Source organism: Perca fluviatilis, chromosome 7 (assembly GCF_010015445.1).
Source record: "Perca fluviatilis chromosome 7, GENO_Pfluv_1.0, whole genome shotgun sequence".
NCBI classification, from domain to species: Eukaryota; Metazoa; Chordata; class Actinopteri; order Perciformes; family Percidae; genus Perca; species Perca fluviatilis.
In genome coordinates this window covers 35,847,967-35,919,858 of record NC_053118.1, presented here as the reverse complement: position 1 = coordinate 35,919,858, position 71,892 = coordinate 35,847,967, and the positions used below count along the sequence as shown (strand labels likewise).

Genomic DNA, 71,892 nt, shown 5'->3' with positions numbered 1-71,892 from the left:
TCGACATTTTCTTCGGCGCTTTTGTGGCGTAATCTTATTCCCCCCTGGCTGTTCCTTTACTTCCGGTAGCGCTAGCCGCATAATAGAAACACCATCAACACTAAACATTCAAATGTTAGTTTTCATATTCACTTATGGTGAACTGGTGGGATTAAATAATTACTTCTCCCCGCTCCAAGTGTTAGTCATTCATGTGTCTCTATGCTTTTTTTTGCGTGTAATATTATTGTTTTCTGTATGACCCTTTCTGTAAGTAGGGTCATATGTTTATGTGACTTAAAATTTGGAAAATCCCAGTCAGTGTGTTTTGGAGTCATCTGAAGTAATTAAATGATTCAATAAAATGAAATGATGTTGGATTAACCTGAGCTGCCGGCTGAACAAACACTGAAGCTGAGGATTCATCTGCAAACCGAAGAGCTGCTCCGCTCAGTAGAAACCGAGCGGCTCGACACCCTTCATGCGTCCGTTGCCTTGAAGGGAAGCCAAATGGCTCGGCTCCACCGCGCTGATCTCATCCACTCTGCAAACTCTGAATATTAAAACACATAATGCATGCAGTTTCCCCTCTCTTGCATTTTTCCCTGTAGTTCTTTGTCGTGCACCGGTGCACTACGTGCTGATTTAGATGTGGGGTGTCAGCCAAGCTGCCCTCAGGCGGTTTTACCCTCTGCGACCCATTTTTATGGAGGCTCCCACTTCCCCCCGCTGTCAGCCCGATGCTGCCGGGCCGACCACAGAGCAGTCAGGTGATTCATGTGATGGACCCCCAAATTGCTCGCCTCCAAAGTGCTCTTCTGCTTCATTAAAGAGTTCCAACTGGGAGTTCATCATTCAAAATCTGTCACACTATTTCATTTAGTCCACACAAGAATGACATTATTGATTTTGTTACAAGACAGAAACGGAAGCAACAACTGTGCAAAAATAATTCCAGTTTGTCTCCTAAAACACGGGGCTTTCAAGCCTGCAACCCTTTAGCCGAGAAAAGATGACAGTTAAGTTAGGACATCAAGGCGACTAGTTAATTTCAGGAAAAAGATTATGATTCTCCCACTTTCCTGTTTTCATCTGTCCTATCAATAAAGGCAATAAAAGCCATAAAATAATCTTTATGGGTGAAAGTCTTGTGTTTTCCCCAGGATGTGAACTCCGCTCCCCAGCTTGAATAATAAATACGTGGAACACATACGAATTACATTACATTTCATGTCATTTAGCTGATGCTTTTGTCCGAAGCGACTTCCAATTAACTGCTTTCAACCTTGAATGTACAAACTCCAGACAACAAGTAATAAGTGCAAGTACATTAGCGTCAAATAAGCAAAACTACAAAGAGCCAAATGAAAGTGGAGCTGTAAAAAAAAAAAAATATATATATATATATATATATGTAATTCTTTTTTTTATCCAAGGTGCAGTTGGAAGATATGTGTTTTTATCCTGCGGCAGAAGATGTGTAGGCTTTCGGCCGTCCTCATGTCAACAGGGAGCTCGTTCCACCATTTCGGAGCCAGGAGAGCAAACATTCGGGACTTCGTTGAGGGATTAGTTGTCCCTCGCTGTGAGGGGGCAGCAAGCAGGTTGGCTGGTGCAGTGCCGAGTGGGCAGGCTGGGGTGTAGGGTTTGACCATGTCCTGGTTGTAAGCTGGGGCTGATCCATTTGTGGCCCTGTATGTAAGTACTAGTGTCTTGAAGCGGTTGCGGGCAGCAACTGGTAACCAGTGAAGAAAGCGGAGGAGCGGTGTAGTGTGAGAGAACTTAGGTAGGTTGAAGACCAATCGAAATGCTGCGTTCTGAATGAGCTGCAAGGGGCCGTATGGCACATGCAGGCAGGTCAGCCAGGATGGAGTTGAAGTAGTCTAGACGTGAGATGACTAGAGCGTGCACCAGGACCTGAGCCGCCTTCTGCGTTAGAAGGGGACGTATCCTTCCGATCTTATGCATGCTGCATCTACACGATCGAGTAGTTGCAACATTGTTGGCAGAGCACACAGTGCATTACTTTTCGTAGCTATATGTAGGAATGGTTCATGAGAAAAGCCTGGTGTGTATGTGTGCATGTGTGTGTGTGTGTGTGTGTGTGTGTGTGCGTGTATTTATGTGTGTTTGTGTGTGTGCGTGCGTGCGTGCTGACAATCAGCAAGTCTGTTTTATCAGAGCTCAGTCTTTCATCTCTGCAAAAGGCCTGAAAGCAGCAGACTGGGTGACACTGACACCAAGGGGTCCCTGAACACATCAGCTCCAATCCTCCACACTTCAGCCTGAAAACCCTGAAATCAGATTCTTCCACCACATAATTGGAATCAGAAAAGCATTTATTGCCACAGTAAGTTACACTTAGGTGGAATTTGCATACATAAACAGACAAACAAACATATTAGACATTAATAAGAATCAGAGACCAAAACAAATATACCACCACGTCTGTCACACACAAACAGGCCAAAAAATGACCTCACTTTTTTGGTTAAAACCCTGTACCCAGTATGAAGCAAGTACAAGAACACACACACACACAAGCTCTCGATTTTTTTCTCAATCTCGTGCAGACATACACACACTCTTGAGAATGCATAAAGTAATACCTCAAACACACACACAAGCTCTCAATCTGTCTTTAACTCTCTTGTGAACGTACACACACTCTCTGCTGCTCTTGTACATCTCTTTTGCAAATGCAAATGTGCATACACAAGCTCTCTCTTGTTCACACACACACACACACACACACACACACACACACACACACACACACACACACACACACACACACAAACACATACACACCCGCGACGCTGGCTACGGACCTCCATCACAGCTCGGTCGTGTCAGCGGCAGTTAGTAGATGTGTTTAGCCGAAAATGGGTGACTTTGAGCACCATGAGCTCCCGCTCATTTCGGCCGATATTACGGTTAAATTTAGTCCACAAAATACGAGCATTTTACCGCGACGAAAATTAAGATTAGGCTCCAAAACAACCAGTCAAGATTAGGAAAAAGATTAAAACGCTCCCAAGGAACACGCATTAATGTGTGCTTTTACTTTTTTAAGTAGTTGTTAAAATCTGTAATTTTACTTTCAGTTAAGTATGTTTTGCTTTAAGCATTGTACTATGCTTTTTACTTTTACTAAAAGGCAAGGTTTTTGTTTATACTTAAGGAACTTAGCATCACATGCGTAACCTATAGCAAGTGATTTTAACCTAAACCACCGTATTTTTCTAAACTTAACTAAGCAGTTTTTGTGTCTAAACCTAACCAAACTGCGACCGTTTCACAAGATTTACATTTTTAAAACCCTGACATTTACGTTCAAAACTGCGACCGTTATGTCCTCTGGTTGAGATATGAGGTTGTATTTTCTGCCACTGCTAGGGGCCACAAATGAAATGCTCTTGTGGGTCGCATTAACCCTCCTGTTGTCTTCGGGTCAAATTTGACCCATTTTCAAAAAGTTTCTATATCCGAATTTTGGGTTTCCTGGAACCAAATTGTCAAAACAAATAACGCTCTTCACAAGAAAAAAATATGATCAGTTGACTACTTAATTGAATTTGGGTGTTTTATTCCATTTTATAGCATTTGAAATGAAAAAATAAACAAAAAATAGCGCAGAAAGAAGATACTGGAAAAAGTGACAAAAATGTCAAGAAGTGACAAAAAAGCAGGGAAAGCTTCAAAAACACTAGGGGAAAATAAAAAAAGTTTTAATTTTAAATTTTGACGCAGAAAAATAAAAGTTGGTCGACGGGAAGACAACACAAGGGTTAAAGGGAAGGAACAAACGACATTGTTGTATGGTTTGAAGAACTTGTTTGTTGTTGACGTAGAGACTTGACGGTGGATAGTTAAAGGTTCAAGATATGCTCAGATTATATTTTATTGCTCAGAGCTTTCAGGCTTTACTGAGCTTCATCCACGCACACAGATAATGTGTAAATATATATATACTGTATATGTTTGTGTGTTTAAGAGCTGCAGGGCGGTAACACTGATTCCTGTAATATGCATATGCATCTGTGGATTTGTTTTTTAGCCCCAATGGCCCGGATGACTGCTCTGACAACAGGTATTATGGAATAATTTGAGAATGGAGCTTAATGGAGCTCGAGTAACGAGGCCCAGAGCTGGTGTCCTGCCTGTCTCTCCCATCACGTCAGGCGGGCCGGTGGCCTGGTGGCTCCATCACCCTCCGACACCTACAGCGTCTTCGTAATGTGGAAGAAAGTCCACTGCTTTTCCACCTGGCTGCCTCAGAACAATAGGGCACATTTAAACCCATGCACATTATGGAAACAGCACCGCAGAGGGCGATTTCTTTAATGCGATTATGCTCGTGTGATGGCGATGAAGCAGTGAAGTCGCTATAATCCAAATTCAAGAACGTCCGAGCTGGTTTATGGTTTAATATTAAAGAGAAACTTACAGACAAAACAATCTGCAAAGTAGTGTGCATCATTTGATTTACCAAGCATATGTGTTAGGTTTATTAAAAAAAATGGAGAAGATTTAAGAGGAATCAGGATTAAATACTGAGAGGAATCAAGCGGAGTAGAAGCAGCTGCAAGCTGAAACCAGACTTTCCTCCTCCGAAAAATTACCCTATAAGGGTGCGTTCACACCAACACAAGTAGACTTTGTATTTCACAGTTATTGCTTTCCGTCAGATTGTATTTAGATCTCGACATTTCCGAGCACACTTGAAGGCAGCTTCATTTCACAGAGAAAGAGAGACAGAAAAGAGACTGGCTGTTCCACAAACTCCCGGGCAGTTCAGTGCCTGTTTGGTGTTTTAAAACTTTCCTGTGGCAGAGATAGAGGCAGTGATGTTTCCTGTTTCCTGTACAAGACTCTCACAGCGGCTCCAAACATGCTGACAAGCCTGATCGCCGGTTACATGATTGGCTACCGCTCCGTGACACAGGGTTGCTTTTCTACAAAAGTTGAATCCGTCTCAACTTTTACCCACAGGCCAATCCAGGTTTTGTTTGACCCCCCCCCCTCCGCTATGGCCCCCTCCGCCGCAGCCTTAAACGCACTACCACCTATTAAAAAATGAATGGATACATAAATTTACGTATATCTTTTGTCTGTGTCTGTGCAGCAGAACATCGTTTTTTTAGTCCTTTTAACAACATTCTATGAGACACATTCTTAGAGAGTTTGTGTCCTTAGAAAACAAAGCAATACATTGTCATGAACGGGTTTGTATGATATCCTACGAAATTACGGCGACTGCCAGCCGGTCACGTGTCAGATGAGTTTAGCGGTCTATAAAGTTAAATTTAGCCGAGAAAAGTTGGCTGTGAGCCGAGTGCAGAGCACCGTGAGGGGGCAGTCCTATCAGTGGGACTTCAGCAGGAAGTGAGCATCATGCAGCGGCGAAAGTTAAGTTTAGGCACCAAAACGACTAGTTAAGATTAGAAAAAAAGATTGTGATTTGGTTTAAAACACCGGTCCCCTTAAGGAGTACCCCCCCGGATTGAACCCCCGTCTTCACGCTCTTACACAGCAGCAGTCAATGTGCTGCTGACAGTAATAAATATGTGGAATACATACGGATTTACTTTTCAGAGCTATATGTATGAATGCTTTATGAGAACAGCCTGAATAAAGTTCCTCTGATGAAGTCTTCTCTTCGTCATTAATATCATCTAAAACTCTGCTCTCTCTCTCTCTGTCTCTCTCTCTCTCTCTCTCTGTCTCTCTCTCTCTCTCGCTCTCTCTCTCTCTTCTCTCTCTCTCTCTCTGTCTCTCTCTCTCTCTCTCTCTCTCTCTCTCTCTCTCTCTCTCTCTCTCTCTCTCTCTCTGTCTCTCTCTCTCTCTCTCTCCCCCTCTCTTTTTGTCTCTCTCCCTCTCTCTCTTCATCCCAGCTGACTTTCTGCTGGCAAGTATTTCTTAAAAATCATTAAATTCAGACGTTTTTGGGAGCGTCTCGGTTGTCCATCACGTTGCATCATCATCAAAAGCTGCGTTCGACAAGGCCGCGTCTTGTTCAACATATTGCAGCGTATTAGGAGACGGGGTGAATTCGCTGGTGTAAGCTTCTGTGAAGTGACGGCGGATCAGACGCTGTGATTTTACATTTAGAGGCGAGCGTGTGTTAATGATCTCTTGTGTTTGATCTGTGTTTCTCCGTTTAGTCCTCTGGATTTAACACTTGACTTCCTGTCCGTCTGCTGTGTGTGTGCTGATGAGACTCTTCTTTTGTGTTCAGCAGAGTGAAAAAAAAATCACAATACAAGAGATGCAATTTGAAATGAAGTGGGGCATTTTAAAACCCGTTGGGGCGGTTGTCAAGCATCAGAAACTTCTCACACATTGCAAAACACACACAAACTGTAGACAACATCCTGGTACATAAAAAGATAAATAAGATAACTTACACGCACATAAAAAAATAGAACTGTCATGATTTTATTTTGTAGACTACAGATACAGAAAACTTTATTAATCCCCAAGGGGCAATTCATTTGTACAGTCTATCCCATCCATGTCATAAATAAGTACAAAAGTAACGACAACAATCAGCATCCACATCAACATCAACATGCCAGTGACAACAATAGCATAGATTTGTGTTCGGTAGCCTAATGGCTGAAGGAATGAAAGAATTTGCATACCGATTAGATTTTCATGCAGGGACATAATAGCGCCGACCTGATGGCATAACTAAAAATTCACTAAAAAGTGCATGGTCAGTTTGAGTTAATATTTTATCACCTTTCTGGACCACTCGCACCTTCCACAAAGAGCCGGGTCTTCTTGCTGGACTCCAGTGATCTTGGAGTAGACCTTAACAATGTTAGACAGACAGTTTTTGTCCTTAACAGACAAACCATTAAACCAGCACACAAATGAAAAATAAAAGTTTTATAAAAAGTTACATCAAATTTCCTTGCCAACACCAAAAGAGTTTAGCTTCCTTAAGAGATTAATTCTCTGCTGCCCTCTCTTAGCTATTGTAGAAAGGGAATTCCAGCAAAAAAGACACAGGCCCGAAGGCCGAGATAACTGACTCCAATTACGCTAATTCCCGCATATTCGTTGATAGGACTTATGGACACCAAAACTCAAGGATCAAATCTGAGAAGATAGATTTAAGTTAAGCAAAGTTTATTGAGTCTAGCATAAAAGTTTACAAACACAGCTGTGGGTTCACAAAATCAGAGTCTAAGTTGCCCTAGCAACAGACATCAAGTCAGAGCCTGGTCCACCAGGATCTTGGTTCGAATGAGCCCCGAACTACCCTCTCCCTACACTGTTATCCTCCCCTCACAGGGGGGGTGGGGGTCTCCTTGTTTCATGGGTGTGTGTGCTTCTATCTTCATACACCACAGCCAGGGTTGGGTCTTCTGTCTGGTTCAACTTCCTCTTCTTGTTCTCGTAACCTTTCAACAATTCACTTTTATGCCATATAATGCCTAAACTACTTTTTATGACTTAAGCTTAACCTTCTGTACATCAAGAGGTCACTCAGAGTACTTTTAACCACTTCCTCAATTGACTGCACACAGCTTGTTTGCAACGAGCACATACACACATTTTCTTCATAAAATATTCCTATACTATACACTGTGTTCTCAATACATTTTCAAAAAATATTAATGAGAACACTGTATAGTGTCATTTCTCCTGCATGTCTTCCTGCCTTGTGTGTTTTCCCACCTTTGTGATTGTCTGCCCCACTCTGATGTTTTTCACCTGTTCATGAGCCCTCATCTCACCTGTCTTTCCTTACTACCCTGAGTGTGTCTAAATTCGGATACTTCCGTGAGTTCACTTACATGTAGTGCACTGTGTTCACTTGTCCAGTGCGTAACTTTCGACAGGGTAGCGTTGTCTTAAATCATTCTTCTTGTGTTTAACCCTTTGGGGACGAAATATGCACTGGCACGCAAAACTCCTACTCAAAAAGCGATATTACAAAAAATATTTACTATTTTAGTCAAACTTTCGTGAACTCATTTCAAGCACCAAAACAATTCGTCAACACATCATCAGTTAAAGGTGCCCTGCCACACGTATTTCATTACTTTGTGGTAATGTCTGAAGTTCTACCATGGACTCTGTAACATTTTCTGTGGAAAAAATGCCTTGGTTACCTTGTTTCAAGCCATTCTAGGGTGGTATAGAAAGCCTGCAGGAAGACTCAGCTCGATTTGTGCCAGTTGTCATTAATATTGAACAAGCTAAGCTGCTTGATTCTGATTGGCTAACAGCTAGCCAATGAGAGCCTGGCTGTCAGAATCCTTTACCCAGCCCAACTGGGCGAGCTAATGAATAGTAATGAGCTCAGGCAGTATGATGTCAGACTGACCAGCTTTTGTAATTGGCCTGATTTCTCCACTTATTTCTTTTCAGTGGCTAGAGCTGACAGAGATAACAGTTCATTTTCACATTCACCACGTAACACAAACACAATATGGACCTGACAGATTTCAAAACAATACAAGTAAAAACGGTTTTGTATGGCAGGGCACCTTAAAGGGTTGTTTTCAAAAGAGATTTGAGGACTTTCTGAAATTTTCAAAGCGCCAACATCAATGTTTCAGCTTTGGTGCCAGATTATCTCTTTACACACTGCTTGAGAAAAAAAATTGGGCTTCACTATACGGAAATAAACTGCAGACGGGCAAAGCATTGCCGCCACCTATTGTTGTCCTTTTGGCTTGTTTTCTCACTAACTGACTGAAGTAAAGTGGTACTCATCGAAGAGAAAAAAACATATATACATTATATTACATTTGTATACTTAGTGTTTCGCCATTTCAGTAGTAACTGCTGCAGCTTCCTTGCACACTGCTGTCACAACTTTAAAAATACACTGGTTGTCCCGTAGCTTCCGCTCCGTAGCAAAGATGGCAAACGTTAAGTGCATCTGTGTACTCGCAGTGCTGCAGTACTGCATGTGGCGAAGTCACTCGACTTCCAATGGAACTCATGGGACATTATATCGGAAAAAATGTGTACATTAGTCAATGGGGAAAGACATATATACATTATATACATATATACATTTTGGGATCCTGTTTGAATTGAGCCATGAATTTCACATATGATGTTTGTCAATTGAAAAGATAATTTTGCATCTCGAGAAAGTCTCAGTTTGTCATAAAACTGTTGAAGTACATGACTGTGAAAATACGTTATTAGAGAGAATACTTGACTTGAAAGAAGTATTCAGATCCTTTACTTCAGTAAAATTACTACTACCACACTGTAAAAATACTATGTTACAAATAAAAATCCTGCATGGGAAATGTTACTGAAGTAAAAGTGAGTAAGTATCATCAGGAAAATGTAGTTAAAGTATTACACGTAAAGAATAATCCTCCCATTGTAGAAAGAGTAAAGGATCCAACCAGCTGTGTGTTTAATGGTCTCATCATCTCAGTGTGACTTGTAGCCGTTATATTATCGGCTAGTTTACTTTAGAATCAAACATCAGATTTTATAAACTACATGTGTTTTTTTAGTAACTAAAGCTGTAAGATGAATGTAGTGGAGTAACTAAAGTAACTAGTAACTAAAGCTGGAACAGATGAATGTAGTGGAGTAACTAAAGTAACTAGTAACTAAAGCTGGAACAGATGAATGTAGTGGAGTAAAAAGTACAATATTTCTCTCTGAAATGTAGCGGAGTAGAAGTAGAAAGTGGCATGAAAAGAATAACTCAAGTAAAGTACAAGTACGTCAACATTCAGACTTCAGTACAGTACTGAAGTAAATGTACTTAGTTACATTCCACCATTGATAACAACTTTAAAATGTTTAAATATCTATACTATTAATCATTAAGCTCCACTTCGCACTATTCTTTAGTCTCCATTTTTGCAGCTTTATGGAGCATTTTTGGTTGCTTTCACACCTGAGTAGTTTAGTCCGTTTAAAACTAACAGTGGAGCGTTTTGTCCTATAGTCCGGTTGGTTGAAAGCTCATTGCAACTCTGGTGTGGACCGAGCAACCAAACTCTGGTCTGCTTAAAAATGGGAGTCTAGGTTCGCTTCCAAGTGCTCTTTAGTTCGGTTCAGGTGAGAATGCGATCTGACCTAAATATAGAAAGTGAACCAAACAAACTGTTAATTTACAAGCCTGCAATTTCAATTGGGATTTAAGGGATGGTAACTTTCAAATCCATCCATATCAGGACGCTTTTTGTCTAAAATAAATCTTCCTGCTGCCTCCAGGTCTCGCCATTCTGCAAGTTGGGTCCAAACCTGTTATTTCCAAATTGTGACAAGAAAATGTTAAAGTACCAGCTTTATCCATTGTTTCTTCTCTTCATCCTGAACTCGTTTAAAATCCTGCTGCAGGGGTGACCTCTGGCTCACCCAGTAAGGGCGTGCGCCCCATGTAGGCTGAGTCCTTTGCAGCGGCCAGGGTTCGGGTCCGACCTGCAGATCGTTGCTGCGGGTCATCCCCTGTCTCTCTCCCACCTTTCCTGTCTATCAACTGTCACTGTCAAATAAAGGGAAAATCCTCCAAAAGTTATCTTTAAAGTGCCCATATTATGAAAAAATCACTTTTTCTGGGATTTGGGGTGTTCTTTTGTGTCTCTGGTGTTTCCACACACATACAAACTTTGAAAAAAATCCATCCATGCTGTTTTGAGAGAGATACGGTTTCTGAATGTGTCCTGCCTTCAGTCTACTAGTGAGCTGTTCAAAATTGGCTCGGTCTGTGACGTCACAGTCCGAAATGAGCTGGCTAACCACAACCGTTAGCTCGTTAGCATGCTAACCGTTAGCATTAGCATGCTACGTCGTTCTCAATAGCAAAGCACTGCTACAACACACACAAGTTCACCATAATCTACAAAAGAACTACTTCCATGTGCGCCCTCATTTAGAAGTCTCCCAGCTAATCCTGCCTTGTAACTGACCAAAGTTGGAGAAACAGGCTTTCTTTTACTGTCTCTAGAGTTAGCTAGCTGACATGCTCTACATCTGAGCTACTGAGCATGTGCGAGTGCAATCAAAGATAGTACAGAAGAAGAAGAAGAAAAGAGGTCTCACTCTGTAGCTAAAACAGAAACCAGGTGAAAAGAGCATCTGCAGCAGTGAGAGAGAGCTGTGCAGTACAACAAAAATATGGTGTTTTTTGAAAATTAAACCATGTAAACCTATTCTGGTACAATCTTAAAATACAGTTATGAACCTGAAAATGAGCATGATATGGGCGCTATAATATCCTGCTGCAGTCCTGTATGAGAGCCTCTGGTCCACTGTGACGGTCTTTACTGAAGTTCTGCTTTAAGGTTGCACCTTGTTTTAGTCAGTTTGTTTTTGTGACTATGGTTTCTTTCTCTCTGCTTCTCGCACATCCTGTTCACTGATGTTGTAACTTCCTGAATTATGTTGTTCCTTCAAGATGTAAGAAAAAGACAATAAAAACCATGTGTCGCAGCGTTTTTATTCAATGTAAAAAAATCACTGTTTTGTAAATAGATGAATAGAAAACACTCTACATATTAATATTATTTAAATCAAATGCTAAAGAGAAGAGCTCTAGGGACATTTTGTGAAAAACATGATGCTGTGCCTCCATTTTGGCTCATGAGTAGCAACAATATAACCTGTCACACAGGAAACAGGAAGCTGAGCAGTCTGTCTGTACCTCTCATCAATCTGCTGATATACAAATTATCAACATCACATCTCTAACAAAGGAGAACAAAAGCACATTCAGAGTTCATTCCCCCTTCAGGCGAGTCATTGTATTCTCAGATTGACAGTAGCCATACCTATAGAATCCATTATATAATTCACCTATACATTACATCTGAGTGTCCGTTTTTTTCAGACACACAAAGAGCTTTGAAATATTGATTTTCTCTTCTAACACAAATAAAACCCTTGTTTTAATAAACATGTTTATTTATTCAAACAAAACATTTAAATTGAGAAGTAGAAGTCTTCCCGGTTTGATATTAACGAAGCCAGTTGATATTATCATGCAGAGTATCCAGTAACCTTCTCAAGTCTGACTGCAGTCTTTGAACAGATAAAACCTTCTTTTTGCAGATCCATCCGTTTCTCTCAGCACAGCTCTCTGATGTCCATCCGTATCTCCATTTGAACATGTCATAAACTGCACACTGACCATCAGTAGCATTTGGTTGTTCATGTATCCAGCCGCCGTAACTGAGGGTAGAACGTGATGTTTAGATCAAGGCTGATAGATTTATGATTCTAAGTGTTTAGGAATGTGTCTCTTACCTTTCAACCAGATCACTTCCATCGATCCACTTCCATCTCCCTCCTTCAGCTCTCAGGCCAACCCAGGATCCGCTGTAAAAACTAAGTACATTCTGAGAAGAGAGCAACAGTTATCAAATATTTAAAAACACTTAAATAATCACACTGATCTACAGATTCAGTGTGTTCAGACCTACAGAAAAATAGATTTTCATTTCATAATTGCATCATAAAAATTGTCAGTTTTCTCATTACCTGTTCACCTTGACTCTGCACAACAACCAAATCTGACCCCCGTGCTCTGCAGACTTCTCGAGCTTCTTCCCAGGTTTTCTGATCAGTCTTATTAAACAGATAGCAGCTGGACATGATGAGTTCCCAGCCTTTCTGACAAGCTCTACACCGTCTCTCTGAAAATACAGAGACCAATAAACAACATTACTGCATTGTGATTTTACTATTATTGGTTATTATTGGATCTCATTATTGTGATCTTAACATACCGTTATTTTCTTTGGGGCAGTATTCATCAATGCTCCACTGAGCTTGTCTGATGTTTTGTATTGGTCCTCTTAAGTTGTTCCTCTCCAGCTCCTGGTTTTGTGTCTCCTGGTTTTGTGTCACCAGCTCCTGGTTTCGTGTCTCCAGCCCCTGATTTTGTGTCTCCAGCTTCTGGTTTCGTGTCTCCAGCTCTTGGTTTACTGCAGTCAGGTTTGTGATTGGGTTTTCTAAGACGGTGAGTTTGACGTTGAGGTTGCGATTGGTAACTGCAAAATAAAAAAAATAGCTTCTTAGTCATAGTGATAATGCAATTCTGGTGATGCACATTATAATAATAGAAAAACTGTTTCTAGGAACATATGGGCATTAGACAGACTTGATAAAATGTGAACCTGTCCTTTAAAAAAATAAAGGACTAACAACAACAAGTTAAGACAGTGGTACTCACAGTAGATACGGAGGCCCATGATGACCAACAGTATCAGCCAACACACTGCTATCGGTAGAAAATACTGAGAGAAGAAGCAAAACCTCTGGTCTGAGAGAGAAATAAGAATTCAGTTTACTAAATGATGTTGATTAAGCAGTCAAAGGTGCTTTGAATACATTTTGAGTCCTACAGAAAAGAAGCTGAGTTTTTAAACATTTACATTTTCAAACTATCATGATTGATGAATCTCATGTCTAACAATATTTAATGTGTGAAATGTACCTGGACGAGCTGCCATTTTCTCCACGGTGCATGCTGAAACATTAACATAGTTAGCTGCTGCTGCTTCTTCCTTGATTTCCTCTGAAAGATAAACATCAAACAGAAAATGTAGACAACATCCTGGCATATAAACATATAGTAGATTTACACTCAGAAACATAAACATTAGAGTATTTTTAATTACCAATTTCCTCCTGTGGATTTCTGTTCATCCTGAACAAATGTTTAAAGTCCTGCTGCAGTCCTGTATGAGAGCTGTTAGGAGGGCGTCTGCTCCGCTGTGATGGTCTTTACTAGACTTCTACTGTGAGGATGTCACTGTTTTGTTTTTTTTATTCGGTAGCTAATAGTAACATGTTGTTGTGAACAGGAAATCTATGTGGGTTTTATTCTCTGAAGTGTCTTATAAGATAAGACCACAGGGGAACAAAGTCAGAAATGTACAGACTCTGGTGGTCTAAAATGAGTGTATATTAATAAACAAATGTTTGATAACATGGCTGTAAATGTTGCCATTTCTAAGCAATTGATGCCAATGTCATGCTACAAAAGCATCATGCATTATGAAAAATAATAATACAGCATACTGTTAGACAAAAGATAAGATGCACACAATTTAGTTCTATTATTGATTATCTCACCAGCAGGTCGAGCCTGGTGACTGGTGTTGCCTGGCTTGCATATCCGTCCAGATCTGGTCACAGTCTGACCGGGTATGGGGTTTGCATCACTTTTTCCTCTGAGGACGAGGCCAATGTACTCTGACAGCTCTGCTTTCACTTGATCGTAATCTCTTATACTCACAGGCACTTGAGTCAGTATGAACTTCATGACGGACTGAAGTTCTGCATCTGATGCAGTCACCGTTTTGATCTCGTCCAGCTTATTCTTGCTTGCGGGGATACCCCCCACTATATTAGCAACATAACATGCCACCTCACTATGTGTGTCTGTCTCTGAACGTGACAGTGGACTAAGGGACAAGGTGTTTGCGATGCTTGTCCGACGTTTGAAGACGCTGGCAACGCAATGGCACGTTGTCCAGGCTGCGGTTGTTAATGAGAGGCACTAACAGCCCACAGAGGTATCTGTAGAACTTTTTGCACGCCCTAACGCCAGCCAGACTTTCCTTCTCAATCTGATGAAGCGTGTTTCCGACTCAGTGAGGCATCTGGAGCAGTACGCAACCTGTTTCCATTGCTGTCCATGGAGCAGGAGGAGCACACCCCCCAGTCCATAACTGCTTGCATCTGCCGACACAGCAGTGGGCTTCTTCACGTCGTAGTAGGCAAGAACTGGTGCTGTCGTCGGTAGCTGCTTGATGCGCTCAAAAGCGGTTTGTTGTGCGTGACCCCATGCCCATGCATTCTTTTTCAGGAGCTCATACAGCGGCTGTCCTACTGTGGAGAGGCTGGGGATATATCTTACCAGATAATTCACCATCCCCAGGATCTTTTTCAGCTCGTGTACGCTGGTTGGTGGTGGTAGCTGCTGTATAGCTTCAATTTTATCTGGGTCATGCTGGATCCCGGACTGCCTGATGGAGCACTTTTGACGGTTGAGCTTCAAGCCAGCTGTCTCAATGCGCTGCATGACTTTGTCCATTGTGGCTCCATGGATGAGGATATCATCCATAAGACTTGCAGAGTCTTCATCATCTTCCTCTGAAAGATTTTGGGGGCGGTAGTTATTCCAAATGGTAGCCTCTTGAAACTAAACCTGCCAAATGGTGTAATAAAAGTTGTAATAAAAGTAGTGACTCTACAGCTGTCCGGGTGCAGTGGCATTTGGAAAAACCCACTAGCAGCATCAAGTCATGAAAAGACTGTGGCCCCACTTAGTTTTGCTGTGATTTCATCTGTGGTAGGCAGGATGTATTGTTCTAACTATCGTATATGACAATATCTACATTGAGGCGAGCGGCACTGATGGACACAGTGATGTATTAATAATTCTTAAACATTCAAAACTTCACAACACAACTATTTATCACATATTCATAAGTAATAGTGATGACTGAACAAATTGATAGTTGTTCAAACAGAAGTCCATTGTTCATCATACTGAGAACAAGCATCCATCACTCCTCCCCTGTACCTGCTTGTGTCTCTTTACAGAAGATTATCCCAGCATGTACTGCATGAAAGTCAGAAACAGATTCTGGACATTTCGAGCACTTTCAAGGTGCATTTTCAAGATTTTTAAGCACCTTTTCACAATAGTTTCTGCCTAACTTAATACCTCTGTCATCTGCTTTACATCTTTCAAAAGGAAAACTGTTACAAACTAAGTGGTGTTGGACCCCAAAGCAGAGAACAGGAGCTAGTTGGTAAGTGAAAAAAGTTTATTTGAACAAAAGGTGTCTCAAGCAGGAGCAGAAGGTGGTAGGGAGCTGGCAGGCTGTATATGTCCTCGGAGGGAGAGTGGAAAACAGGCGATGAAACCCAGGAACAGGATCAACAGTGTGCCACACTTACAGCTGCGTGTACCAAAAAACAACAGTTAAGTCGATGGGAAAAGGCAGAGGTCAGATGCAAAAATAGCTATAATGGTAGAAAATCACGAGAACAAGGAAAGCAGAGCACTACTGAACATGATGAATTAGGTGGTAGACTAATGGAGTGAAGACCAGGCTAATATGGAGTGGGTGACGAGGTGAATGGAAGCAGGTTTGCCTCGTCTCCTTCTAGAGAAGCCAGCCACGACCCTTGCCACACACATGCCCTGTAGAGAGGAGAGGAGAGAAAAACACAATCACAAAAAAAAACAATAAAACCAGAACCAAAAACAGGATCATAACAAAACAGTTTTTTCTACATTTGAATGTGATTAATTATTGTATTTGTTGTCTTCTAGCCAATCCTTCTTGAAACAGTAACGTCAAGTCATGTTGTCTGAACAGACTAGTCTATATCGTGGACAATTCATTTCCGGATGTCACTCTTTTCGGCCGGATGTCCATTACCTTGGGCTTTCTATGTGTTGCCGTTCTAACCTCCGGTGGATTTTTGAGGACTATGGTTAACTGCTCCTCAGATCTCTGCAGAGTAAATCCAGACAGCTAGCTAGACTATCTGTCCAATCTGAGTTTTCTGTTGCACAACTAAAACAACCATTGAACGTACTAAGAAAGTTACTTTACACTACTTAATCTAATCTTAATCTTCATTTGCTCTACTTACCTCTGTCTTGGTTTATTTTTTCCTCATTCTGTTTTTTTCTTTTTTTTTACTCCCAGAAGGATAAATCCTTTTTATTTTTTACTTTAAATTCATAATATTGGTTATCATGCTTTGATAGGAATGACATGGGGCCCCTTCAGGGAGGTTTTCTACTGAGATGTCATTACTAAAAAGGTAATTATATGTTTAATGGGGAGTGGTAGTTGCTGTCATTGTGTTTGCCATCTTTAGAAACATTACTGTTGTAGATTAATGTTTGTCAGCCCTCGATGGGGGCCCTATCCCCGGGACCCCAAGCTTTGCCTGGCTTGCCTGTTGACAAGCTGTGGCTCTGTTATGGTAAGAGGAAGAGGAGGAGGGTAGGTGAATGTTTGTGAAGGAAACAGGCCAGCGAGGGAGGAAATGACGGGAAGGTGAAAGTTTGTGTGTGTGTGTGTGTGTGTGTTTCGTACGGCTATCATTGTGAGGACCGGCATGAAATTGTAATCCTTGGAGTGAGGACCGTTTTACAAAGTGAGGACATTTAGGCCAGTCCTCACTTTATTTCTACTGTAATGCACTCTAGAGTCTATTTACATGTTTCTCTTAAAGTTTCACAGAGGTGCTCAGAAAAGTAATGAACTGAGAATTAATGCCAAAAATTCTGTGTGTACTCTACCTGAATACGCACACTTTTTGCTCTCTACTGCCCCTATCTTTGCACATTTAGGGCACCCAAGCTTCACAAATGATAAAAGACAGTCACATGGTTTTATTAGTTGAAATTGAACACGAAAATATATAGTTTTAACATGTAAAATTTTTAAGGTTAACACATTTTTCCTATAGTTATAGTTAAATATAATTTCTTTTACTGCCTTAAATCCACTTTTAATATGAGATCCACTTTTGTAATCACATATTGAGCTTCCTCTTCATATACAACCTACATGTAAGTAATTTGTGCGAAGGAAAACACAATTTGAGCATATTAATGGGTATTCAGACACTGTTCCAAACTCTGCATTTAGTTAACACAAGTAGCAAAAACACGTTTCATATACTGAACATTGTGGGATACAACTTTTCCCTTTTGAAATATTTACCAGTGTAATTGTTTGACATCAATATACAAATGCAGTATTTATGTATGGTTTTAAACTCAATTAAGAACAGTTGATGTTTTTCCATAAAAGTGGATGTTAATAAAAGGATTTTACACAAACATGTTTTTTTTCTCTTGTTTCACTTCCAGAAAGATAACTCCTTCATTTTCCTTTAACTTTCATCACAGGAGTAAAGAGGAGGGAGAGAGTGTAGAGGAGGGAGAGGAGGGGGAGAGGAGTGATGGATTAACAGTTTCATGTGTTGGTAAAGTTAAAGCCTGTCAGTCTGTTTCCTGCCGCCCTTTAGTCTGTGTGTGTGTCTTTGTGTGTGTGTGTGTGTGTGTGTGTGTGTGTGTGTGTGTCTGTGTGTGAGAGAGAGATAATGTAACTTCCTGAATGATGTCTGTTCTGACCTGGAGTCAATAATATGTAAGATAAAGACAATAACAACAATGTGTTGCAGCGTTTTTACTCAATGTAATGAAACAGGACTGCTTCTAGATAGAGTAAACACTGCATATTAAGACACTTTACATGAAATGCTGAAGAAAAACAAGTGATGCTGTGCCTCTATTTTGGCCAATGAGTAGCAACAATATAACCTGTCACACAGGAAACAGGAAGCTGAGCAGTCTGTACCTTTTCAGCAATCGGCTGATATAAAAATTATAAGCATCACATCTCTAACAAAGGAGAACAAAAGCACATTAAGTAAGGGTTAATGCCCGACGAGGTGTCCATTGTCAGGTATTAATGGACGACGGCGAGGCATGAACCGTCCGACGCGCCGAAGTCCATTAATACCTGACAATGGACACCTCGAAGGGCATTAACCTGCTTATACCATGGCCACTTGCCAAATAACATATTTTTAAAACATTAGTTCATATTTTAATTAGTTTTACAATCGAAATCTAAAGTTAATCCAAACAATAACACCGTTTCCCTGGTTACGCCTGACGGTTTGACTAATACCTGGAACAATCATTCCCATCCATCAGGTCCTTATGCAATGCAAACGTTGTTCTCCACCAGGAATTAGGAAGAACCTTAGATACGACTTGCCTCCCTTAGCAACCGGAGATATTTATATAGTCCGCTCAGCTGATAGAACCCTTCAGTTTAGCTACGAGCCAGAAAGCTAACGCTATGCTAGCAAGATCCAAAGTCAACAACATTGTGTACAGTTGGCAATCAGTAAAAATTATTTGACAGTATGTTGAACACAAAACATTTAAATTGTGAAATATAGCTTTTCATAGTTTGATATTTATAAGCCAGTTGATGTTATCATGCAGAGTATCCAGTAACCTTCTAAAATCTGACTGCAGTGTTTAAACAGATAAAGACTTCTTTTTGCAGATCCATCTGTATCTCTCAGCACAGCTCACTGATATCCATTCGTACTGTTTTAATCTGTTGTCTTGGACAGAAACTGCACACTGACCGTCAGTAGGAGGTTGGTCTTGTATCCAGTCACTGAGGGAAGAACATGATGGTTAGATCATCGCTGATTATATGTTTCAAAGTGTTTAGGAATGTGTCTCTTACCTTTCATTCAGATCACTTCCATCGATCCACTTCCATCTCCCTCCTTCAGCTCTCAAGCCAATCCAGTATTCATAATCGTGCCAGCTGTTACTTTGTATTACGTACTGACAAGAGAAACAGTCATAAGATATTTAAAAACAACACTTAAATAATCACACTGTGATATACAGATTCAGTGTGTTTAGACCTACAGAACAAAACATTTTTATTTCATAATGGCATCATAAAAACCACCGGTTTTCTAATTACCTGTTCATCTTTATTATCTATAATGATAAAATCTGAATTCCGTCCTCTGCAGTCTTCTCGAGCTTCGTCCCAGGTTTTCTGATCAGGAGGATCAGCGTCATAAAACAGATAGCAGCTGGACTTGTTGAGTACCCAGCCCTCCTGACAAGCTTTACACAGTCTCCCTGAAACTACAGAGGCAAACAACATTACAACATATTACCAATGGTTATTATTGGACCTAATTAATGTGATCTGAACATACCTTTATTTTCTTTGGGGCAGTATTCATCAATGCTCCACTGAGCTCGACTGACGTTGACTTTGTTCCAGGTTGTCTCCATGTTTTGTATTTGTCCTTTTAAGTTCCTCTCCGTCTCTAGCTCCTGGTTTCGTGTTTCCAACTCATGTGTTTGTGTCTCCAACTTCTGGCTTTGTTTCTCCAGTTCCTGGTTTACTGTAGTCAGGTTTGTGATCTGGTTTTCTAAGACGCAGAGTTTGTCGTTAAGGTTTTTCAGGTTGCGATTGGCAGCCATCAGCTCACTTTCACTCTCACGCCATAATGAAGCAACTGCAAAATGAAAATTAGCTTCTTAATCATAGTGGTAATGATTTTTTTGTTATTTGTATAAAACAATATTTGTATCGATTATGACACTTTAGTGTTTAACATTATAACAAAAGACATTACAGGATGGATTTCCATGTTTCAGATCTATCTAAAACAATAGTTAGGTGTCCATATGAGCAACAAAAACAACCACCAGATGGGAAAAAGGACGCTGGCGCTGTTTACGTGCCGCTTCTCTGTCTGCTATTCTCTTCTGTTCCTGTTGGTTTGTGTTCACTGTTCCCCTACCTCTGGACAGCCTCTGTACCTCTGGACAGCCTCTCAGCTGGTTCCCGAAGCCGCCTGGGCTCCTCGACCGACTGTCGGCTAATCCTAGCTGCTACAGCGGCTAACCCGATTGCCGACCTCCTTCTCACAGGCAACCTCCACCAGATGCGAGCCGTGACCAAGACTAGACATTCCTCTCCTCCTACATGCCGTGAATCATTTTGGCACTCACATCAGTCATCCACCTCTGTGCCCCTAGTCCACAGCTAACTGCTATCATGGAGCCCTCAGTCCCTCCGCTCGGCATCATGTTCAAATATTCAACTCTGCAACTGGTCGAACTCCTCAACTACTCCATTTCATCCTGCATCCCAGTCATCAAACAGCTCTGACTTCTACGTCAACCCCGTTACATCCACAGAAGTTCTTACCGCAAGTTTAGTTTTTTCCACCACAGACAATCCATTCCATCCATCTGGTCACCTGCACGCTCTGTCACACCTGACCCACATCATCAGAATGCTTCACCCACTGGATCACATAGGGCTGAACGCACCGTCAGGCTGCACAGAAAACCCGGACTGGACTACAGTGCTTTCCGCACTTCACATACACGTACTCTTCAATCATTTCCAAATCCGCTCACTGCCCCCCCCCCCTCAACTGCAATACCCCACCTCCCCACCGACCACACGCACTGCTAACCGGGCAACCTCAGATCTCTCCAGCCTGCCCCCATCCCACCACCCTCTCACCATGCCAACCTTGCTCTCCTCAACACCCGATCACTCAACAATAAAGCCCCTGCCCTCCATGAACTAATCCTCGACAACACTCTTGATATCCTTCTGCTCACCGAAACCTGGCAACAACCCAATGACTTCTTCTCCCTCAACCAAGCATCCCCCTGGCTACAACTACATCTGCAAACCCCGCCCCTACCGCTGTGGAGGTGGCCTCGCTGTTATCTTCAATCAGAACTTCCGGATCACAGAACTCACCCTCCCCTCAGTATCATCGTTTGAATATTTTATTTTTTATTTGATTGTATCTACTCTGTTGTTCTGCTATTCTGTTGTTTGGACGTGATCCTGAGGACCCCCATGAAAACGAGATGCTGCATCTCATGGGGTTGATCCTCTAATAAATGTTCATAAATAAATAAATATCTCACCTTCAAAGCTCTTTCCTCCATGACAGTCATCCTCATTTACCGGCCACCTAAACCAAATCTCCTCTTTTTACTGAACTCTCTGTCCACATCTGCTGCAACTGAGTGATTTAATAAAAATCCACATGGACTCCCCCACCCAGGTGTGCGCATATAAAAGCTAAAACATTTAGAGACCGACAACCCCGTTAGGATATTCCCTGATGGGTATATTCCCTGATGGGTATATTCATGAAATATATAGATTGTAATGGGAGGGAATTACATATTGGCTACTTGAGCCGTGTGTTGCCAAAGCGCACATCAGTTTGAATTATGTTTTTATATATTTTATTTCCTCCCACGATGGCTTCCCACTGCCAGGGCTGCAATTGAAACCATAGGCTAAAGCAACGGCAGTTTATGGAAAGCACAAGTGTAATTATGGTCAGATCTTGTGCTTGACTGATGGGGAAGTGATATTGATAAGCGTTGTAATTTACGCATCTACAGCGTCGGCTCACCCGCTCCAAATCCTGGCACCACATCACTCCAGTCCTAAAACAACTCCACTGGCTTCCTATCTCCCACCGGATCACCTACAAAATCGTGGTCCTCACCTACAAAATCTTCCACCATCTGGCCCCCTCATACCTCAATGACCTCCTCTCCCTGGACCAACCCTCACGGTCCCTCAGATCCACCTCAGCTGGTCTCCTCTGTATCCAAAAGTCCAACCACAGTTTTGGGGACATAGCATTCTCCAGGGCACTTCCCAGGAACTCCCTCCCCAAAGAGAACTGCACCTCTGAGTCCCTCACCATCTTCCAGTCTTGCCTCAAGACCCATCTCTTCACTGCCTATCCCTAACCCCATGCCCCTCCCCTTTTCATCTGTGCCTGAATCTTGTTTTGTTTGTTTGTCTTTATTATCTATACCTACCCTGTAAAGTGACTTTGAGTTCATGAAAAGCGCTATATAAATTCAAATTATTATTATTATTATGAACACTTCAACTGGGTTTTCTAGCTCTGATCATTCCTCCCGTTTGTACTGGAGAATAATATTTCTAATGCACTTCAAAAGTAAGACAAAATCATTAGTCCTACTTCAGTAGTCCAAATACGTTTTTATCTTTTAATATAGTCCAATCCAGTTTTTTTTAATCAATTATTCCACTTTAATGTTTTACTTTACAATAAAAGACATTAATGGATGGATTCACATGTTATTTTAAAACAATAGTCAGCTGTCCATGTGTTTGTCAAAACATTTTTCTTAGCATAAGTGCTGCCTGGGGAAACACAGAGTGAACTAAAAGGGTGGTAATACACACTTGGTTTCTCTAACTCAGACTGCTGAATCCTCCCTTCAGATAAACGTTGGAATACATCTTCAGAAAAAGGACTAGTATGAAGAGGAGGAAGGATATGGGCTTCAGACAGATTTGACAAAATGTGAAACTGTACTTTCCTTTAAATAAGGACTAACAACAACAAGTTAATACAGTGGTACTCACAGTATATACGGAGGCCCATGATGACCAACAGTATCAGCCAACACACTGCTATCGGTGGAAAAGTCTGAGTGAACCAGCCAACCCTCTGGTCTGAGAGAAACATAAGAATTCAGTTGAGTTAATGATGTTGATTTAACAGTCAAAGGTGCTTTAAATACATCAAGTCTTACGGTACAGAAAAAGAAGCTGAGCTTTTAAACATTCACATTTTCAATCTTCAAACATACACAGTTTTTAAAATATGAATGATAAATAAATGTCATGTTTAACAATATTAAATGTGTGAAATGTACCTGGACGAGCTGCCACTTTCTCCACAGTCCAGGATTGTGAATTAACATAGTCATCTTCTGCTTCCTCGATTTCCTCTGAAAGATAAACGTCAAACACAAATGTAGACAACATTCTGCCACATAAACATAGTAGATGATGTCTTTTACACAGAAAAATAAACATTAGAGTATTTTAATGTACCAATTTCCTCCTGTAGATTTCTGTTCATCCTGAACAAATGTTTAAAGTTCTGCTGCAGTCCTGTATGAGAGCTGCTAGGAGGGCGTCTGCTCTGCTGCGACGGTCTTTACCGGACTTCTGCTTTGAGATTGTGACTGTGTTTCAATTAGGCAGCTAATAATAACGTGTTGTTGTAAACAGAAAATCTACTTGGGCAGAAATGTACAGACCAATGTGGCCTAAAATAAGTATGTGTTAATAAACAAATGTTTAATAATAACATGGCTGTAAATGTTGCCATTTCTTAGCATTTGATGCCAATGTGCTGTCATGCTACAAAAGCATCATGCATTATGAAAAATAATAATATAGCATACTGTTAGACAAAAGATGTTTTGTTCTATTATAGATTATCTCACCAGCAGATAAGAATCGTTAATCTTTTTTTAAAGTAAGAGAGCCTTTATAAAGGGAAGTGGTGACGTTTACAGTGTACCAATTATATTTAGATTTCACAGATACGTGTTTGAGTTTTAGTTCTGCTTTTAAGATGTCACAGTTGTTGATTGGTTAGCCATTAAGTCTTCTCCTTTAAAGGTGTTAATTCACACTGTGTGTTTGCAGCATCTTCAAGCAACATTTGTGTCCGGTTCCGTTTTTGGACGATAAATAGATTACCGCCGCCAAGGACGTAGGCTTTGTTTCAACATTAGGCGTGAAACATTACAACTGGGGGTCAGGGGGTCCTCCCATATAACATTTTCAACGTCAAACACTTAATGTCCCGGATTATAGTGAATTTTTAACAACAACAATATTTCAATCAGGATAGACTTGTTTGCAGATATGCAAAAGGTTTTAATGTACAAGAGCATGTACTGTATAGTGTATTGGAGATTGAACTCCATCGTTATTAATACATGTAATATATTAATAAACTTAATGTAGGGGTAGGGAACCAAGATGTAACCCCCTGATGGAATCCAGACACCGGTGGTGGCGGAGAAGGCCGGAAAACCAGACCGAGGAGGCATCGGAGCAACAGCAGGAGAACCACTAGGACGGGAGGTGGAAGGGGAGGAGGAGGAGCGACAACGTCTTCCTGAAATGACAGCTGATAGCACAGGGAGAGAAGCAGCATTTTAAAACAGTGATGTGATGCTATGATTGGCCTTTGGGATCCTTGGCCGTTCCTGATTGGTTTATCAGAAGGTGAACGCCTCCAGCGCTGATTCGCTTTAGGAGGGACTGATTACTTGTTACGTCTTCCTGAAAGAATTTACGCTGAGCTACATTTCAATCAGGAGAGACTTGTTTGCAGATATGCAAAAGGTTTTAATGTACAAGAGCATGTACTGTACAGTGTATTGGAGATTGAACTCCATCGTTATTAATACATTTAATATATTAATAAATTTAATGTAGGGGTAGGGAACCAAGATGTAACCCCCAACACATGACACGAAACACGAAAATTAAAAGATTTTAAATGTATTAATTATGTAGTTTACCTCCGGGTGGCACAGATCTGAAACGGAAAAGCAAATGCAGTGATCCGTACCTGAAACAGCATGCGAAATACTGCCGGTATTTCGTCATCGGCGACTCAGGCCAGCATACTTAGCATTCCTGCCGGTGCTGCGACTCAGGCCGGCAAACCCGGCATCTCCGCCGGTATGGCATCTTGGGCCGGTACATAGAATGAAACATAGCTTCTGTATTTGTTTTGAATTAAATCTATTTATGAACAGGATATTTCCATCGAAGTGACGGCTAAACTGAAGAATTACACCACCACCGGTTTATGGCAATGTAGCCGTGAACATAAACCATCTTCTTGTATTACGTATAGTTCGATATGAACGGGACTGCCCCGTGGATGTGAGACATGCCACCCGTGGCCCAAATGAAAACACCGCCACAGGTTATACAGTTTACCGGATTACGGCTTTAGGGATCATTGATTGGTGAGGACGATGTTGACGTCGGGACGAATGTAAGAAGAGTAAGCCAAGGAAGTCCACCGACCCAGCCTTTGCAGCTAGGTTAGGGTTAGGCCCCTATCCTGAATGAATTCCCTGAATAATGCTCTGGTGAAATGCTGCTTCCAGATGTTGCCTAAACCATCCTTTAGACAAGGGACGATACCCCAAAATAATGAACAGAGGCGTGAGGGAGTTAGTAGAAGGCCTTACTTTAAGATAGTTCAACATGGATTTAAATGGGCAAAATAGTGTATCTGTACAGGCGACAATAACTGAGCAAGCTCCTCTGCGTTTAGAATGCTTAAGTTGTAAGCAGTAGTGATTAGGGTGAAAGGCCAGATCAGAGAAAGATAATATCACTATCGGGGTTGAAGGATTTAAGTAGCAAATTCACCGCATCTGAGAAATGCATAGAAAGCTAACAGGAAAACAGACTCCAGAAGTGCGTCTATATAATGGGAAAAAACATCTGTCCTGAGTGTCAACACTAATTTATAAAAATGCCGAGTGTGATAGGCTGCCTGAGGTCAGGGGAAGAGGGGTGAGCTTTAGAGACGCCTTTCAACAGCAATTTAATAGCCGGATTAGAAAGGAGGCATGGAAACGATGGATTGTAACATTTAATATGAAACTGAATACCTGCAATCAACCCACGAGTGTACTGCACCTTGAAGTTGCGAGTATCGGTACAATAACATATGAATGCACAATTGTTTTTAACGAGAACAGGTCTGGGAGGTTCACAAATGATTACACAGAATAGGGAAAATGTATGCCAGGCAAAATCATAAGTTTTTAGAGTGGAAGCCGCTAGACCTTTTCTCATGTACATCTTGGAAGATTCTAGGTATTGCTGCAATAGGTTGAGAGTTAATGCAGCTCTAGCTCTTGAAGAGAGGGAAGCGCTACCGGGACAGAGCTGGCTGATGGGCAGAGGCTTCGAAAGGTCTGAAATTGAAAACGAGACAGAGCATCAGCCGCGTTGTTGAAATGCCCGGGGACATGAAGTGATGATGAAATTATTCATTACCGCGGACCATGTGATGCTTTCCTACACAAAGAGCGCCCTCTATTGATCATGCTGACAACTGCCTGATTATCACACATGACTGAGATGCGTTTACGCTTCCAATGATGCCCCCAGACGCGGTAAGCTATGGCAATGGGGTAGAACTCATGCAGCGTCTGTGAAAAACCGCAGGGAGTCCGAAGAGTGCACCAACTCGTCATAAAAGAAAGAAACCCCGTTCCAGTGCTCGAGAAGATGAGACCAAAAACGCAAATCGGAGCCGCACCCATCATCAAGGGACACGCGATCGTGCAATTGAGAGACGGAGGAAGCAGTGTCCAGCAACCGGGAAATAAACGAGCGCCCTGTGGGATTATGTGCATGGTGAAATTGAGATGCCCGAGGAGGGAGAGCAATTGACGTTTAGAGATGCAGACTGCGGAAGAATGGGACGCAGCAATGCTGCAAACGCGCAGCAATTTATCGAGCGGGAGAGACGCTTTCATGCCAACAGAATCTAAGGTAATACCGAGAAACTCTAAACAGGTGGCGGGACCGATAGTTTTCGCCTCGGACATGGGGACGCCGAGGGACCCAAAACAGCGCCGCAACTTGCCCAGGGAAACGCCGGAGCCATCGTGGAAAAAAGTCGTCCAGCAAGTTGAGCACTGAGGGCACCCTCACCCTGTTAAGCAGGATCCAGCACAGGGCCTCGGAAATGTGGTTAAAAATGCATGTGCTGCTAGGGCATCCGAAGGTTAAACGCACCCCAAAATAGAACTTAGAGTCCCACCTAACGCCAAAAAGGGGTCACTGCAAAGGATGAATAGGCACTAGTTTAAATGCGTCAGTGATGTCCGCCTTGGAGAGCCATGTGCCAACCCCCGCCAGCTTAATCAATCTAATGGCGTTATCCACGGTGGCATAATGCAGAGAAAAAGGGACGGCCGGAATGAGACTATAGATGCTCGCTCAGATAACTCAAAGATTAGGTGTTTCTTCCCAGAATACTTCCGAGTAGCCACGCCAATGAGACTGAAATGCGAAACACAGTGAATGGAGACGAGCTGAAAGGTCCGATGACATACCCCTTATCGACCTCCGCCAGCAGCCAGGAAACGGTAGCGGGGGCGGAGACCGCAGAAAGCAGATTTTTAGCGACGAAAGAGATGGAAGGAACCTTGAGCATGCCCACTCTAAAACCTTGAGAAAGCCCAGAGAGCAGTTGATCCACAAACGCAGAGTCAAGATGAAAAGCCAATTCATTTGCAAAATTACGAAAATTTAATGGAGTGGAAGGATTATTGTCTTTGAGGCAGCCCGGGGCGGGCCTGCCCGCCAAGGGCAGACCGACCAGGGGTGCGCTACCCGGCAAGCGCTGCAGACATGGACAAAAATGCAATTGGGAAAAGAACATACACCTTCATTAAAGTTATTGCAAATGGGAGGATTGTAATTCTGAGAAACCTGTCGTCTGCGGGAGGGCCCGCCAGACGGGGAACGGCGGTGAGGGGGCTGAGAGGCGGCACTGGGGCCCGGGCAAAACGCCGCCATGGTGCAAAGAGAGGCCATATGGCCCGAGGCGAAGCATGCAATGATCTGCGCGCCGCCCATCACGAGGAGCTTGAGATCCACCATGGACCAGTCCACCCGGACGTTGGACCGTGCGAGATGCAACGCAGCCTTGCTAGAGAACGCCTTATGGTATTGGAAGAAAACATTCCTTCCATACTTCAGGTTCAGATCCCCAATCAGCGCCAAATAGGAGTCCAGTTCTGGCCTCCTTCCCGGGTACACGGAGCAAATAACGTCCAGGGAAAAGTCGGCTTCTCCTGGGGCTCTAGGGGCAGGCAGAGGGTAACCGTGCGCTGGCAGAGAAATGGAGGCCACGGCACGGGCACGGCGCGGTCGTGGACCCGACGAAAGCGGGCGTGCCTTCGATGGAATGCAGCCTCGTGTGCATGGACTGAAGAGAGACGGCCAGGGAGTGAAGTGAAGCAAGGATTAGACTCACGTCAGATGACCCACTCGGCACGGCCGCAGCAGCCGCCTGGCTGAGAGGGGCTGCACCGCGCATCTTCGGCGGGGCACGGGGAGGGATGACCGTCTTCGCAAACTGCTTCCGACCGCAAGCCACCGTGGGAGCAGGAGTCGAGGGAACCGGTGAGATGCAGCCCACCTGGGTATCCAGCTCATGGAGCTCCGGGGAAGGTAAGCCTGAAATCGCCACGATTCCTCGATCCCGAAGCTGCAGAATGAGCCTGTCCGATGCGGCGCCAGCCGGGCAGGGACTGGGCAGAGTGGCCAGACGAGAGCTCCTGCGGAGCTACAAAATAGCACAAGAACGAGCGCCATACAGCCATCCGACGGACAACACAACTTCCTCATGAAATGAAGCTGATAGCACAGGGAGAGAAGCAGCTTTTTAAAACAGTGATGTGACGCTGTGATTGGCCTATGGGATCCTTGGCCGTTCCTGATTGGTTTATCAGAAGGTGAACGCCTCCAGCGCTGATTCGCTTTAGGAGGGAGTGATTACTTGCTAGTTCTTCCTGAAAGAATTTGCGTTGAGCTACATATGTTGCAAATGTCTTTATTTATGTAAAGGAAATTATTATTATTCTGTATTGTTCAAAAATATCTACATATTCAACACATCTTCACGTGTTTCAGGATGTTTTTTTAGGAATCATGTACTTCTCAACAACAAATATATAACAGAATGAGACCTTGTTAAAGCTCCAAAGTTTACATCTACATAAAAGACAAGAAATGTCACGCCCTGCTGTGTTCTTTAACCTCTCGATGTAGCACAAATAGACACAGTTATTGTTTTAAGTACATGTTTTGAGCCCACTGAACGGTTATTTTTACCTCTTTTGGGGAGTGGGTTGTCTTTCATATTTTTTAGGGGTACACATTTACCTTAAGTACAGTACTTAGAGAAAATGTACTTAGTTACATTCCACCACTGCCTCAGGACACTTTTTTATTGTAAACCGTTTTTCGAAAATCAATCTTCAAAATGTTTCCACTGTGATGGTTTTTAGTCAACTTCTGCTTTAATAAACTATTAAGTTTATTTTTATGACTGTTGTTTTTTTTCTATCTGCATCTGGTCTGTTCTGACATGGAGTTAGCAATATGTAAGAATAGTTAGAAAAAGACAATACCAACAATGTGTCACAATGTTTAATTAAATGTAATTAAACAGGACTTTGCTTCTAGATAGATAAAACACTCTACATATTAATATGATTTACATTAAATGCTGAAGAAAAACAAGTGATGTTGTGCCTCCATTTTGGCTCATGAGTAGCAACAATATAACCTGTCACACAGGAAACAGGAAGGTCAGCAGTGTGTCTGTCCCTCTCATCAATCTGCTGATATACAAATTATAAACATCACATTTCTAACAAAGGAGAACAAAAACACATTCAGAGTTCATTATCCCTTCAGGTGAGTCATTGTATTTTTCTCAGATTGACAGTAGCCATAACTATAGAATCTATTATCTAATTCACCTATACAATACATCTGAGTGTCTGAGTGTTTTTTTTCAGACACACAAACAGCTTTGAAATATTGATTTTCTCTGGTGACAAAAATAAAACCCTTGTACATTTAAATTGTGAAGTAGAAGTCTTCCCAGTTTGATATTAATGAAGCCAGTTGATATTAACATGCAGAGTATCCAGTAACCTTCTCAAGTCTGACTGCAGTGTTTAAACAGATAAAACCTTCTTTTTGCAGATCCATCCGTTTCTCTCAGCACAGCTCACTGATGTCCAACTGGACGTGACATAAAATACACACTGTACGTCAGCAGCAGGTTGTGGTTTATGTACCTGGTAGCTGACACTGAGGGAGGAACATGATGTTTAGATCAAGGCAGATAGATTTTATGATTCAAAGTGTTTAGAAATGTGTCTCTTACCTTTCAGTTGGTTCACTTCCATCTCCCTCCTTCAGCTCTCAGGCCAATCCAGTATCCTTTTGTGTGCCTCAAGCAGTTCATGTGGACCAAACTCTAGATCATTTTTCATTGCTTGAACACAGTTTTCAAAACTCTTCACACTTATCCCAGGATTTTAACCACAACCTGCACAACACTGTAGATCTACAGCACTTTGTTCGAATGCTAACACACTGCTGTCAAAACTGTTAACCACACATTCAAAATAGAATAGATTTCAGTCTGGTGCCTATCAAACACTGCTGATTGCAATTTTAGCTGAAAACCTAAGCAGGTGTCTTGTTTTAGACTAGTTAGTGAACATATACGGTATTTATATACAGTAGAGAAAGCTCAGAAAGACTTTTTTTGTATACAAACAATTCTACACTGTACTGTTTGAGAGAAACGGGTAAAAGAGCAAAGATACCAATATGTCCAGGTAAGATGTCTGAGGTTATGTACGCAGCTATAAAAAAAAGTGAAAAACACTACATCTTTACAATAGTAAAACTGTGTTCTTACTGTTTTTCAGAAAGTAATGGAGGTGAAAGCAATAGAAACACCACATTACTGTAATTTGTATTTAGAGATAATGCAGACATCCAATGTGATGAAGAGAACTTGCCACATGATGCTGGAGAGAGGCAGGATTAGTCACACTATTCTTTGGTACTGTTAAGTATGTACCTTTAGTTTTTTTCCCAGTATGCTAGTGTTTTTACCCTCAGTGTGTTCTGAGAGACAGTGTGTGTTATCTCAGTGAGGCCTGTGCATACTGTTTGAGACGTGTGTTAAGAGTTGTGTTGCTTTGAATGAGTTTTGCAGGTGATGTGAACTGTTTAGTTCAGGTGACTGTAGGTAGTGCAGACTGTAGTTTGAGTTTTGCACATGTGACTCCAGTTGTGCCCACTGTCGTTTAGCAATCGGAAAAAAACTGTAATAAACACACCGATCTACAGACTCACTGTGTGTTCAGACCTGGAGAAAATACATTGTATTTCATATTTGTGTCATAAAAACTCCCACAGTTTTCTCATTGCCCATTCATCTTCATCATCTACAACAACCAAATCTGAACCCCTTGCTCTGCAGTCTTCTCGAGCTTCTTCCCAGGTTTTCTCTTCAGGAGCATCATTAACCAGATAGCAGCTGGACTTGATGATGAATCTCCAGCTCTCCGGGCAATCTCTACACCGTCTCTCTGAATCTACAGAGACCAACCAATAAACAACATAACTGCCATGTGATATTATTATTGGTTATTATTGGACCTAATTAATGGGATCTTTACATACCGTTATTACTTTGGGGCAGTATTCATCAATGCTCCACTGAGCTCGACTGATGTTTTGTATTGGTCCTCTTAAGTTGTTCCTCTCCGTCTCCAGCTCCTGGTTTACTGCAGTCAGGTTTGTGATCGGGTTTTCTAAGACGCTGAGTTTGTCGTTGAGGTTGTGATTGGTAACTGCAAAATAAAAAAAAAAGATCTTCGTAGTCATAGTTATAATGCAATTTTGGTGAATCACATTATAATAATAGACATTACATGTTTCAGATATATCCTAAAACAATAGTCAGGTGTCCATATCGACATTAAAACTGAGTTGTCTTGCTCTGATCATTCCTCCTGTTCATAATGGAGAATAATCTTTCTAATGCACTCCAAAGTAAGAGATAGAGGACAAAGTTCTACTTCAGTAGGCTAATGATTTTATCTTTAAATATCTTCTTTGAGTTTTTATAACTCAAAGAAGATTAACTCATGCAGCATTAATCTTGTCTGGGAAAACACACAGTCTACTTATAGTCTTGCAATGTGTGACCCTGCAAGATCTCCAGTCTTTACATATTATGTCTTTCAGGTTAGACGGGAGATGGTTGTCTTCACGTGTGAGATGGTGTCAGATATAGTCTTTTTAAAGTCTGTTCAAAGTCTTCTAGATTATGTTAGGTGTTAGGTAAACCCTGAACATTCTTAACTGTACTCTCCACAAGTGGCCATTGCTTGGTCTGTTTATAGGTTATTTTGGCCTGAATTCTTATATTAAACTTAGGGCTGTCAGGGATGTGATTAAGGGCCGAGCATAACGCGTTAATTTCAGGTTTTAATCACATGCCTGGCATTTATTAATTTATTTTACACTTCACTCGGCTTGGTCTTGTGCCTAACAGGCTACTATTTTGACCCTTTGCCGCACCGTTACTTATCATCAAGCTGCGATACTTCCTACTGGCTGCAGGCAGCAGGCATGATGGAGAAAGACATCAGCAACACAGTTCTAAATTGCGCTTTTTATTTTCCAAAACTCCCGGACAGCTCAGTAGACAAGTCGAAAGCCATATGCACATTGTGTAAAGCCAAACTAAAATATCCCCGAAGAACATCAAGCTTGAGCTACCACCTACGAGCTAATTAACGTGACTCAGGTTGATGCTACCCACTAGCATGCTACCCACTCAGGCAAAGCAGTATTTTGGAGAGTGCTATGAGTGCTACTTGCCGAGCTGTGGATGAAACCAAATCCCCAAAAAATTACTACAGCTCTTGCGAAATGGGTGGCAACTACATGCAGACCTGTCGGCATCGTAGAGGACTCGCGTCTTAAAGACGTACTACGGTTGGCATGTTCTGACCCATCTCATTGCCGTCGAGGGGGACAGTAAAATAGTAAATAATAATAATAATAAAAGACATAGTAAATGAATGCTGAGGAATGAATGAAGGGTGGGATCATTTTAATGCTCATTTGAATGTTGGTTATAGGATAAATGTTTTTATTCAATTAAATTTGTTGAGATCAGCCTGCCCAGGGATTACAGGTGGAAACTAGCACATGTGCTACAACCTGGTATAATGCATTTCTCCTGTCTAAGGTTAATGTATATTGTACGTTGTCCCTGTTTAAATAAATAAATGAAAGAAATGAAAGAAAGTAGTTTCGCGCGTATACAGCCGGTATGACATGGAGAAAGCAGCACAACTGGAATTGCTGCAAGGTGCTGCAAACGCTGTCTCATTAACTGGTGATCACTGGATGTCAGTGAGTAATCAAAAATTATTTAGGAGTTACTAAACACTACATTGACTCTTGTAAGGGTAGGGATTTTTAGTTTTTCAGTTAGGTACTTGGAGGAATTGTGCAATAATGACATATTCACACATTTTTCTTTTGTTTACAGTAAATAAATAATAACAAATACAAATGTTAAAGTAAAGTTCATAAAGTAACTTTCTTTGCATTCAATTGATTCCCAATCAAGATACACTGGTAAGAATTGCTTTCCATTGTTAATATGTACTTAAAAACAGTTCTGAAATGCAAAATAATAGAAATGTAATCCAATGATAAAATATGCGATTAACTATAGAAATTCAGCGATTAATCACGATTAAACAAATTAATAGTTTAACAGCCCTAATTAAAATATGTTTTAACATTTCTATCAAGGCTATTTTAAGATACAGTATATCTATTTCTTATATATCGTATTGTATCTGTGTTTCTTTCTCTCCATTTTCTCCAATAAACAATGTTCCCATAGTATTTCCTATGGTGACGTTGTCAGTTCCCCCATTATTGGGGACCCTTGCCACATTTGCACCGAGCCAGTATGAAGAGGAAAAAGGATTACACCGAGCAAAAACTGTTCCTATAAACATATGGCCTTTATACAGACTTGACAAAATGTGAACCTGTCTTTTAAATAAAGAGTAACAAGAACAAGTTAAGGACAGGTTCCTTTAAATAACAAAAAGTTAAGACAGTGGTACTCACAGTGGATACGCAGCCCCATGATGACCAACAGTATCAGCCAACACACTGCTATCGGTGGAAAAGACTGAGAGAAGCAGCGAAACCTCTGGTCTGAGAGAGAAATAAGAATTGATGCAAGATGCATACTGGAATGATAAGAATTCTAATGTGTAGAGGAGTGGGTGAGTGGCCAAAGTGGGGATGACCCCACTTATCCTCATGATGTTGATTAAACAGTACAAGGTGCTTTGAATACATTTTGAGTCCAACAGAAAAGAGTTTTTAAACATTTACATTTTCAAACTATCATGATTTATGAATCTCATGTTTAACAATATTCTATGTGTGAAATGTACCTGGACGAGCTGCCATTTTCTCCACGGTGCATGCTGAAACATTAACATAGATAGCTGCTTCCTCGATTTCCTCTGAAAGATAAAAATCAAACACAAATGTAGACAACAACCTGGCACATGAACATATAATAGATTTACATACAGAAACATAAACATTAGAGTATTTTAATGTACCAATTTCTGTTCATCCTGAACATGTTTAAAGTCCTGCTGCAGTCCTGTATGAGAGCTGTTAGGAGGGCATCTGCTCCGCTGTGATGGTCTTTACTAGACTTCTACTGTGAGGATGTGTTTTTAAATTTGGCAGCTAATAATAACGTGTTGTTGTGAACAGGAAATCTACGTAGGCATTACTGCCCAAAGTGTCTTATAAGATAAGACCACAGGGGGAACAAAGTCAGAAATGTACAGACTCTGGTGGTCTAAAATAATTTTATGTTAATAAACAAATGTTTGATGATAACATGGCTGTGGTGACGTTTACAGTGTACCCGTTGTTGATTGGTTAGCCGCTAAGGTCTCGAGTCTTCTCCTTTAAAGGTGTTAATTCACACTGTGTGTCTGCAGCATCTTTAAGCAACATTTGTGTCCGGTTCCGTTTTTGGATGACAAATAGATTACCGCCACCCAAGGATGTAGGTTTTGTTTCAACATTAGGCGTGAAGACACTTAATTTCCAGGATTCTAGTGAATTTGTAACAACAGCAATATATGTTGCAAATGTTTTTATTTATGTAAAGGAAATTATTATTATTCTGTACTGTTCAAAACTTTCTACATATTCAAAACATCTTCACGTGTTTCAGGATATTTTCTTAGGACTCATGTACTTCTCAACAACAAATATATTACAGAATGAGACCTTGTTAAAGCTCCAAAATTTAAATCTACATAAAAGACAAGAAATTACATCTTTATTTGTCACACCCTGTTGTGTTCTTTAACCCCTCGATGTAGAACAAGTTAACACAGTTATTGTTTTAATTACATGTTTTGGGCACTGAATGGTTATTTTTACCTCTTTTGGGGAGTGGGTTATCTTTCATATTTTTTGAGGGGGACAAATGTACCTCTTCTAAATATATGGGACATTGGACTTAAGTACAGTCCTCAGAGTAAATGTACTTAGTTACATTCCACCACTGCCTCAGGACACTTTTAGTTGTAAGCCGTTTTTCTAAAATCAATCTTCAAAATCTTTCCACTGTGATGGTTTATAGTCGACTTCTGCTTTAAGGTTGCACCCTGTTTCATTCAGTTTATTTTTGTGACTGTTGTTTTTTTCTCTCTGCTTCTCGCACATCCTGATCAGTGATGTTGTAACTTCCTGAATGATGTGGTGTGCTCTGACAGTCAGCAATATGTATGAATAGCTAGATAAAGACAATACCAACAATGTATCACAATGTTTAATTAAATGTAATGAAACAGGACTTTGCTTCTAGATAGATTAAACACTCTACATATTAATATGATTTACATTAAATGCTGAAGAAAAACAAGTGATGCTGTGTCTCCATTTTGGCTCATGAGTAGCAACAATATAACCTGTCACACAGGAAACAGGAAGCTGAGCAGTCTGTCTGTCCCTCTCATCAATCTGCTGATATACAAATTATAAACATCACATTTCTAACAAAGGAGAACAAAAACACATTCAGAGTTCATTCCCCCTTCAGGGCAGTCATTGTATTTTTCTCAGATTGACAGTAGCCATACCTAAATAATCCATTATCTAAATCACATATACATTACATCTGAGTGTTTTTTCAGACACACAAACAGCTTTGTAATATTTATTTTCTTTTCTAACAAAAATAAAACCCTTGTACATGTTTATTTATTAAAACAAAACATTTAAATTGTGAAGTAGAAGTCTTCCCAGTTTGATATTAATGAAGCCAGTTGATATTATCATGCAGAGTATCCAGTAAACTTCTCAAGTCTGACTGCACAGTGTTTAAATAGATAAAGCCTTCTTTTTGCAGATCCAATGCCTTCTGTCAGTACAGCTCACTGATCTCCATCTGGATGTGTCATAAGCTGCACACTGACCGTCAGTAGCATTTGGTTGTTCATGTATCCAGCCGCTGACACTGAGGGAAGAACATGATGTTTAGATCAAGGCTGATAGATTTATGATTCAAAGTGTTTAGGAATGTGTCTCTTACCTTTCAGTCAGATAACTTCCATCGATCCACTTCCATCTCCCTCCTTCAGCTCTCAGACCAATCCAGAACCAGTCTGAGTACTGTCTAAAATACCTGAGTGCATCCTGACAAGAGAGAAACATTGATCAGATATTTAAACACTATACTTTAATAAACACACTGATCTACAGACACACAGTGTTTTCGTATGTAGAGAAAATACATTTCTTTTCATAATTGTGTCATAAAAACTCCCAGTTTCCTCATTACCTTTTCATCTTCATCATCTACAACAGCCAAATCTGAACCCCGTGCTCTGCAGTCTTCTCGAGCTTCTACCCAGGTTTTCCGATCAGAACGATCATCGTTATTCATCAGATAGCAGCTGGACTTGATGATGAATCTCCAGCCCTCCTGACAATCTCTACACCATTTCTTTAAAACTACAGAAACCAATAAACAATATTACTGCATTGTGATATTATTATTATTGGTTATTATTGGACCTCATTATTGTGATCTTAACATACCACTATTTAGTTTGGGGCAGTATTCATCAATGCTCCACTGAGCTCGTCTGATGTTTTTAATTTGTCCTCTTAAGATGTTCCTCTCCCTCTCCAGCTCCTGGTTTTGTGTCTTCAGCTCCTGGTTTACTGCGGTCACGTCTGTGATTGGGTTTTCTAAGACGCTGAATTTTTCGATGACGTTGCGATTGGTAACTGCAAAATAAAAAAATTTGCTTCATAGTCATAGTGATAATGCAATTTTGGTGATGCACATTATAATAATCGAAAATACAGGATGGATTCACATGTTTCAGATCTATCTTAAAACAATAGTAGAGTTTTCTAGCTCTAATCATTCCTCCTGTTCATAATGGAGAATAATCTTTTGAATGCACTTCGAAATTAAGAGATAGAGGACAAAGTTCTACTTCAGTAGGCAGTATTGGGAGTAACATCTTACAAAAGTAAAGCAATTACAGTAATGTAATCTTTTTGCTGTAACGCAGTAATATATCGCAATACTAATTACATTTCGGTAATATTATACCCATTACAATCTCAGTAACGTGAGTTACAACACGTTTTAACACTTTGCTTTTTTAAAGCCCCAGTGTGTAACGTTTATAGTTTTTCATTATCAAAATCTGTGTTGCCCTTCACAAACTTGTCCTTTTTCATGAATATTTACCACCACCATCGATTCCATTTATTCCTATTGGCTTGGAATTTAACATTTGCGCTTGCATGAACTCAGGTAGACGCTCCATATTCATGCTCCATCTTGAAATATGTTAGCCGGTAAGGGACATACAGAACATACTGCTCCACCTTTCACGTTTTCACCTCACAGCTGCTGCTAATGGGTATCGTCGCTTCCTGGCCCCGGCAAGTTTGACGAAAAAAACATGGAGGGCCACACGTATTCAAAATCTAAATTTCAGGAACAGGAGTCTTCTTCTTCTTCGCCCAGAAAAAGAAAAAGGATATTGAAAAGAGCTAGAGACCGGCGTCATCAGAAAAAAGAGTGAACATTGGATCTGTTTTGGAGGCACACACTAAATCCCAACTAATTAATTATCCTCTGGACCGCTGCAGTCTCCTTTTCTTCTCTCTCCTTTCCGTCGGGTGGCGCGCGTACCCGCTCGGGGTGTGAACACGCATCCGTGCCACTCTCCAACATGAACAACCTTCTCTTATTACATCCATGCTGATAGAAGGCCTTTTGTACACCTTCGCTTTTTGAAACGTGAAGGCTACCGTAGCTGCAATGCTGCGTGGCGAGAGAGAGTTGATTGCGATATATGATTTCAACTCTAGATGGGAGTAATTCTTACACAATGTAGCTTTAAGAATTCACCAACACAGCGAAACATTTCTTCACAGAAAAAAAAAGTCTGCAAGGTTGAGATGACTGCAGAGACAGATACATTTACGAGATGGACATTATTTTCAGGAGTTATTACACCGTGGACCGCAGTGTGTCCGAGCTGCTGACAGATAGAAACATGTCAGGAATTAATGTTTAGGCTTCCTACACGTAAATATCATTGCATTTTATCAGCCATGGAAGTGGAAAGTAACTATGCTGTACTTCAATACAACTGGCTTACAATAGGTACTTTTAATTGAGTATTTTCATTTTCTCCTACTTGCCTATTGTACGTTTTACTTATCTATTTGTATAGCTTTAGCTACTTTGCATATTCATATTAATTATACAAAATATTATGAATAATCTATGATGTATTAAAGTGGATAAAAAGGGGACTTTATTGATCCCATCGTGAAATTCACAAGCTACCTGCCAAGTAAAACTTCCGCTGTTATTTTGGTGAAAGTAACTCAAAAGTAATGCAAAAGTAGTAAAACGCATTACAATTCAGAGAGTGTAATATTGTAATATAATGAATTACTGATGTAATGACAGTAACTACTAATCTATAATGTATTACATTTTGGAAGTAACTTGCCCAACACTGTCAGTAAGTTACATTTGCCAAAATGTGTTTTTATCCTTAAATATCTTCTTTGTGTTTTTATAACTATGCAGTATTAATCTTGTCTGGGAAAACACAAAGTCTAGTTGTAGTCTTGCAATGTGTGACTCCCCAAGATCTCCAGTCTTTACATATTACGTCAGTCTTTAACGATAGCTGTGAGATGCTGTCAGACATTAGTCTTTTCAAAGACTGTTCAACGTCTTCTAGTATATGTTAGGCATTAGGTTACTCCTGAATATTCTTTTTTTTCTCCAACTTTATTTATTTGTTTTAATTTTTCACCCCCCACCCCCGCCTCTCCACAAGTGGCCCCTGCTTGGTCTGTTTATAGGTTGTTTTGGGCTCCTCACCCTCTTTGCCTTGTGTATTTAGTCTGTGTGTTGTCTTTGTTGTCAGATCATTATATTGATCCTCATTTGCACAGAGCCAGTATGAAGAAGAAGAAGGATTACACAAAGCAAAAACTGTTTCTATAAACATATGGCCATTAGAAAGACTTGACAAAATGTAAACCCGTCCTTTAAATAAAGACTAACAACAACAAGTTAAGACAGTGGTACTCACAGTAGATACAGAGGCCCATGATGACCAACAGTATCAGCCAACACACTGCTATCAGTAGAAAAGACTGAGAGAAGCAGCGAGACCTCTGGTCTGAGAGAGAAATAAGAATTCAGTTTACTAAATTATGTTGATTAATCAGTCAAAGGTGCTTTAAATACATTTTAAGTCCTACAGAAAAGAAGCTGAGTTTTTAAACATTTACATTTTCAGATCATGATTGATAAATAAAACTCATGTTTAACAATATTAAATGTGTGAAATGTACCTGGACAAGCTGCCACTTTATCCACAGTGCATGCTGGTACATTAACATAGTCATCTGCTTCCTCGATTTCCTCTGAAATAAAACATTGAACGCAAATGTAGACAACATCCTGCCACATAAACATATAGTATATTTACATAAAGACATATAAACATTAGAGTATTATTAATTACCAATTTCCTCCTGTGGATTTCTGTTCATCCTAAACAAATGTTTAAAGTCCTGCTGCAGTCCTGTTGAGCTGTTAGGAGGGCATCTGCTCCGCTGTGATGGTCTTTACAGGACTTCTACTTTGAGGATGTGACTGTTTTTTTCAATTAGGCAGCTAATAATAGCGTGTTGTTGTGAACAGGAAAACTATGTGGGCATTACTGCCCACAGTGTCTTATGAGATAAGATCACAGGGGGAACATAAGTAAACTAAACTAAGTATATGTTAATAAACAAATGTTTGATTATAACGTGGCTTTAAATGTTGCCATTTCTAAGCATTTGATGCCAATGTGTTGTCATGCTACAAATGCATCATCCATTATGAAAAATAATAATACAGCATACTTTTAGACAAAAGATAAGATGCTCACAGTTTACTTCTATTATAGATTATCTCACCAGCAGATAAGAATCATTAATCTTTTTTTAAAGTAACAGAGCCTTTATGTTATTTTGACCTCTTTTGGGGAGTGGGTTATCTTTCATATTTTTTTGAGCGGGACAAATCCACCTCTTCTAAATATACGGGACATTGGTCTTAAGTACAGTACTCAGTAAATGTACTTAGTTACATTCCACCACTGCCTCAGGACACTTTTAGTTGTAAGCCGTTTTTCTAAAATCAATATTCAAAATCTTTCCACTGTGATGGTTTATAGATGACTTCTGCTTTAAGGTTTCGCCCTGTTTCATTCAGTTTATTTTTGTGACTGTTGTTTTTTTCTATCTGCATCTCAGACATCCTTTTCAGTGATGATGTAACTTCCCGAATGATGTTGTTTGTTCTGACATGGAGTTAGCAATATGTGAGAATAGTTAGATAAAGACAATACCAACAATGTGTCACAACGTTTAATTCAATGTAATGAAACAGGATTTGCTTCTAGATAGATTAAACACTCTACATATTAATATGCTTTACATTAAATGCTGAAGAAAAACAAGTGATGCTGTGCCTCCATTTTGGCTCATGAGTAGCAACAATATAACCTGTCACACAGGAAACAGGAAGCTGAGCAGTCTGACTGTACCTCTCATCAATCTGCTGATATACAAATTATAAACATCACATCTCTAACAAAGGAGAACAAAAGCACATTCAGAGTTCATTCTCCCTTCAGGCCAGTCATTGTATTTTTCTCACATCGACAGTAACCATAACTATAGAATCCATTATCTAATTCACCTACATTACATCTGAGTATCTGTTTTTTTTTTCAGACACACAAACAGCTTTTGAAATATTTATTTTCTCTTCTAACAAAAATAAAACCCTCGTAAATATTTATTTATTAAAACAAATCATTTAAATTGTGACGTAGAAGTCTTCACGCTTTGATATTTATGAAGCCAGTTGATATTATCATGCAGAGTATCCAGTAACCTTCTCAAGTCTGACTGCAGTGTTTAAATAGATAAAGACTTCTTTTCGCAGATCCAACCGTTTCTCTCAGCACAGCTCTCTGATCTGAACCTATCATAAACTGCACACTGACCATCAGTAGGAGGTGGTGGTTCATCTATCCAGTAGGTGACACTGAGGGAAGAACATGATGTTTAGATCAAGGCTGATAGATTTATGATTCAAAGTGTTTAGGAATGTGTCTCTTACCTTTCAGTCAGATCACTTCCATCGATCCACTTCCATCTCCCTCCTTCAGCTCTCAGGCCAATCCAGGATCCGTACCGGCTGTAACGACGGAGTGCATTCTGAGAAGAGAGAAACATTTATCAGATATTTCAACTTTAATAAACATTCTGATCTACAGACTCACAGTGTGTTCAGACCTAGAGAAAATACATTTTATTTCATAATTGTGTCATAACAACTCCCAGTTTTCTCATTACCTTTTCATCTTCATCATCTACAACAACCAAATCTGATCCCCGTGCTCTGCAGTCTTCTCGAGCTTCTTCCCAGGTTTTCTGATCAGGAGGATAAACGTCATTGATCACATAGCAGCTAGACTTGATGACGAATCTCCAGCTCTCCTGACAATCTCTACACCGTCTCTCTGAAAGAGACCAACCAATAAACAACATAACTGCTCTGTGATATTATTATTATTGGTTATTATTGGACCTAATTAATGGGATATTTACATACCGTTATTTACTTTGGGGCAGTATTCATCAATGCTCCACTGAGCTCGACTGATGTTTTGTATTTGTCCTCTTAACTTGTTTCTCTCCGTCTTCAGCTCCTGGTTTCGTGTCTCCAGCTCCTGGTTTACTGCAGTCAGGTCTATGATCGGGTTTTCTAAGACGCTGAATTTGTCGTTGAGGTTGCGATTGGTAACTGCAAAATAAAAAATAAAAAAGATCTTCGTAGTCATAGTGATAATGCAATTTTAGTGAATCACATTATAATAATAGACATTGCATGTTTCAGATATATCCTAAAACAATAGTCAGGTGTCCATATCGACATTAAAACTGAGTTGTCTTGCTCTGATCATTCCTCCTGTTCATAATGGAGAATAATCTTTCTAATGCACTGCAAAGTAAGAGATAGAGGACAAAGTTCTACTTCACTAGGCTAACTTTGCCAAAATATGATTTTATCTTTAAATATCTTCTTTGAGTTTTTATAACTCTGCAGCATTAATCTTGTCCGGGAAAACACAAAGTCTAGTTACAGTCTTGCAATGTGCGACCCTGCAAGATCTCCAGTCTTTACATATTATGACAGTCTTTAACGTTAGATGTGAGATGGTTGTCTTCACATGTGAGATGGTGTCATATATAGTCTTTTTAAAGTCTGTTCAAAGTCTTCTAGATTATGTTAGGTGTTAGGTAAACCCTGAACATTCTTAAGTGTACTCTCCACAAGTGGCCACTGCTTGGTCTGTTTATAGGTTACTTTGGCCTGAATTCTTATATTAAAATTAGGGCTGTCAGCGATGCGATTAAGGGCCGAGCATAACGCGTTAATTTCAGGTTTTAATCACATGCCTGGCATTTATTAATTTATTTTACACTTCACTCGGCTTGGTCTTGTGCCTAACAGGCTACTATTTTGACCCTTTGCCGCACCGCTACCTATCATCAAGCTGCGATACTTCCTACTGGCTGCAGGCAGCAGGCATGATGGAGAAAGACATCAGCAACACAGTTTTGAATGGCGCTTTTTATTTTCCAAAACTCCCGGACAGCTCAGTAGACAAGTCGAAAGCCATATGCACATTGTGTAAAGCCAAACTAAAATATCACCGAAGCACGTCAAGCTTGAGCTACCACCTACGAGCTAATTAACGTGACTCAGGTTGATGCTACCCACTAGCATGCTACCCACTCAGGCAAAGCAGTATTTTGGAGAGTGATATGAGTGCTACTTGCCGACCTGTGGATGAAACCAAATCCAAAAACATTACTACAGCTCTCGCGAAATAGTTGGCAACTACCTGCAGACCTGTCGGCATCGTAGAGGACTCGCGTCTTAAAGACGTACTACGGTTGGCATGTTCTGACCCATCTCATTGCCTTCGAGGGGGACAGTAGTTTTGCGCGTATACAGCCGGTATGACATGGAGAAAGCAGCCCAACTGGAATTGCTGCAAGGTGCTGCAAACGCTGTCTCATTAACTGGTGATCACTGGATGTCAGTAAGAAATCAAAATTATTTAGGAGTTACTAAACACTAAAATGTGAACATGTCCTTTAAATAAGTACAGGTTCCTTTAAATAACAAAAAGTTAAGACAGTGGTACTCACAGTGGATACGCAGCCCCATGATGACCAACAGTATCAGCCAACACACTGCTATCGGTGGAAAATACTGAGAGAAGCAGAGAAACCTCTGGTCTGAGAGAGAAATAAGAATTTGGTTGATTTAATAATGAATCAGATTCAAAATCAGATTTATTTGCCAAGTATACTTATACATACAAGGAATTTGACTTTGGTAGGTGTTAACTCTCTATGCATTCAACAAATAGACACATAGTAGACAAATAGTAATATAGACATACTGCACAAGAGAGAGACAACAATATACATATAGGCACATATTAGCATAATATACAATAATACAAATATACAAATATGACATAATATTAAGACAAGTACAGGGTCATTGGGGGGGGGGGAGGGGGGGAAAAAAGGGGGGAAAGGAGGGGGGGAGGAAGCATACTGGAATGATAAGAATTCTAATGTGTAGAGGAGTGGGTGAGTGGCCAAAGTGGGGATGACCTCACTTATCCTCATGATGTTTATTAAACAGTCAAAGGTGCTTTGAATACATTTTGAGTCCTACAGAAAAGAGTTTTTAAACATTTACATTTTCAAACTATCATGATTTATGAATGTCATGTTTAACTATGTTAAATGTGTGAAATGTACCTGGACGAGCTGCCATTTTCTCCACAGTGCATGCTGAAACATTAACATAGTTAGCTGCTTCCTCGATATCCTCTGAAAGATAAACATCAAACACAACATCCTGTCACATAAACATATAGTAAATTTACATACAGAAACATAAACATTAGAGTATTTTTAATTACCATTTTCCTCCTGTGGATTTCTGTTCATCCTGAACATGTTTTAAGTCCTGCTGCAGTCCTGTATGAGAGCTTTTAGGAGGGCGTCTGCTCCGCTGTGATGGTCTTTACTAGACTTCTACTGTGAGGATGTGAGTCGTTGTTTCTTTTAATTCAGCAGCTAATAATAAAGGTGTTGTTGTGAAGGGGAAGTTTAGTGTGGTATTACTATCTGAAGTGTCTTAAAAGATGAGACCACAGGGGGAACAACGCCAGAAATGTACAGACTCTGGTGGCCTAAAATAAGTATATGTTAATAAACAAATGTTTGATTATAACGTGGCTGTAAATGTTGCCATTTCTAAGCATTTGATGCCAATGTGTTGTCATGCTACAAAAGCATCATGCATTATGAAAAATTATGAAAATTCTCCGCCATCATAAAAGCAGGTGTAAACCTGGAAAAGGGTTTCCTCGCACATGCCTCCTGGTGAAATGGCAGCAGTAATCCGAGCAACATGAAGACACAGGCCAAGGAGACGAGCTGAAAGGATTTTGGCCACAATGATATCAGTTTTTCATTTCAGTGAACACTAAATCATTAAAGCACCCATATTATACTCATTTTCAGGTTCATAATTGTATTTTAAGGTTGTACCAGAATAGGTTTACATGGTTCAATTAAAAAAAAACACCATATTTTTGTTGTACTGCACAGCTCTCTCTCACTGCTGCAGATCCTCTTTTTACAGAGTGAGACCTCTTTTCTTCTTCTTCTTCTGTACCATCTTTGATTGCACTCGCACATGCTCAGTAGCTCAGATCGTAGATCATGTCAGCTAGCTAACTCTAGAGACAGTAAAAGAAAGCTGTTTCTCCAACTTCGGTCAGTTCCAAGGCAGGATTAGCTGGGAGACTTCTTCTAAACCAGGGCGCACATGGAAGTAGTTCTTTTGGAGATTATGGTGAACTTGTGTGTGTTGTAGCGGTGCTTTGCTATTGAGAAAGAGGTAGCATGCTAGCGTTAGCATTAGCGTTAGCTCATGCTATGAGCTAACAATTGCGGTTAGCAGCTCGTTTCGGATTGTGATGTCACAATCCGAAACAATTTTGACCAGCTCACCAGGAGACTGAAGGCAGGACACATTCAGAAACCGTATCTCACTCAAAACAGCATGGATGGATTTTTTCCAAGTTTGTATGCGTGTGGAAGCACCAGAGACACAAAATAACACCCCAAATCACTAGAAAAAGTGTTTGTTTTTTTAAGCAGCCATGCAATATTACTGGAAGTAATATTGTAATATGTTACTGGAAGAAATCAAAGATGACAATGAATCTCCGACTCAGCGTTCACATTCCATTCCAGCAGTTGTTAAACTCCTCGCTACATTACAAATATTGTCATCAGCATCATTTCAAACAGTCATAGCATCAGCAGTGGGACTATCGCCGTCTGCACTCAGGCGTATCATAGCAAGTACCTAACGCTTTGCTACAGCGCAATTTAGGGTATAGTGGGCGGAGAAAGGCGTTGATTATCCGATAAACTGCAGGTTTGGTAAATACGACGTAAGCTGAAGTATCACAGCGTGCGCTTTCTGCGAGTTGGCCATGGCGCAGATAACGCTACGTTTTCAAATGTACGTACATGATGGCCTGTGTGTCTGCAGCATCTTCAAGCAACGTTTGTGTCTGGTTCCATTTTTTGAATGACAAATAGATTACCGCCGCCCAAGGACGTAAGTTTAGTTTCAACATTAGGGGTGAAACATTACAACCGGGGGTCAGGGGGTCCTCCCACATAACATTTTCAACGTTAAACACTTAATTTCCCAGATTCTGGTGAATTGTTATGCAACAATATATGTTGCAAATGTCTTTATTTATGTAAAGAAATTACTATTATTTTGTATTGTTCAAAACTTTCTGCATATTCAAAACATTTTTATGTGTTTCAGGAGGTTTCTTTAGGAATCATGTACTTCTCAACAACAAATCTAATGTAGCTCAGCGTAAATTCTTTCAGGACGACCTAACTTTTTATCTATGCTCTCTTCTAAATCCATCAGCTGTTGGGACGTTCACTTTCCTGTAAACCAAACAGAATCAGCCTCGAATTCCAAGGGCCAATCACAGCGTCACAACCCCGCTTTAAATCTGTTTCTCTCCCTGTGCTATCAGCTGTCGTTTCAGGCAAAGCGTTCATCCCTCCACCTCCCCATCCACCTCCGGTCTTCATCTTCTCCAGCTGACCGCTCTGGTGCCTTCTTCGGCTGGTCGCCGGGCTCCTTATCTGCCACCACCGGTGTCTAGATTTCCATCGGGGGGTTATGACAGTTCTCTACCCCTAAAAGAAAACTATTAGTATAAACGACAGAGTCTAATCGCCAAAGACACTGTACACTTTATTATGCTATGTACAACAAATTTTGCATATCTGCAAACAAGTCTCTCCTGATTGAATTACAGAATGAGACGTTGTTAAAGCTCCAAAGTTTAAATCTACATGAACGACAAGAAATCAAATCTTTATTTGTCACGCCCTGTTGTGTTCTTTAACCCCTCGATGTAGCACAAGTAGACACAGTTATTGTTTTCAGTACATGTTTTGAGCCCCTTCAACGGTTATTTTTTTTTGGGGAGTGGGTTGTCTTTCATATTTTTTGAGGGGGACAAATCTACCTCTTCTAAATATATGGGACATTGGTCTTAAGTACTGTACTTAGAGTAAATGTACTTAGTTACATTCCACCACTGCCTCAGAACACTTTTTGTTGTAAGCTGTTTTCCTAAAATCAATCTTCAAAATCTTTCCACTGTGATGGTTTTTAGACGACTTCTGCTTTATTTTTTTTTTTTGTAACTTTTTATTCCTGAATGATGTTTGTTCTGATATGGAGTTAGCAATATGTAAGAATAGTTAGAAAAAGATAATACCAACAATGTGTCACAGTGTTTATTTCAATGTATTGAAACAGGACTTTGCTTCTAGATAGACTCACTCACTCACTAGACTCAGTAGATAGAAAACACTCTACATATCAATATGCTTTACATTAAAGGCTGAAGAAAAACAAGTGATGCAGTGCCCCCATTTTGGCTCATGAGGAGCAACAATATAACCTGTCACACAGGAAACAGGAAGCTGAGCAGTCAGTCTTTACCTCTCATCAATCTGCTGATATACACATTATAAACATCACATCTCTAATAAAGCAGAACCAGAGCACATTCAGAGTTATTAATAATTAACAGTTCATTCCTCCTTCAGCTGAGTCATTGTATTGTCAGATTGACAGTAGCCATACCTATAGAATCCATTATCTAATTCACATATACATTACATCTGACCGACACACAAATAGCTTTGAAATATTTCTATTCTCTTCTAACAAAAATAAAACCCTTGTACATGTTTATTTATTAAAACAAAACATCTCAATTGTGAACTAGAAGTCTTCACAGTTTGATATTTATGAAGCCAGTTGATATTATCATGCAGAGTATCCAGTAAACTTCTCAAGTCTGACTGCAGTGTTTAAACAGATAAAGGCTTCTTTTCGCAGATCCATCTTTTTCTCTCAGCACAGCTCTCTGATGTCCATCTGTCCTTAACGTTAGTAAATGCACACTGACCATCAGCAGCAGGTCGTGGTTCTTGTATCCGGTAGCTGACACTGAATGAAGAAAATGATGTTTAGATCGAGGCTGATAGATTTATGATTCAAAGTGTTTAGGAATGTGTCTCTTACCTTTCAGTCAGATCACTTCCATCGATCCACTTCCATCTCCCTCCTTCAGCTCTCAGGCCAATCCAGGATCCGTGCCGGCTGTAACGACGAAGTACATTCTGAGAAGGGAGAAATATTTATCAGATATTTCCACACTACACTGTAAGCAATTGCTGTAAATTTACAGCCAATTTTCAACACTAAAATACTGTTTTCATGTTAAACTGTTTAGTACTATAGTTAGCAATGCATTGTGGGCTGCTTAACTTGGAGCAACAGGACAGAGGCCCTAAACCAGGGGTCACCAACACGGTGCCGCATGGACCACATGAGTAGCCCTCAGGCCTGTTCTAAAAATGAAAATTGAATATTGATATTATCTGTTTCCCACCTTGTAAAGTCATTGTTGATAATTATTGTGAGAAATCATTAACATGATCAGTGTCTTCACATAGATGAGCATCATTAATCATTAATAATCATATATAACTAAAGGCAAACTGAGCACATTTGTTATTTCAGAAGAGTGTATCAAACTGGTAGCCCTTCGTATGACTCAATACCCATGAAGTAGCTCTCAGTTTGATATGTTAGTCTTTTAAATTGAGGCTATTGCTATGGTCAATTTTCTTTAAAAAATACAGAAATAATTTGCCATCAACTCCTGGAGGGACTTCAGGAACCATCATTTGGATAGGCGCTTTTCCAGAAGAGGACGCACAATTTAGATGACATGTGCTACACATCACCGACTGTTCTTCATCAACATCCATCGGGTCTTTCATCTACAAATTAAACGGTAATTAAAATCTTTTTCATATTGCCAACAATGTTTGATATCAAACTGATGCTCAGGAGATTGTCTAGCTAGGGATTTGAACATGTCATATATCAGTGAGGCTTAGATTTGAATAGCCAAAACAATATTACTTTTGGGTGGTTTAATTTTGGTAACATTAGCCGAACGTCTGCATCTAAGGAACTACACTTTTTCATGGAGGAAATATTTATTCATAATTCAAATTGAAAGTCCAAAGAGAAATTGAAAGTCCAAAGGGAAAACAAAGCGAGATCAAATTAAAAATATTATTATTATTTTTTAAATTTTCCATTTGGCTTTGGCTTTTGAATTTCAATTTATCATTGGCTTTTAATTTTCATTTAATATTTGGCTTTTGATTTTCAATTTAACATTGGATTTGAATTTTCATTTAATATTTGGCTTTTGAATTTCAATTTAACATTGGATTTGAATTTTCATTTAATATTTGGCTTTTGAATTTCCATTTACCATTGCCTTTTCGTATGAACTTGACACATGTCAATGTGGTGGAATAGCAGATGGAAATTATAAAAAAGCAATTGATTCTATAATCTAGATCGGGAGTTTGCCGTATTAGCAGCAGCAAACAACTGGAAACTTTTTACAATTTTCATCTGCTATTCCACCACTAAATTCACTATTGAGACTATTTTATGCGATAAATTAACTGTGTAGAGTTTGAATATGGGCAGTTTTACAAACGTTGATGGCCAACTGCACATTTTCTCCGATGTTGTCAGAAGCTGAATGAAAATTGTAAAAGGTTTCCAGTTGTTTGCTGCTGCTAATACGGCAAACTCCCGATCTAGATTATAGAATCAATTGCTTTTTTATAATTTCCATCTGCTATTTCCACCCACTTACATTGACATGTGTCAAGTTCATACGAAAAGGCAATGTTAAATTGAAATTCAAAAGCCAAATATTAAATGAAAATTAAAATCCAATGTTAAATGGAAATTCAAAAGCCAAATATTAAATGAAAATTCAAATCCAATGTTAAATTGAAATTCAAAAGCCAAATATTAAATGAAAATTAAAATCCAATGTTAAATTGAAATTCAAAAGCCAAATATTAAATGAAAATTAAAAGCCAATGATAAATTAAAATTCAAAAGCCAAATATTAAATTCAAAAGCCAAAGCCAAATGGAAAATTTAAAAAATAATTATAATATTTTTAATTTGATCTTGCTTTGTTTTCCCGTTGGACTTTCAATTTCTCTTTGGACTTTCAATTTGAATTATGAATAAATATTTCCTCCATACTTTTTAACCCGTAAGAGAGACCAATCGGCAGATGGAGGCAGCAGGAAAATAGCATTATACTGTACATTCCTGATTGTATAGTTTATTTATTATTATGATTATGATTGTTTGTTGTTGTTTGACAGTGGCAACACTGGAATAATGCTGCAGAGAGGAACAGCGGCTACCAAAGTGATGGTCATCTCTCCTGGATCACAAGAACTAAGACGTAAAAACACAAGCCTACCTCACAGGACTATTTTAAGAGGTAACCTGCAAGTCTAGCTCGCAGTGGCACAGGGGCCTACCTTACAGTTTCATCCCTAAATGTTTGTATTGATGCATATTATTGATGCATATTGTCAAAATGTTCTACTGTACTATAATAGTTACAAAATGGCCTTAATGCACCTTTTCAAAATGTTCTTAAGTTTGTTTTCCAAATGTTGCCAATTCTGCATATGTTCAAAATGTTATTATGAAAGTATATTTTTTACAGACAGCAGAGAATATATTGCAGATTACATGTGTAAATATTTTAAGTTGACTTTTGAGGAAATTTTAATCTAACTCACAGGACTATTTTAAGAGGAAAAACACGAGCCTGTGGGCATTTTTTTCCCCAAAATGTGCCGAAGATGCTTGTATGCTGAATGTTCTTACTCATGTAATCAGTCTTAATGTTCCATAAATAGTCGTAATAGTGTAGTTTACCAAATATTGCTAATGATGTGTATTTGTTGCCTTGGTTCTTTTCTTAGACCCATTGTGTTATTCAAGGTAAAGCTTAAGTTCCTGTAGATATGATAAATCACGTATGACAAGAATTTGTGTTCAAAGAAGAAAGAAAGTGTTCAAACTTGTCTTAAATTAAAAAAAGTCAACTATAGGTTATGCCCTTCACATTTGGTAAGGGTTAGGGGCAATCTATAATGAGTAATTTAAGAATTGAAGTTTATTGCCATAGTCTAAAGCAGACATTACTAGGCTGTTTCTGTTTGCTACTAGAAATCTCTTGTCAGCGCCGTCCAACAGGGTTTATTTTCTCTTTTTCCATTTTTTGAAAGTAGCAGTATTCATGTTGACATTGACATTGCTCTTTGAAATAAAAGTATTTGATTTTGAAGTTTTTATTGCTTATTTTGCATAATATTCACAATAATGCATATCTTAAGCAATTGTCTGCCTGAGAATAATGTTCATTGCAATCAATATTGATTGCAGTGAAGACTGATATTTTAGGAAACTGTTAAATTTTGTTATTGTATTATCTACTGTGCCTGTCTACAGTAAACTGCAAGAAAATAAAGTAACAACCTAAACAGAATATTATTGTAATTTCCAAATAATCACAGAAATATGCTGCATTTATTTTGTTACTGTACTGGACTGTGAAATCATTTAACAGTGTGAATACAGATGTATACTGTATTTCCGGTTTACAGACTACTACTGTAAAGTCATTTTACAGTATGGATACCGTAACATTACAGTATATTGCTGACGTCTTTGCTGCCAGCTCTTTACTGTAAGTTATAGAAATACAGAAACATACCGTTTTTCTGGTTTACAGACTACTACCGTAAAGTCATTTTACGTATGAATACCGTAAAAATAACAGTATACTGCTGGCGTCCCTGCTGCCAGCTCTTCACTGTTATTTTATAGGGACATTATTTACAGTGTATACTTTAATAAACATATTGATCTACAGACTCACAGTGTGTTCAGACCTAGAGAAAATACATTTGAATTGAATAATTGCGTCATAAAAATTCCCACTGCTTCCTTATTACCTCATCCTCTTTATTATGTACAACAGCCAAATCTGAACTCCGTGCTCTGCAGTCTTCTCGAGCTTCTTCCCAGGTTTTCTGATCAAAACGATCACTACTCAGATAGCAGGTGGACTGGATGAGCATCCAGCCCTTTTGACAAGCTCTACACTGTCTCTCTGAAACTACAGAGACCAACCAATAAACAACATTACATTGCATTGTGATATTATTATTATTATTATTATTATTGGTTATTATTGGATCTCATTATTATGATCTTAACATACCGTTATTTTCTTTGGGGCAGTATTCATCAATGCTCCACTGAGCTCGACTGACATTCTGGTTTACTGCAGTCAGGTCTGTGATCTGGTTTTCTAAGACGCAGAATTTGTCGTTGAGGTTGCGATTGGTAACTGCAAAATAAAAAAACTGCTTCTTAGTCATAGTGATAATGCAATTTTGGTGATGCATATTATAATAATCGACAATACAGGATGGATTCACATATTTCAGATCTATCTTAAAACAATAGTCGGGTGTCCACATTACATTACATGTCATTTAGCTGACACATTCATCCAAAGCTACATATCAGAGGTTGCAGGCCTCTGGAGCAACAAGGGGTCTTGCTCAGGGACACACTGGTGGATGTACCACCCATATGAACATTAAAACTTTTAGTTTTCTTGCTCCGATCATTCCTCCTGTTCATAATGGAGAATAATCTTTCTAATGCACTTCCAAAGTAAGAGATAGAGGACAAAGTCTGCCTCTCCACAAGTGGCATCTGCTTGGTCTGTTTTTAGGTTATTTTGGGCCAAAACAAGTTTTAATATTTCTATCAAGGCTATTTTAAGATATATCTCTCTTATATCGTATCTGTGTGCCTTTCTTTCCATTTTTTCCAATAAACAATGTTGACATAATAGTATTTCCTAGGGTGACGTCAGAGCCAGTATGAGGAGGAACAAGGATTACACCGAGCAAAAACTTACGGCCATTAGACAGATTGATAAAATGTGAACCTGTCCTTTAAATAAGGACTAACAACAACAAGTTAAGACAGTGGTACTCACAGTATATACGGAGGCCCATGATGACCAACAGTAGCGAAACCTCTGGTCTGAGAGAGAAATAAGAATTCAGTTTACTTAATGATGCTCACTTTAACAGTCAAAGGTGCTTTAAATACATCAAGTCCTACTGTAGAGAAGAAAAAAAGAAGCTGAGCTTTTAAACATTCACATTTTCAATCTTCAAACTATCACATCTTTTAGCATCATGATTGATAAATATATATCATGTTTAACAATATAAAATGTGTGAAATGTACCTGGACGAGCTGCCACTCTATCCACAGTGCATGCTGGTACATTAACATAGTTAGCTGCTTCTTCTTCCTCGATGTCCTCTGAAAGATAAACATCAAACACAAATGTAGAGAACATCCTGGCACATTAAAATATAAGACATAATATCTTACACACAGACACATAAACATTTGAGTTTTTTTACTTACCAATTTCCTCCTGTGGATTTCTGTTCATCCTGAACAAATGTTTAAAGTCCTGCTGCAGTCCTGTATGAGAGCTGTTAGGAGGACGTCTGCTCCGATGTGATGGTCTTTACAGGACTTCTACTATAAGATTGTGACTGTTTTCTTTTAATTCAGTAGCTAATAGTAACATGCTGTTGGGAAGGTGAAGTAGGCTATAGTGTGCATTGCTGTCCAAAGTGTCTTATAAGAGCACAATCACAAGGGGAACAAAGTCTGAAATGTACACTCTGTACAAACTTACATTTCTCAGAATATGTTTGGTTTTTGTTCTGCTTTTAAGATGTGACAGAGTTGTTGTTTATCAAGCAGCTATTACCTCAAGTCTTCTCCTTTAATGGTGATGAAAAACCTTTCCGACACTAACTTTTATCATAATCAGATTTGATTATTTCTTTCTTCTGAGACTGAAGACCCATCTGACAAAACATGAAATTCTTCTTTTGCGGTTTTCATTAAGTCAAAACTTGGTCAATAACGTCATTGTGGTGTGTGTTGTTTTGTGACGAAACATGTTGAGAATAAATATCTACATTGAGACGAGCAGCACTGATGGACACAGTGATGTTCTAATAACTCTTAAACATTCAAAACTTCAACACTAGTTATCACATATTGTTAATAACAACTGAACAAGTTGATAATTGTTAACACAGAAGTTCCTTTCAAGCACTTTCAAGGTGCATTTTCAAGCTTTTTAAACCTATTACACTTTCATCTTCAGATTGTATCTCGGGGTTGGGGGGGATACAACTAGTTAATGCTGTGATTTTGGCAAAGCGTTAACAATCACTCTAATTGTTGTAAACATATAAATACTGCAGTGACCACCGTGCGTAATGCTGCATGATGGCACTGCTGGCCCTGCAGGAGGACTAACCCTCAATGGAAGAATCAGGAGAGAAACTTCAGGAACCATGACAATGACTAATGACTAATGGCTAATATGCCGATTTAAATTCCCTAAAGCTGCGCTCTTGGATCTATCTACTGAATTGGGTCCAGTAATACAGGTACTCTCCATTCTGGGGGCAACCGGCTGTTTCCAGAGGGAAATGTCAGACAGCTAAGTGTCTGAGAGGTTTTTTGTTTTTTCTCCGCCAGTTGTCATGATTCGACATGCTTACAGGTGTTCACACGGTTTTATAAATCTGACTTTTTTTTGGTGTACGCCATTTTGGGCTTTTGGTCGTACGTACACTTATAGTAAGGATCATACACACAGTTTTATAAATAAGACCTCTGGTGATTAAGATGATTGCTTTCCACCTGTGTTTGGAGTTGGCCAATCAGCATTTGAGGTGGCAGTCAATAAAAGGAGGACTCCTGAGAGGTGGGATTCTCTCTTGCACTGCGCTGCTGGCTGGTTGTCGGTCTTCCTGTCCTTTAAGCTGTGGCTGTTTGGTAATTAAACTGTAAAGTGTTGTGACGTGGAGTTTGAGGACCTCAGGTAAGTTGGGGTACCCTGTACATCTTGCACGTAGTTGATCTTTGTATAGATACACCAGGTTTAGTGGTTAATGCCGCCTGTGTAATGTTCTCTTTATCTTTTTTTAGAAAAGCAGGTTAGGTCTTTTGTTTGACTTGTTTTGTTTGTAGAGCTAGTGGTGAGCTAAGCCTAGTTTTGTTATATTAATTTCATTTGTTTGGCACAACCTCTAGGTCCCATCATCCACTGTGTGTGTGTGTGTGTGTGTGTGTGTGTGTGTGTGTGTGTGTGTGTGTGTGTGTGTGTGTGTGTGTGTGTGTGTGTGTGTGTGTGTGTTGTGTGTGTGTGTGTGTGTGTGTGTGTGTGTGTGTGTGTGTGTGTGTGTGTGTGTGTGTCTCACACGAAACAGGAAGCTGATATACAAATTATAAGCATCACATTTCTAACAAATGTCCTTTCTCTTTTAAAAAAGGTCCTTTACATTTCTATTCATGAAAACGGAGCACAAAAAAATTGAAATTGTGAAGTAGAGCTTTTCATAGTTTGATATTTATAAGCCAGTTGATATTATCATGCAGAGTATCCAGTAACCTTCTCAAGTCTGACTGCATTATTTAAACATATAAAGACTTCTTTTTGCAGATCCATCGCCTTCTCTCAGCACAGCTCACTGATATCCAACTGTACGTTTTCAATCTTTTGTCTTGGAAAGAAACCGCACACTGACCGTCAGAAGGAGGTGGTAGTGGTTCAGATATCCAGTCGCTGACACTGAGGGAAGAACATGATGTTTAGATCAAGGCTGATAGATTTATGATTCAAAGTTTTTAGGAATGTGTCCCTTACCTTTCAGTCAGATCACTTCCATCGATCCACTTCCATCTCCCTCCTTCAGCTCTCAGACCAATCCAGTATGTGTAAAGGTGCCGGCTGTTACTTTGGATTAGGTACTGAGAGAGAAACGGTCATAAGATATTAAAAATAAACACTTAAATAATCACACTGTGATCTAGAGATTCAGTGTGTTTAGACCTACAGAACAATACATTTTTTATTTCATAATTGCATCATAAAAACGGCTGGTTTTCTAATTACCTGTTCATCTTTATTATCTATAACGATGAAATCTGAACTCTGTTCTCTGCAGTCTTCTCGAGCTTCTTCCCAGGTTTTCTGATCAGGAGGATCAGCATCATAAAACAGATAGCAGCTGGACTTGTTGGGTACCCAGCCCTCCTGACAAGCTTTACACGGTCTCTCTGAAACTACAGAGGCAAACACCAATACAACAGATTACTAATGGTTATTACTGGACCTACTTAATGGGATCTGAACATACCTTTATTTACTTTGGGGCTGTATTTATCAATGCTCCACTGAGCTTGACTGATTGGTCGTCTTTAAATTGTCACTTTTACAGATGACTTAATGTGCTTAAACTGCAAAATGAAAATTAGCTTCTTAATCATAGTGGTGATTTATTATTTTTTTTTTTGTATCAATTAGGACACTTGTTTAACATTATAATAATAGACGTTACAGGATGGATTAACATCTATCTTTTCATATCTATCTTAAAACAATAGTCAGGTGTCCATATGTTTGTCAAAAGAAGTTTTTTATCTTTAAAATATTTTTCTTGCGTTTTTATCACTCTGCAGCAGAAGTGCTGCCTGGGAAACACAGAGTGAACTAAAAAGGTTGTAACTTTAAATGATCCAGACTGAACTCAGACTGCTAAAGCCTTCCTTCAAATAAACGTTGGAATAAATCTTTGAAAAGGACCAGTAAGAAGAGGCCGACTGATCTCATGTAGTGGCTAATGTATGACACGTCAATTCATATGCCATTATTGGCGTGTTATGAAGACGCATACTCGCTTTTTAGCGTGTTTATCAACGCCGTTTGGCCTCCATTGACTTACATTACCTTGCGATTGCGTGTGAATTTACAACACATTCTCACACCCAACTCGTAAAATAAGGACGTTCGGTCAGGAGCCTTTCTCGTTCTTACTTGACGTTAAAAGTCTCCTTTAGCGTCTCATGTAAACGTGCTTGGTCGCCACTATTGCCGTCCCTTTTTCGTCCCTTTTGACGCGCTTGGTCGGGACGAGTGAACGGAATGGCAGAGGTTGGGTTTAGGAGAAAAACAACGGGGAAAGGACGCCTCAAAAGCCGGGAAACACACGCCGGAGACGGGGAAACAAAACGCCACACGCGGGGCGCAAACCCGAGTCTCCTGAGTGAAAGTCTGGTGTTTTACCCATCCGCCACCCCAACCACCGTCCTTACGCAGCAATTTCCCCTTACATACCACTCGCTAAATCTCATCCAACTGCGGCTCTCCCCAGTACGTTACACAAATACGCCGAAGGGTGCCTTTTTCGTCGCATCAGACGCTGAAGGACACTGCCCAAACGTACTTATTTTACGAGTTCGGAATGAGAACGGGTTGGAATTTATGCCGTAGCGATGTTGTATGACAGGGCGAAAATCCGCGTAGGGAGGTTGGTTGGGGAGGACGGGTCAAACAACACAGGACTTTCACCCAGGAGACCGGGGATCGCGTCCTGCGTGTCACGTTTCATTTGTGTCCCACGTGTCAGGTTTCCTAAAGTCAACCGTCGCTTTCTTATTTTCCTAAACCCAACCCGTTCGCCGTGATGCTAATTCCTCGAGCCGTCTTTCCTGCTCCGTGTCTGTGTCGCTCTTACGCTGTACTCTACCGATAGCGTAGGATCCCAAAATGGTGGGAGGGCTCAGACGTGTCACGTGACAGCAAGCTGCAACGTGCTGTATATGGCAGACATACAGGCAGCAGTATATACATACATGCGGATAGCTCAAAAATTCGTACAGATAACACTACCATTTGGCTTTAGAAACTGGCCTATATATGTTTACATGAAGTCATTACATCATGTTGGAAGAGTTGGAAAGATTACACTGAGCAATAACTGTTTCTATGTACATATGGGCATCAGACAGACTTGATCAAATGTGAACCTGTCCTTTAAATAAGGGCTAACAACAACAAGTTAAGACAGTGGTACTCACAGTATATACAGAGGCCCATGATGACTAACAGTATCAGCCAACACACTGCTATCAGTAGAAAAGTCTGAGAGAAGCAGCGAAACCTCTGGTCTGAGAGAGAAATAAGAATTCAGTTTACTAAATGATGTTGATTTAATAGTTAAAGGTGCTTTAAATACATCAAGTCTTATGGTACAGAAAAAAGAAGCTGAGCTTTTAAACATTCACATTTTCAATCTTCAAACATACACAGTTTTTAACATCATGAATGATAAATAAATGTCATGTCTCACAATATTAAATGTGTGAAATGTACCTGGACGAGCTGCCATTTTCTCCACAGTGCGTGCTGGTGCATTAACATAGTCATCTTCTTCTTCCTCGATTTCCTCTGAAAGATAAACATCAAACACAAATGTAGACAACATCCTGCCACGTAAACATATAGTAGATTTACACTCAGAAACATAAACATTAGAGTATTTTTAATTACCAATTTCCTCCTGTGGATTTCTGTTCATCCTGAACAAATGTTTAAAGTCCTGCTGCAGTCCTGTATGAGAGCTGTTAGGAGGGCGTCTGCTCCGATGTGATGGTCGTTACTGGACTTCTGCTTTGAGGATGTGACTGTTTTTCAATTAGGCAGCTAATAACGTGTTGTTGTGAACAGGAAATCTATGTGGGCATTACTGCCCACAGTGTCTTATAAGATAAGACCACAGGGGGAACAAAGTCTGACTCTCGTAGCCTAAAATAATTTTATGTTAATAAACAAATGTTTGGTCTTAACATGGCTGTGGTAACGTTTACAGTGTACCAGTTGTTGATTGGTTAGCCGCTAACGTCTCAAGTCTTCTCCTTTTAAAGGTGTTAATTCACACTTCAAGCAACGTTTGTGTCCGGTTCCCTTTTTGGGTGACAAATAGATTACCGCCGCCCAAGTACGTAGGTTTTTTTTCAACAAGGGGGGTGAAACATTACAACCGGAGGTCAGGGGTCCTCCAACATAAAATTTTCAACGTCAAACACTTAATTTCTTAGGATTCTGGGGAATTTTTTACACCATATACAATATATGTTGCAAATGTCTTTTATTTATTTAAGAAATTATCATGACCCATCCTTCATGACCATCAGTGAGGGTAGGAACGAAAACTGACCGGTAGATCGAGATCTTTGCCTTCTGGGTCAGCTTTTTTTTTTTTTTCAATATGGTGTGATAAATTTGCTGCGCCGATAATAGAATAGGATGCCTTTTATTGTCATAATACACATGTACAACGAGATTGAAGCAACTCCTTTTCCAGTGTCGATATGTTCGTAAGAGAAATGCATCAACATGGAGTTAAATAAGTAGTGCAAAAGAATGGGGGCGGGTGAGGGGGGTAAGGTGCACAGTTTTTAGACACTATATACATGTATAAAATAGAAAAAAAGATATGGTTTGCATGCAGTGTGAAATAATGATATTGCACAGTAATGAAATTGCACAGAATTATTGTGTTATCAAAAGTATTAAATATGAAATATTGCACAGTAATTAAATTGCACAGAATTACCAGTGTTATCAAAAGTATTAAATAATAAATATTGCACATTTGGTGGGCAGAAGAAAGTCCGGAGGTTGGGGGTAGACTGTGAAGTGAAGTCAGTGCATGTGTGAATTCAAAGTGGTTATGGCTTTTGGGAAGAAACTGTTCTTGAATGTGTTAGTCCTTGTTCTGATGCACCTGTCGCGCCTCCCTGAGGGCGACAGGTCAAACAGATCAAAGCCAGGGTGGGAGCTGTCCTTGGTGATGTGTTCTGCTCTACTGAGACAGTGGGAGGTGTAGATGTCCGTCAGGGAGGGGAGAGGGCAGCCGATGATTCTTCTATGCTGCTTTTACTACTCTCTGTATCCTATCCCTGTCTGCCATGGTGCAGCTGCCGTACCATACTGGGATACAGTACGTCAGCAGGCTCTCGATGGATGAGCGGTAGAAGATCAGCAGCAGGTTGGAGTCCAGGTTGTGCTTCCTGACCCCACAGTCACATTAGCTACAAGAGACAGAGACAAAGCGACAGGCTGCCATTCATTTTCAACGGGAGTGGCCGTTTGCTAGCAAAAAGCGACGAGCTCGCCGCTGCCACGAGCAAGGCGGGGCCAAAATAGACAAGAAGTCTATTTTATGCAAATGCTGAGCGATGCAACAAAGCGACTGCCAATCGGAGTGAAGGCAGCGTGAGGGCAGCGTGACGTATGTCAGTGACTCAAGTCGAAGAAAATAATTCAAGAAGGTGGAAAATGCTTCAGGACATCGTATTTCTGTATATATCGGATATGTTTGGCATTTTATCTCTTATATTTTGTTACTTTTATCGAGAAAATAAATACTTTTACATCCAAAAACATCGTTCTTGTGACTTAACAATACCTCTGAAGTAACTTTTAAGATGTGCTTGAAGGTAGCACTGGAGAATTTCTGTTTACTGTTGCCAAGCAACCAGGAGTAGGCTAGGCACGTCCAGGAGCGCCCACAAGCGAGTGCATGTCGCTCTCTTTTGTAGCTAATGTGACTGTGGGGTGAGGACCCTCAGGAAGTGTAGCCGCTGTTGAGCCTTCTTGATGACCGCTGTGATGTCATCTGTCCAGGTGATGTCAGCGGAGATAAGGACGCCAAGACCGATTTCCCGCTCCATTGTCCCCTCACTCACGAACAAGACCCCAAGGTATTTTAAATCGCTCAATTGGGGTAATATTATTATTCTGTATTGTTCAAACCTTTCTACATATTCAAAACATCTTCACGTGTTTCAGGATGGGTTTTTTTAGGAATCATGTACTTATCAGCAACAAATCTATTAGAGAATGAGACCTTGTTAAAGCTCCAAAGTTTAAATCTACATAAAAGACAAGAAATCACATCTTTATTTCTCACACCCTGTTGTGTTCTTTAACCCCTCGATGTAGCACAAGTAGACACAGTTATTGTTTTCTGTACATGTTTTGAGCCCCCTGAAGGGTTATTTTTTACCTCTTTTGGGGAGTAGGTCTTTCATATTTTTTTAAGGGGGACAAATTTACCTCTTCTAAATATATGGGACATTGGCCTTAAAGGGGTGATAGAATGCAAAACCGATTTTACCTTGTCATAGTTGAAAAATGAGTTTGGAGGGTAAATAGGACATACATAGAACCTAAAAATCCCATTGACACCTCTTTCCTCTGCAAATCTCACAATTTGAAACTGCCTCTGAAAACGGGAAAATCCCATCTCATTTGGCTCTAGTCTCTAGTCTTTGTCACGCCCCAACATTTACATAGGCTACACAACTGACCTGAGGTCAGGTAGTCTTCTGAATCTAGGTCACGCAGATCTCTGCTATACCATTACAAAATTCACTTCTGAGACTTTTTATCTGATAAATCAACTATGTAAAGCTCAAATATGGGCCATTTTACGAAAATGTATGGCTAATTGCAAATTTGGTAAGACGGGACAATCTGCCGGGACAGGTGGCGGCTGCTGGCCGGGTTTGCTGCCTTCCCTGTCGGCCTCTCCCCCTTCACAGACTTGCTGAGCTGTGTAGCCACTTCAGAAAGAAGAAGTTTGGAAGTTTTTCAAGGATTTTGAAAATGAACCACGGTCGTGAATGCAGAGGTTTTTTATGTCCTAAGGGTAACGTTACAACAACACTAATGAAAGTGTTAACTTTTATTTTGTCTCGGCTGTTTTAACCGCGCCCGGGCATGTAACAGACTGTGTGTGTGTGTGTGTGTGTGTGTGTGTGTGTGTGTGTGTGTGTGTGTGTGTGTGTGTGTGTGTGTGTGTAAAATATGAGACCTGCTGTATCGTCTCCAATGAATGTGTGAGTGGTTCCTCAACCAATCAGCGTGCAGCTCATCTAAATATTCATGAGCATACCATATTTGGAAGAAAAGCTGTCATTCCAAATGTAGCTCAGCGAAAATTCTTTCAGGAAGACCTAACAAGTAATCAGTCCCTCCTGAAGCGAATCAGCGCTGCAGGCGTTCACCTTCTATAAACCAATCAGCAACGGCTAAGGATCCCATAGGCCAATCACAGCATCTTGTCACTGGTTTAAAATGCTGCTTCTCTCCCTGTGCTATCAGCTGTCATTTCAGGAAGACGTTGTCCCTCCTCCTCCCCTTCCACCTCCCGTACTGGTGGTTCTCCGGCTGTCGCTCTTATGCCTCCTAGGTCTGGTTTTCCGGCTTCTCTGCCACCACCGGTGTCTGGATTCCATCGGGGGGTTACATCTTGGTTCACTACCCCTACATTAATTTATTAATATATTAAATGTATTAATAACGATGGAGTTCAATCTCCAATACATTGTAAACTACGTGCTGTGGTATATTAAAACCTTTTGCATATCTGCAAACAAGTCTTTCCTGATTGAAATAGAGCCATTACACAGGGATGCATAAGGGCCAAAAAAAATAGCACCTGGGCCATTTTCAGCCCAACATACCCTACATACCCTATTAGGAGACCTTAAGGAACAGTGGGAAATACCCTATATAATCATTCTATCACCCCTTTAAGTACAGTACTTAGAGTAAATGTACTTAGTTACATTCCACCACTGCCTCAGGACAATTGTTGTTGTAAGCCATTTTTCTAAAGTCAATCTTCAAAATCTTTCCACTGTGATGGTTTTTAGACGACTTCTGCTTTAAGGTTGCACCCTGTTTCATTCAGTTAATTTTTGTGACTGTTGTTTTTTTTCTATCTGCATCTCACACATTCTGTTTAATGATGTTGTAACTTCCTGAATGATGTGGTCTGTTCTGACACGGAGTCAGCAATATGTAAGAATAGTTAGAAAAAGACAATACCAACAATGCATAACAGCGTTTAATTCAATGTAATGAAACAGGACTTTGCTTCCAGATAGATAAAACACTCTACATATTAATATGATTTACATTAAATGCTGAAGAAAAACAAGTGATGCTGTGCCTCAATTTTGGCTCATGAGTAGCAACAATATAACCTGTCACACAGGAAACAGGAAGCTGAGCAGTCTGTCTGTCCCTCTCATCAATCTGCTGATATACAAATTATAAACATCACATCTCTAACAAAGGAGAACAAAAGCACATTCAGAGTTATTAATAGTTAACAGTTTAGTCTTTAGTCTTTAGCCTTCAGGCCAGCCATTGTATTTTTCTCAGATTGTCAGTAGCCATACCAATATTATCCAATATCTAATTCATCTATACAACACATCTGAGCGTCTATATTCAGAGACACACAAAAGCTTTGAAAAATAATTCACTGTGAAGATTTATATTCTCTTTTTCAAAAGATAAATAATTAGCATTTTTATTCATGAAAACAAAACGTTTAAATTGTGAAGTAGAGGTCTTCACGGTTTGATATTTCTGAAGCAAGTTGATATTATCATGCAGAGTATCCAGTAAATTTCTCAAGTCTGACTGTAATGTTTAAAAAGATAAAGCCTTCTTTTTGCAGATCCATGCGTTTCTATCAGCACAGCTCACTGATCTCCATCTGGACCTGACAGAAACTGCACACTGACCGTCAGCAGGTGGTGGATGGTCTTGTATCCAGTCACTGAGGGAAGAACATGATGTCAAGACAATCAAGACAATAGTAACAAAAAATGTTAAATAATGAAAAATAATGATTGTGCAGGTGAGATTTGGAAAACCCCTAGGGGATTATAGAAGGAGTTTATAGTAAGCATTTCATTAAAAAAATAAAAGCATATGGTTGGCTACATAAACATCAAAGGCATAAAATAAAATACAATAATATAGATAAAATGAGGATATGTGGACTGATGTCTGTATGTGTAAGTAGAAATGACAGACAGCAAGGCAAAAAAAAATGTGATATCAATAGTTCAGATCAATACAGATAGTTAAGTTTGGATAATCAGACAGGTCTTAAGCCTCTTTTCATAATTCAAAGTGTTTAGGAATGTGTCTCTTACCTTTGAGTCAGATCACTTCCATCGATCCACTTCCATCTCCCTCCTTCAGCTCTCAGGCCAATCCAGTACCCGTATATGTACCTTCTGGAATAATTGAGTACATTCTGACAACAGAGAAACAGTTATCAGAGATTTAAACCCTTGTTAAATACACAGACTGTGATCTACAGATTGTGTGTTCAAAAATACATTTCATTTCATTAATTGCGTCGAAAAATCCCACAGTTTTCTCATTACCTGTTCATCTTCATCATGTACAACAACCAAATCTGAACTCTGTCTTCTGCAGACTTCTCGAGCTTCTTCCCAGGTTCTCCCATAAGAAGGATTAATCAGATAGCAGCTGGACTGGAAGAGTTCCCAGCCCTGCTCACAAGCTTTACACTGTCTCCCTGACAACAACAGAGACAATCCAATAAACATTACTGCATTGTGATATTATTAATATTATTATCGGTTATTATTGGACCTAAATAATGGTATCTGAACATACCGTTGTGGCAGTAGACATCAATAGTCCACTTAACTCGACTGGCGTTGAGTTTGTTCCAGTTTGCCTCCATGATTTGTATCGGTCTTATTACGTTGTTCCTCTCCATCTCCAGCTCCTGGTTTACTGCAGTCAGGTTTGTGATCTGGTTTTCTAAGACGTTGAGTTTGTCGTTGAGGTTTGTCAGGTTGCGATTGGCAGCCATCAGCTCACTTTCCCTCTCATGACTTAATGTAGCAACTGCAAAATTAAAATGAGCTTCTTATTAATCAGATTGATAATTAATTTTGTAAATTATGCCACCAGTGTTTTACATTATTATTATAGACATTACAGGATGGATTCATATGTTTTAAATCTATCTTAAAACAATAGTCAGGTGTTAATATGAACATTAAAACTGAGTTTTCTTGCTCTGATCATTCCTCCTGTTCATACTAGAGAATAACAGATCTTTTACTAATGCATTTCTAATTTAAAAGATACGGGCAAAGTCCACAGTACTACTTCAGTCGTCTAAGTTAGCCATCTTTAATCTTTTATCTTTAAATATCTGTGTGATGTTATCACTCTGCTTCAGAAATCCTGTCTGGGAAAACATATAGAGTGAACTTGGTACTATAAAGGTTGTAACTTTAGATGATACACACTTGATTTCTATAACTCAGACTGCTGAAGCCTCATATTAGCTTCAAATCAACTTTGGAATACATCTTTGCGCAGAGCCAGTATGGCAAATGAAGTGAAAAAAATGTGAACCTGTCCTTTACAGTTTTTCTCAGTCGCTTTGGTGCATTTCAAACATCACTATTTACATTTGCACAACAGTTAGTTCAACCGCCACAACATTTAGTCATTTGTGCACATCATAGTAGCAGTTTCTCATTCCTTCCAACAAATTGCAAATGCTTTTGGACATGCATCAATTGCTTTCATACAACTCTCTGCTGTTTTATAACATTATCATTTGCTTATGTCATGTCAGTCAAAATTAACTATACTTGTGAATGCTAAATAGTCATTCCATATAAAACTTACAGTCCTCATTTCATTGCTTGAGTCATTACATACAAAAATGTTGAACTAGTTTCAAAATCTGTCAAGCAAATTTTACAAATGTTTTTAAATCTTTTTTTTCCTGAAAATGTCTCCTAAATTGAACAATTTCTCTCAGGTGAATCTCAGCTTTCACTGATGAGAAGAGGTGTGTGAAACATTAGTTGCAACCAATATGATAAGCCACTTCTCTTCAATCACTGTCAGAGCTGAATCCCATAAACCCCCACTTTACAAGCATATATGAACCAAGCAGGACATAGTGTGTACCATTTCGACAAGACTTTGACACAGAAATGGAAAGTCAGCCTCGTGCTACAGGGGTGAGGGTGCGGAGAGGAAGAGGAAGAAGAAGCCAAGTACATAGGCGGATCCCTGATGAAATCAGGGCTACAATTGTGGATCATGTTGTCAATCACGGCAACAATCTGCACTGCACTACTGTCATTGTGTCATACATGAAGCTTGCAGTGGGACAATAACTTGTCACTGTACATTTTACATTTAGACGTACAGCTTTACTGCATCACACATTTAGTGTACTGTAGTGTACAGTAGTGTTACAGTAAAGATTTGCCATATTTACTGTAATTTCACTCTGCACCACACATGATTGCAAGACAACCTTGCAGAGGTGGAAGAGGGTGTATTTTTACTCCGCAACAAGAGGAAGCCATTTGTGCAATGGTGATTGCAAACAATGCCATAAGGTTGAGAGGGATACAAAGTGCTGTTATAGAGGATGACAGCGTCTTTGGGAATATTGAATCGGTTTCAGTCGCTACAATTGACAGAGTGCTCAGGAGGAATGAAATGTGCATGAAACAATTGTACAATGTGCCATTTGAAGGGAACAGCAACAGAGTGAAGGAGAGCCGTCACCAGTATGTACAGGTAAAACATGTATGTGTTCTATGCATATTCTAATGTTCAGTGCTGTAAACTGTTTACTTTGTGTAGTGTCATGCACTACACTTACATAACAGTTCTGTGTATGTGTATTTACAGTGCATACTGTACAATATGTTGTCCAAAATGCGTTATGTTACACAGGAAAAGTCGTTATAGTTTTTCTCACTCCCTCTTCTGTAATAAAGCATGTACTGGAGCTGGAGGGGCGGCCACCACCCCCACCCCTATTTTTTTTTGTTGAGGGGGGGGGAAAAGTGGGGAAAGGGGAAAAAGGGGCCAGGCCCTTTGAGGGGGGGGGTAGGGGGAAAAAGAAAAAAGGGGGAAGAAATGCTTGGCATGGAAGAGCAACCATTGATGTCCCAGGCCAACGAGGAGGGAATATTACTATGTGTGCCGTCATCTCAGAAAACGGCGTCCTCACCCATATCCCCCGTCTTGGTTCATACAACACACAACATCTGCTGACTTTTTTAGACACTCTTTACAGGGACATACTCCCTGAGAATGAGAGAGGTCTAACTGGAGACCATCTGAACAAGCATGTTGTTCTTTTTGATAATGTGCGTTTTCACCACTCAGATGTCGTCAGACAGTGGTTTGCAGCACATAAGAGGATGCTGGTGGAATATCTCCCTCCCTTCTCACCATTCCTGCCCTGCTAGCGGCCATGGATGCAGCATGTGATGACATCACAGCAGAGTCCTGCAGAGGGTGGATTTGCCACTCGAGGAGATAATTTCCTCGCTGCATTGCAAGAGATGATATTCGCTGTGATGTAGATGAAAATATGTGGCCAGACAAAGAGGAACGTCTGGATGTTCATGAATGATTACAGTACTATGTATGTTGTATGTTCAGTTCAAATATGTACTGCAATATTGTTTACCGGGAGGGAGTTTATGTTTGTTATAAATAAGGGTGTATTTTTTCTTTTGCACAATGCTGTGAACAAATTAGAATTGCAAAGAGCATATGTAGTAAAAATGTGAAACATACATATTCAGTGTCTTGTACTCATTTACCTCACTAAATACAGTAATGTGTAACTGTTACTGTATTTTTCAAATGGCTGTGCAAATAGTATATAGTGCTGTCTTGAGCATTTTCAGGTAGTGTCACCAAGATCTGACTTTTTTGCATTGGAAAACATTTACAGAGTAAACTGTCATAATGAAAACATGACAAAGCCATTTGACTATCTTGTTCATAAACAATGGTGTCAGGACTTTTCATCTTGATGACACTGACACTTTCATTGACATGAATACTTTTTGAGGAATGAGCTATCCATTTTGAGCAAGTGGCACGTGTTTGCAGGTTATTTAGGTTTTGCAGTTTGTTCTGATTATTTTAAGAACTGCATTAACTGCTGTGCAAATGTAAATAGTGATGTGAGACATGCACCAAAGCGACTGAGAAAAACTGTAAATAGGGACTAACAACAACAAGTGAAGACAGTGGTACTCACAGTAGATACAGAGGCCCATGATGACCAACAGTATCAGCCAACACACTGCTATCAGTGGAAAAGACTGAGAGAAGCAGCAAAACCTCTGGTCTGCGAAAGAAATGAGAATTCAGTTTACTAAATGATGCTGATTTATTAGACACATGTGCTTTGAATACATCAAGTCTTACAGTAGAGAAAAAAATTCAAGCTGAGCTTTGAAAACATCCACATTTTCAATCTTCAAACATACACACTTTTTACAGTTTTCTTCGATTGCTAAACGACAGTGGGCACAACTGAAGCCACATGTGCAAACCTCAAACCACAGTCTGCATTACCAACAGACACCTGAACTAAACAGTTCACATCAGCTGCAAAACTCAATCCAAGCAACACAACTCTTAAATTAAAACTGAGAGTAAAACACTAGCATCAAACACCAATACACAAATTACAAACTTTCTCATCTTTAAAGTTTGAATAATTTGAATGACTTCACACTACTCAATAGTTTCTTTAGGGAAAAGATATAAATTGTATAATATACCAATTTTTACATAAGGTAAACAAGAAGGAATACAAATCTGCAGTTGTCTTCAATATAGTATTTTGTCTCTAGTAATTTATGGAATTACTGGAAAAAAACTAAAGGTACATAACAGTAACATTACAGTTTTTTCCGATTGCTAAACGACAGCGGGCACAACTGGAGTCACATGTGCAAAACTCAAACTCCAGTCTGCACTACCTACAGTCACCTGAGCTAAACAGTTCACATCACCTGCAAAACTCATTCAAAGCAACACAACTCTTAACACACATCTCAAGACAGGCTCAGTGCAGCCAAACACTATGAACAATCCTCACTGAGATAACACACACACACACACACACACACACACACACACGCTGTCACTCAGAACACACTGAGGGTAAAAACACTAGCATCAAACACCAATACACAAATTACAAACTTTTTAATCTTTACAGTTTGAACAATTTGAGTGACTTGACACTACTCAACAGTTTATTTAAGGAAAAAATATAGATTCTGTAGCATACCAATTTTTACATAAGGTAAACAAGAAGGAATGAAAATCAGCAATTTTCTTCAATAAAGTATTTTGTCTCTAGTAATTTATGGAATTACTGGAAAAAAACTAAAAGTACATACGTAACAGCACCAAAGAATAGTGTGACTAATCCTGCCTCTCTCCAGCATCATGTGGCAAGTTTTCTTCATCACATTGGATGTCTGCATCATCTCTAACTACAAATGAATGTGGTGTTTCTATTGCTTTCACCTCCATTACTTTCTGAAAAACAGTAAGAACGCAGTTTTACTATAGTAAAGATATAGTGGTTTTCACTTTTTTTATAGCTGTGTACATAACCTCAGACATCTTCCCTGGACATATTGGTATCTACCTGTTTCTCTCAAACGGTAGGGTATAAAATTGTTTCATTCTTATTTGGTGTTTGTATACAAAAAAGGCTTTCTGAGCTTTCTCTGTATAAATACCATATATGTTCACTAACTAGTCTAAAACAAGACACCTGCTTAGGCTTTCAGCTAAAATTCCAATCAGCAGTGTTTGATAGGCACCAGATTGAAATCTATTCTGTTTTGAATGTATGGTTAAAAGTTTTGACAGCAGTGTGTTAGCATTTGAACAAAGTGCTGTAGATCCACAGTGTTGTGCAGGTTGTGATTAAAGTGATGGGATATGTGTGTAGAGTTTTGAAAACTGTGTTCAAGCAATGAGAAACGAACTAGAGTTTGGTCCACATGAACTGCTGCTGTGCAGACTGGAGTTAGAGCTTTGCACATGTGACTCCAGTTGTGCCCACTGTCGTTTAGCAATCAAAAAAAACTGTAACACCATGATTGATAAATAAACCTCATGTTTAGCAATATTAAATGAGTGAAATGTACTTCGACGAGCTGCCACTTTATCCATAGTCCAGGGTTGTACATTAACATAGTCATCTTCTTCTTCCTTGAGTTCCTCTGAAAAGATAAACACAAATGTAGACAACATCCTGCCACATAAACATATAGTAGATTTACACACAGAAACATAAAGTATTTTAATTACCAATTTCCTCCTGTAGATTTCTGTCCATCCTGAACATGTTTAAAGTCCTGCTGCAGTCCTGTATGAGAGCTGTTAGGAGGGCGTCTGCTCCGCTGTGATGGTCTTTACTGGACTTCTGCTTCAAGATTGTGACTGTGTTTCAATTCAGCAGGTAAGATTAACTGTTTTGAGAAGGGGAAGTATAGTGTGTGCTCATAGAAATGTCTGTTATTTAGTTCTGCTTTCAAGTTGTGACAGCGCTGTTCTATGTTTGGCAGTTAATGTCTCAAGTCTCCTCCTTTATTGATTTTAACCCACACTTTGTGTCTGCAGCATCTTTAAGCAACGTTTGCATCCGGTATCCTTTTTTGAATGATAAACAGATGACAAGCCTTCTGCAGAACATACGTGGTACTTGATTGTCGCCCTTACAATTCAATTCAATTCAATTTTACTTATAGTATCAAATCATAACAGAGTTATCTCGAGACACTTTACAGATAGAGAAGGTCTAGACCACACTCTATAAATTCCAAAACCCCAACAATTACAGTAATTCCCTCAAGAGCAAGCATTAGCAGTAGCTATTGCGACAGTGGCGAGGACAAACTCCCTTAGGAAGAATCCTCGGCAGACCCAGACTCTTGGTAGGCGGTGTCTGACGGGCCGGTTGGAGGTGTGATGAACAGTGGCAATAGTCACATTAAAGATAATAGTCACATTAAAGATAATGTGCGTAATGTTGGGATGCATACAATTTGAACATACGTTTTCAAAACATTGCACATTGTACTTTGGACCCTCTTGCTCATTTATGCCGTGCAAGGGATTGTGCGTCAGATTAGCCAGAAAATCTGACCGGATGCAGTCAGACATCCCAGTATTTTTGTCATGCATTTGACAGACTATGTACTGGGGACATGCTAAATGTTTTTTTTTTCTGGCATACTAGACAGTACGGCCCCATTGGTTAGAAATATTCTGCACATATAACAGCTGGCAGCGTTTTAAGTTAATGAAAGTATAGAATAGTTGTCAGGGAGAGGAGGTGGGAGGTTAAAGAAGAAAAGAGGCCAAAAAATGGGGGGAGATGAAGGGAAGGAGGGGAAGGTTGAAGAAGTGAGGAGATGAGGGTGAGAGTTTAGAGGAAGAGGAGGGTGAGAGGAGTGATGAAGGATTAGCGGACAGTTTCACATGTGTTGGTGAAGTTAAAGCCTGTCAGTTTCTTTCCTGCCACCCTGTAATTAGTGTATGTGTGTGTGTGTGTGTGTGTGTGTGTGTGTGTGTGTGTGTGTGTGTGTGTGTGTGTGTGTGTGTGTGTGTGTGTGTCTGTGTGTGTGTCTGTGTGTGTGTGTGTGTGTGTGTGTGTGTGTGGGTGTATGTGTGTATGTGTGTTCTCGTTTAACTATATTTTTGTGGGGTCCAAAAACTGGGAGTCCAGTATACTTGTGGGGTCCCGACTGCTTCGTGGGGACCAAAATGCTGGACCCCACAAGTTTAAAGGGCTCTTTGAGGGTGAAGACTTGGTTTTAGGATTAGGGATAGAATTAGGTTATGGTTAGGGTGAGGGTAAGGGTTAAGGTTAGGCATTTAGTGGTGATGGTTAAGGTTAGGGTAAGGGGCTAGGGAATGCATTATGTCAATGACAGGTCCCCACAAAG

The 71,892-nt window shown here is 39.9% G+C and overlaps 4 protein-coding genes across 5 annotated transcripts; all 4 read right to left on the bottom strand.

Annotated features, from left to right (window-relative positions):
* Positions 1 to 18,966: 18,966 nt before the first annotated feature.
* Positions 18,967 to 23,509, bottom strand: LOC120562276 (C-type lectin domain family 12 member A-like). Its single transcript, XM_039805921.1, has 7 exons — positions 23,445 to 23,509; positions 23,264 to 23,338; positions 22,971 to 23,060; positions 19,729 to 20,034; positions 19,485 to 19,654; positions 19,236 to 19,339; positions 18,967 to 19,163 (listed from the first exon to the last, which is right to left on the bottom strand). The coding sequence occupies exons 1-7, from the start codon at positions 23,470 to 23,472 to the stop codon at positions 19,019 to 19,021; spliced, it is 918 nt and encodes a 305-aa protein (XP_039661855.1). The 5' UTR covers positions 23,473 to 23,509; the 3' UTR covers positions 18,967 to 19,018.
* Positions 23,510 to 35,923: 12,414 nt separating this feature from the next.
* Positions 35,924 to 44,732, bottom strand: LOC120562454 (C-type lectin domain family 10 member A-like). The gene is made up of 8 exons (XM_039806167.1): positions 44,696 to 44,732; positions 44,532 to 44,603; positions 43,905 to 43,994; positions 42,298 to 42,489; positions 42,039 to 42,205; positions 41,803 to 41,900; positions 41,687 to 41,727; positions 35,924 to 36,089 (listed from the first exon to the last, which is right to left on the bottom strand). Exons 1-8 carry the CDS (start codon positions 44,730 to 44,732, stop codon positions 36,085 to 36,087), a joined length of 702 nt encoding a protein of 233 aa, XP_039662101.1. The 3' UTR covers positions 35,924 to 36,084.
* A 2,882-nt stretch (positions 44,733 to 47,614) lies between these two features.
* On the bottom strand, positions 47,615 to 54,010 carry LOC120562279 (asialoglycoprotein receptor 1-like). Of its 2 annotated transcripts, XM_039805923.1 has the most exons (7): positions 53,776 to 54,010; positions 53,590 to 53,667; positions 53,333 to 53,379; positions 52,541 to 52,669; positions 52,272 to 52,435; positions 48,427 to 48,524; positions 47,615 to 48,351 (listed from the first exon to the last, which is right to left on the bottom strand). In XM_039805923.1, exons 3-7 carry the CDS (start codon positions 53,349 to 53,351, stop codon positions 48,213 to 48,215), a joined length of 549 nt encoding a protein of 182 aa, XP_039661857.1. In that variant the 5' UTR covers positions 53,352 to 53,379; positions 53,590 to 53,667; positions 53,776 to 54,010; the 3' UTR covers positions 47,615 to 48,212. The 2 variants fall into 2 exon arrangements, with proteins under 2 accessions (XP_039661857.1, XP_039661858.1); XM_039805924.1 differs by lacking the exons at positions 52,272 to 52,435; positions 52,541 to 52,669.
* Positions 54,011 to 63,122: 9,112 nt separating this feature from the next.
* Positions 63,123 to 70,386, bottom strand: LOC120562277 (asialoglycoprotein receptor 1-like). The gene is made up of 7 exons (XM_039805922.1): positions 70,253 to 70,386; positions 70,090 to 70,164; positions 68,172 to 68,261; positions 64,739 to 64,975; positions 64,483 to 64,637; positions 64,246 to 64,349; positions 63,123 to 63,863 (listed from the first exon to the last, which is right to left on the bottom strand). The coding sequence occupies exons 1-7, from the start codon at positions 70,287 to 70,289 to the stop codon at positions 63,734 to 63,736; spliced, it is 828 nt and encodes a 275-aa protein (XP_039661856.1). The 5' UTR covers positions 70,290 to 70,386; the 3' UTR covers positions 63,123 to 63,733.
* Positions 70,387 to 71,892: the final 1,506 nt, after the last annotated feature.

Excerpts from the sequence above, each read along its gene's own strand:
- LOC120562279 (XM_039805923.1), bottom strand. Across the intron at positions 52,436-52,540 it reads CTGCCCCAAAGAAAATAACG|TTTCAGAGAGACAGTGTAGA; the intron begins GTATGTTAAGAT and ends TGGTCTCTGTAG. Across the intron at positions 48,352-48,426 it reads GGAAGTGATCTGACTGAAAG|TGTCAGCTACCGGATACAAG; the intron begins GTAAGAGACACA and ends TTCTTCATTCAG.
- LOC120562454 (XM_039806167.1), bottom strand. The coding sequence starts at position 44,732 with ATGTTCAGGATGAACAGAAATCCACAGGAGGAAAATG. Across the intron at positions 44,604-44,695 it reads AAATCCACAGGAGGAAAATG|AGGATATCGAGGAAGCAGCT; the intron begins GTAATTAAAAAT and ends TTTATCTTTCAG. Across the intron at positions 41,728-41,802 it reads GGAAGTGATCTGACTGAAAG|TGTCACCTACTGGATAGATG; the intron begins GTAAGAGACACA and ends TTCTTCCCTCAG.
- LOC120562277 (XM_039805922.1), bottom strand. The coding sequence starts at position 70,289 with ATGTTCAGGATGGACAGAAATCTACAGGAGGAAATTG. Across the intron at positions 64,350-64,482 it reads TACATGATGAAGATGAACAG|AATGTACTCAATTATTCCAG; the intron begins GTAATGAGAAAA and ends CTCTGTTGTCAG. Across the intron at positions 63,864-64,245 it reads GGAAGTGATCTGACTCAAAG|TGACTGGATACAAGACCATC; the intron begins GTAAGAGACACA and ends TTCTTCCCTCAG.
- LOC120562276 (XM_039805921.1), bottom strand. The coding sequence starts at position 23,472 with ATGAACAGAAATCTACAGGAGGAAATTG. Across the intron at positions 23,061-23,263 it reads GAAAGTGGCAGCTCGTCCAG|ACCAGAGGGTTGGCTGGTTC; the intron begins GTACATTTCACA and ends TGTTTCTCTCAG. Across the intron at positions 19,655-19,728 it reads CTGCCCCAAAGAAAATAAAG|TTTCAGGGAGACTGTGTAAA; the intron begins GTATGTTCAGAT and ends TTGCCTCTGTAG.